Genomic DNA, 72089 nt, shown 5'->3' on the forward strand with positions numbered 1-72089 from the left:
GTTTTAATGAATACAGTTTCTGTGTGGTTATTTTGGGTGTAAGCTAGCTGGGTGTCCGGGACAAACAAAGGACCTGCTCTCCTTGTAACACACACACACTTGGAGAGATAGATAGATAGATAGATAGATAGATAGATAGATAGATAGATAGATAGAGTGAGTGAGTGACAAAGAGAAAGACACACACACACACACACACAGATGTATAGACATGTACACACTTCCAAAGTATATTCTTCTATGAAATAAGAAAACTCAGCTGTGGTATGATACCATTATCCTAAACAAGAAACATCCAAATTTTGTCTTTTAACCCAACAAAAATTAACTTTCCAGAGGTTTCTAATTTTGTGTCTTGTTTATTATTGCCCTTGAGAACTTATAATACGCATTCATATTTATTAACACTTTTACATGTTCAGAATACACTTTCAAGTAAAAATCCTGGGTCTAATGTTAGATACAATTTCCTTTATTAATGATAGAATAAAATTAGGGATAAAATATGTTTGCAAAATAGAATGCCTACAGAGAAATTTCTTGTCTTTGTATCCTTGCCCTTCAAGCAAATAATATAGTATCTCTGGATATTTTGTTTCAGTCTATAAAGACTTAGAGCTTTGAGTTCCATGTTAACTCCATGTTTTATAACTTTACACTTGACATATGGAAAGAATTCCCCCTCAATCACACATATACCATTACTGGTATTAGCTACTCAACACTGGACAAAATAGCATTGTAAAAATAAATGAATAAGCACTACACAGCAAGAGAAAATTAATATAGTCTTTCAAAGAAAACTGCTCGTTAAATGTTATACATTTATTAACTTCCTTGAAAATATTAACTATTTTTAATTAATTCATATCTATCTATCTATCTATCTATCTATCTATCTATCTATCTATCTATCTAAAATAGTCTACAAATTTACCTGGTAATATCATCTTGATAAAATGACTTCCACCATGATAAATGCAGATTGGCCAGGCAGGAAATATAGGTGGGTCAACCAGACAGGAAGTAGAGGTGGGGTGACGAGAACAGGAGAATGCTAGAAAGGAGGAAGCCCATTCCTCCCAGTCCTGCCCAGACTCCCAAAGAAGTAAGATGTGAACTGCCCTGCTGAGAAAGGTACTGAGCCATGTGACTAACATAGATAAGAATAATGGGTTAATATAAGCTACAAGAGCTAATAAGTAGTCTGTGCTAATGGGCCGATCAGTTTTATAACTTATGGAGATCTCTGTGTGATTTTCTTTGGGGCTTACCAGCTGGGGGGAACTGGGCAGGACAGAAACTCCAAGAAGCAGGACCTCATGTTACACCATGTTTAAGAAAATATTGTCTGAAACCAAGTCAAATCCCAGTTACTTGTGGTAACTTACTTAACTGTGCTGTAAGATTTGGAGAATAATCGTGTTTGCCTTGTGTGCTTATTACAGGTATTGTATAAACTAAAGTAAGTCCAGTGTTTAAAATAAATTGTAGCACATAGAAATATATTTACTTTCAGATATATTCCTACTTTTCACCATTTTTTTTCCTTTCTGAATGTTTCAGCAGCATATCTGGACACATTCTTCTTCTCCCAACTATAGGCTGCCTGTCCACTGCCAGTCTTCCTTGTCAGCACTATGCTCTAGCACAGTAGTTTTCAAACTGTGGTCAACATCTCCCTTAGAGTTTTAATGACACTTTCACAGGAGTAGCATATCAGATATCCTTCATATCAGATATTTAGACAGTGATTTGTAACAGTAGAAAATTGCAGTTATGAAGTAGCAATGCAACTAATTTTATGGTTAGAGTGTCACCACAACATGAGGAACTGTATTATAGGGTTGCAGCATTAGGAAGTTTGAGAATAACTGCTCTTGCTAGCATTGACTGCCTCCTTGAACAGCAGCAACACAAAAAGGGCAGAACCGGGGGAGTCCTGACTTTTACCTCAGTTTCTTTGTTACCAGCCTTGTGTCCTTTCCTTTTCAGTATACACAGTGTTTTTGTGTTACTTTGGTTGAAGTGAAAGAAGAAATAATATTTTGCACATCTGTAAGACAGCAAAGTGTAGCCTATGTGGCCCACAACATCCAAAAGTTGAATTGTTTTATTGTCCAAAGTTCTTATCATTTGGGACTCTTTCCTAGATCATTTGAGATCTGCTAGAAGTCCATTATTTCTTAATCTAACTTGCAAATTAGTTCTGATGGTTTTTCACTATAAATAAGCAATTTTGATGGTATTTCACTTATAAACAAGCAATTAAAGATACATAGGCCCAGAATTATTTTCTTCCCAAAGGTATTTAATGTGATCTTATCTGAAAATATGTTCTTATGAGATCACCATGTTTGTAGAGGTGGGTGTGACTTAGTTTCTTTTCTTGCTATAGTGAATAAAATACCCTGACAACTCAAGGAAAAAGGGTTTATTTCAGCTCATAGTTCAGTGGTGCACTCTGTCATGGCATGATAGTCAAAGTAGCAGGAGCTTGAAGTACCAGTCACATGACATCTACAGTAAGAAAATAGAGAAGAACAAATGCCAATGCTGAGCTCACTCAGACCATTTTATATAGTCCAGGATTCCAGCTAGGGAATGGCACTGCCTACCTACAGTGTGTAATTCTTACATCATTTAAATAGCCTCCTATAAATATGTTCAAAGTCCCATCTGCTAGGTGATTCTATATTCTTACAATCTCACATGAACACTATCACAGGATCCTAATATAATTTGGCCAATAGTCTTAATAAAAAGAGAATGTGTATCCAGAGACAGTAAAACATCCGATGAAAACAGAATGCAAAGATGAAGTCGAAGCCAGGCAAGAAAGAAATCCATATATATATATATATATATATATATATATATATATATATATATACACACACACACACACACACACACACACACACACACACACATACATATGCCAAAGGAAACAAACGCTAGAACCTTACCATTAGGCCACAGCCTAATGGTGATACACAGATTAATAGAAAGGAGTTAATTTAAGATGTAAGAGCTAGCTAGAAATATGCCTAAGCCATCAGACAAATAGCATTGTAATTCATGTAGTTTCTGTGTCATTATTTGAGTTTGGGCATCTGAGAAATGAAATTCAGTCTCCATTTACATTACTCTAATAAAACTTAGCCACATCTCACTCTGGTTGGCTTCATTTGATCTTAATCAGCAGGGGAAACAGAAAGTTCCTCAAGTAGAAACTTATAAATGTGAGATTTTTCTCTTTTCCTTTGAGTAGAAAAGATCTTGATTTTTTTGTTTGTTTGGGTTTTTTTTTTCTGTGTATCTTTGGTGCCTGTCCTGGAACTAGCTCTTGTAGACGAGTGTGGCCTTGAACTCACAGAGATCTGCTTGTCTCTGCCTTCCAAGTGTTGTGATTGAAGACGTGAGCCACCACCACCCGGCCAAAGTAATGATCTTGAATATGGCTTTGCCTGCAAGAGTTTTTCTTCAGTATGTGTTCTGTAGTTTGGATAGCACGTTGCACACACTTTGTCCAGATATTGATTCCAGTGGTCATCATGGTTAGGTGGATGAAAACCTTAAGAGTCTTTCTCTTCAGGTCAAGAGGCTTTTCTGAGCTTTTTATTTTCTCTGTGTATATAAGGGAGACATCATTTAATTTTGCAGATCATGAATCAATTATTTCAAACTATTGAAAGAGTAATTTGTACTTGCACACTAAAAGTGCTTTTAAAAAGAAACACATCTTATCTTTACTAGGTTAATTTATAAAAGAAACAAGGTGTTACAGGGATCGGGGCCCCTTGTTCCAGTCACCTGGTTAGCTTACACCTGAAATAATCACACAGAAACTGTATTAATTAAAACACTGCTTGGCCATTAGCTCTAGCCTCCTATTGGCTAACTCTCACATCTTGATTTAACCCATTTCTAATAATCTGTATATTACCACGATGTCGTGGCTTACCAGGAAAGATTCAGCATGTCTGACCTGGCAGCTCTATAGTGGCTTTCTCACTCTGACTCTGCTTTTTTCCTCCCAGCATTCAGTTCTGTCTTCTCTGCCTACCTAAGTTCTGCCCTATCAGGCCAAGCAGTTTCTTTATTGATTAATCAATGAAAGCAACACATAAACAGAAGGACCTCCTGTACCAACAAGGAGTCTTTAAAAACTACATGTGAAAGTGGAGATGACCAGAATGAGGGTATGTGTAGGGTAGGGTGGGTGTAGGGGGAGATGACCAGAGTTAGTGTATGTGTAGGGGTAGGGTGGGTGTAGGGGGAGATGACCAGAGTTAGTGTATGTGTAGGGTAGGGTGGGTGTAGGGGTAGATGAGCAGAGTGAGGGTATGTGTAGGTGTAGTGTTGTTGTAGGGTAGATACTTGCCCCATTCTTCCTCTACTCTCTTATTTCTCCCATTCTCTCATATTTTATAGCACTATCAGATGAAGATCAAAGTAAAACTAAAGCAAAGACTGCACAGGCCGTAATAATTGGAATATAAGGACAACATCCCGGGGAGACACTGTCTGCAAGATCTGAGAACAGAAACGCATTTACCACAACCCCATTTTCTTTGCAGTAGGTTCTGGAAAAATTCTCACCCCACCTGGCAATAGTTTTAAGACTTCCAAGGACACATTGATATAATGCTATTATTCCTCAAAGAGTATATTTATTATATTCCTTTGTAATTCCTGTCTCAAGAGGAGATAGTTTCTCTGAACTGTGACTTGCGTTCTCAGATCCATTACTCATTGTGTAAGTTAGAGTGGCCCTTTAATACTTTCATGTTTTTCTCAAGTGTTAGAGTGGCCCTGAGGTTTTGACCTACTTGTCACATGTAAGATACTTCAGCAACTTGGCTGGCATATGGGAAGTTTTGTCAAGATTCTGTCATGCCTGGAAAACAGTACAATTTTATTGATATAGCTTTTTTTTAATCATGCTTCATGTGTAAGTAGAAAATAAAGTGATGCAAAGAGGGTTTAAAAAAGTACCTGTTATGTCTGACATCTTTTTATCAACTGGATTAATTTATTAAAACCTTAGTTTCTCCCTTTATTGAAATTATAGAGACATTTTAAATTATTAGATGGGAGATGAAATTAAGAGATTGACTATTCCTGTCTAAGTTTTTTGTTTTGTTTTTAAATTTATTTTTTTAAGAAATCTTTTCTTATTTTACATACCAATCCCAGTTCCCTCTCCCTTCCCTCCTTCTACTCCCATCCCCCACCCCCCATTCACTCCTCAGGGAGGGTAAGGCTTCCCATAAGGAGTCAACTGTTGGAGGAGGGGCCTCTTGTTTTTCTCAGCCACCAGGCTAGCTTAGACCTGAAATAATCACACAGAAACAGTATTAATTAAATCATTGCTTGGCCCATTAGCTTTAGCTTCATATTGGCTAACTCTTATATATTAATTTATCCAATTTCTATTAATCTGAATATCATCATGAGGTCACATCTATCTCCAGTGGTGGCTCCATGGCATCTCCTAACTCTGCCTTCCTCCTCCCATGCTATAGGCCAATACAGTTTTCTTTATTCCTTAACCAATAAAATCAAAATATAGACAGAAGGACCTCCCATACCTGTCAACAAAGTCTGACACATCACTTTGAGGCAGGATCAAGGTCCTTCCCACTATATCTAGTCTGAGCAAGGTATCTCTCCAAAGAGAATGGGCTCCAAAAAGCCAGTTCAAGCACTAGGGATATTGCCACAGGCCACCCCAACCACATCACTGTCATTCGCATTCAGAGGGGCCTAGTTTGGTCTTATGTAGGTTCCCTTGCTGTCAGTTTGGAGTCAGTGAGCTCCCACTAGCTCAGGTCAGCTGTCTCTGTGGGTTTCCCCCATCATGGTCTTGACCCCTTTGCTTATATTATTGCTTCTCCCTCTCTAGGACTGGTCTCCAGACGCTTGGTCCAGTTCTAGCTGTGGATCTCTGCATCTGCTTCCATAAGTTGCTGGATGAAGTTTCTATAATGAAAATTAAGGTAGTCACCAATCTGATTACATAGAAAGGCCAGTTTGGGTACCCTCTTCACTAATGCTTAGGGTCCTAGCTGGGGTCCACAACATCTGATATTTTCAGCTCTATCCAAAGCTAGGCATATTGTCCTCCATGGTCTCTCACCTAAATAATCACTGGCCTTATGGACTAATATCAACTGTTGAATCAGCGACTTTTCTTGTTCTGACAAAAACAATTAGAGCAGGATTGGTTTATTTTGACTAAAGGTTTGGGGTACAGTCCGCTATGGTAGAGAAGTCATGGTGAGTGTGTGGGCACAGTCTGCTGTGGGAGAGAAGTCATGGTGAGTGTGGTCAGCTGGTCATGCTAGGGCAGAATTTGGGAGGCTGAAAGAGGTGAGTGCTTGAGCTCCACGCTCTCTCCTTCTTATTCAGTCTTGTACCCTAGCCCATTGTGCCTCTCACGTTTAGGGCAACTGTCTACACCTAAAATCTAGAGAAACCCTTGGTCTTTTAGGAGATTTTAGAGCTCATCACGTTGACAAGCATGGTTACTCATCACAGCTGGTCTTGTCTCTGGTCTGTGATTTTAAAAACAAAGTGTTCTTCCAAAGCATCCTTCAGTATCTATGGCAACAATTGTGGGCATCTACTTAAGAGATTACTCATGATGACTTACTCAAGCATCATTTGTTTTCCTGATCATTGCACTGATTTACCCTCATAGATTTTAGAAGAATGAGATGTGGTAGACGCCCAGGAAGACCTTTTGTCCTTTAAAGAGAATTGGACCATAAATTTCAGTAACATCTAGTGGTTCCTATCAACCTTCACTTGGCTGCAGCAACGGCAGTCGTTGAGTCTCTCTGAGCTGACAGGGGAATTTCGTCCACTCACTAGAATCTGAGCTGGCAGCTATCCAGATCTGACACTATCTGCAAAGCTGTGCATTGCTTTGCTTAAATGTAGAGGAAATTGCAGGGAATGTTTGACCAAGTTACACATCTTTTTTTTAATTCCCCTGTCCTCCATGATAGTAAAATGACACATACTTTACTTTTTTAAAAGATAACTATCATAAGTATACTTTAAAGAGTAGTATGTAAAGCCATAGACCCTTATGGAGCCGCTAATCTGTTGCTGTTCCATTGTGTGCACAGAGGATGTGCCATGAGCTCCTGAGGGCCTGCCTGGTATCCTGCTTTAGATTCTCACAGAAAAGCGACCTATGAGGAATTATTGTTTTTATTTAATAACCAAAAGTCGGAACGAAAGGGCAACAATTTGAGTCACAATGACATTGCCTGTGTATTGTGAAATAGTACATTTTTTTCAGCATAAGGCTTTGAAATGGTGTATCCTAAGTATATTGTGTGTCCTGATTTTTTTCTTCAGTTTTAAAAACCAGACTACCTCTGATGTTGAAATAATGGAGATGTTCTCATTTTGATACCAAATCATTGGTTTCATTTGTTCAGTTGAAGGAACGTAGTGACTATAGGGCATCAGGATCTTGCTTTCTTACCTGCTGTCAAGCCCACATTCGCCCTGTTCATCATGATATGCCATCACAATTATTTCTTTCCCAGAGATAGAAAGAAAAGCTCCCTGGCTTTCTATGTAGAGAAGTCAGGTCAAACAAACCAGCAATAGAAAGCCTCCAGGAGCCGAGCTGTGAGTATTGCCATTTCTAATGGTACTAGCTTACCTGACTCCCTCAGTTGTATTGGGTAGTATTTACATATAATAATTTTGTCATCCTTCAATGTACAGTTTTATTAGCTGAACACTGAAATAGACTTCTAGGGCGCCCTAACAATGTACTGCAGACTGGATGTGCTAAATAAAGGAAAATTATTATCTCACAGTTTCATGGTTGGTATTAACTTAAAGGAAGAGACAGAAGTAAGTAAGTTGTCAGTCATTTACTAAATTGTGATCATATTGGCTGAGGCCAACTACCAGACATGAACATTTGGCCTTGCAAACTGGTTACTTCTGGTGGCTGTGAACCAGAGTTGTGTATACAGTAGTCCTACTACTGCTGGTTTGTATTCTCTGTGACTTGTCACCTGTCTTAAATCATTTTCCTTTAGAAGGGACTTAGCTATTTTTTATTTTGTTATTATAAATGATGCAAATATTTCTACCTGATATAAAATACCTATGTCAACAGACATATTTATCTCATGTTGATAGGTGGCTTTCTCATAACTGTGATTTTAGTTTACACATTGTGCAACTGTGAAACTTCACAGACAAGTGACTTTGAAACCACTCCTTTCTAAAATATTCACTGATGAAAGCTAAGCTTGATTTGTTTTTAAAATCATTTTAAAATCTAGTAGGGCAATTCATGAGCAAGTAAAGTTAGAAAGCGCTCAGAGCAGCCATGACACTGTTGACTGGCTAAGATCTGCCTGGTACTTTCTATGCAGTTCAGAACTGGCAGTTACGTACTTTACAAAACCCCATTAAAAGAACATAAATACACTTTTTAAATGGACAAAGTGAAATATCTGTAGTAAGAGCCTGAATAAGAAGAGAAGACTTTAAGTACAAGAGTCAGAGAAAAAGAGAAATGAGACACAGACAAGAGATAAGACTTCAAAGTACAAAAGGACAATTGGAGTGAAACAGAGTGTAAAGACTGCAGACAATGAAGGTATTTTTAAGTGTTAAAATTCAAAAATGCTTTCAAGTGCCCCCTTGAGAGCCATTTTGAGCGCTGTGAGGTCTTAAGAAAATGGCAAAGCATGGATTCTAACCTCAGAATGAACATTCAGAGCAGCCTTTCCTAGAACTGGCTCCATAAACATGACTGGAACAGTGACAGTGTCAGCGAGGGTGCTGATGTGCAAGGGGGGAAATTTCACGGAGACCCACCCTAAACTAGGAGCCACAGTAAGTAATGACTGCTGGGACAAGGGTGTCAGTGTCTTCCACTAATGCACCCCTTTATTGCTTGTCCAGTGCAAAGTGGTTAGTCTGAAAGCCATACGCACACACATAACAAAAATAGACTCAATAGATTGTGTTTGTATATATATTTGTGTGCGCACACACATATGTGTAACAAAAATAATAAATGAAAAAGTATGAATTTGAGAGTAGGGGATCATTTGGAGGGGTTTGAGGGAAGAAAGGAAAGGGACAGTGATGTAATTCTATTTCAACTAAAAACATGCTTAAGAAATTTGATGCTGGGATATGCTCAGTCAGTAAAGCAGTGTCATGCAAGGTAGGGCTGTGAGATTAGTCCCTAGCACCTATGTAAAAGAGGAGGAATGTAGAGACTGTCTGTAGCCCTAGTGCTGGGGTCTGGATTGGGGCAGAGACAAGAAGAGCCCTGAAGTTCACTGGTCAGAAAACTCATTGGGCTTTGGATTTTGTGAGAGACCTAGACTTATAAAAAACAAAACAAAATAAACAAACAAAAATATACCATAATGGAACATAATGAAATCATAAAATGAAGTAGAAAACAGAACAAACTTGAGGTCAAGACTCTTACGTACACATTCTCACATGTGCAGAAAAATCACACACGCATACACACAACAAACACACAAGCACCCACACAGACACAGATTTATTTACCCATTTGACTATGAAGTTTATAGGCAAAACCAGCTTCAGGATAGGATGACATAGTAGTTGGGCAACCTTAGTGATCTGGTGTCTTTGCTTTTGTTTTCTCTCCACTGCATCTTTCAGTGACTCAGATCTGTTTCAAGGATGTCTTTCTTCAACAACTTATAATTATCTCAGTAGCTTAAAAAACCTCGTATTATTTTCTGTAGCTACTATAAAAACACCAGGCTTTTAGATTTATGGACCAACTTTAGTTCATATGCTTAAATCAATTCCTCGGGTGAAAGTGATGTGAATGTGATAATTGTATATTTTAACCAGCTTGCATCAGAAGTTCTGGGTCAAGATTATTTCAAATCAAATTTCAAATATGATGGTTGGAGGAAAAGCTGATTTCTGTCAACAAAATGAAGGAAGTATTTGTTCTGGTACTTGGTTGACATTCAGAAAAAATTCACTGTATAATCCTTACCGAGAGAACCAATCAAGAACACACATAACTCAATAAAAATATGGCAAGTCCTGTAAAATTAGGTATGTGTACAAAAGATATATGCTTATATAAAAAAGTATTTTCTTTAATTTCATTGAAGAGAGCCCCCATTCTCTTTGTGTTATGTAAAAATATTTTGCTTTCATTTTATTGAAGAATGTCTCCATGGTCTTTGTGTTATCTTAGCATTTTACTTATGTTAAAGACAATTTTGGAAACAGAAAAAATTATGACCATTATCTAGATACAAAAATGAATACAAGTTGAATGTTTTATTTATGTTATTAATGAGAAAATCACTGAAGTGTTACAACTAATTTAAGGGAGAGTCCCAAAGCAGAAATTTATTTAAAGGGATGTCAAAGCGAATGTGCAAAGGAAGGCAACAGCCAGAGAACTCAGTAGAGCCTGAAAAGACACAATTTACATGCATCCACATTGTTTTAGATTGCTATCAGTTATTCCAGTTTGCATGATTTTCAGAATAACCCCATAGAATCATAGTGGATGAGGGAGAAGGGTGAGGAACAGAAGAACACCATTTTCTGCTGAAGCACACATTTGTGTTGTAGCTGTAACCACATCTTATGCATTCAGGTCAAACAAACACAGTCTATCAACTTCCTGAAAGACTATGAAATATACTGAGTGTCTTTTCTTGCTTTCTCAATAAAGGTGCTGATTTTAAGGTATTTTTTGAATGAAGGTTTAATGTTTTTTTCCACAAAATATACATATCTATGATACAGTAATAAAACAGCTATTTACTTTAATCACTTTGTGTACACATATATTATGTGTATTTGTGTGTGTATGTGTGTAAATGAGTGTGTAGATGCATGTGTTTGAGTATATGTGTGTATGTTGACGCTAGAGGCCAATTCTGTATTTTTTATAATTTTCTGTAGGTGCCATAAACTTTTTGTTTTGAACCAGAGTGTCATTGGATTGGAATTCACCAAGTTGGTTAGGCTGCCTGACCAGTGAGATTTCAGGATCTGCCTGTCTCCACTTTCCCTGAGCTGGGATTAAAAGTGTGTGCATATGTGGGTGCCACCATGCCCTTATTTTTGTCATTTTATTTTCAAATTTGGTTTGTGGATTTTGAACACAGTGATTTGAGCTTGCAAGGCAGGTGCTAACTGACTAAGTCATTCACTTAGGTCTTGTTTGGTTTAGTTTTAAAATATCAATTTTGCATCTTTTTTGATACTCTCCTATTGTTAGAAGTTTCTGTCCCACCTAGTCCCATTTGGGCAAGAAAATGCTCTTGCCTGAACTGCTTGATGGTATGCTGTATGAACTGGACATGCAGGATCCATGAAAAAAATGATTGCTGAACTTGCTTAAAGAAGGTGAGACTGTTCTTTTGGGTTCCTGCTTCATGAAAGAGTTTGCCAGACAATCTGCAGGACGCAGAAGAAAGCAACTGATGGACTTTGCCGTTACAAGATCTTCAAATTTCCTGCTTTATGAAAAAGTCTGCTGAATACTATGGGTCTGCAGGCTGAAGATTGGATGACTCAATGTTACAGAAGTATTCTGGGTGACTGTCCAGGCAGTGAGATGTCTCTGTCAATTCTAGAGTTTTTGAAGTTGCTTACAATACACTTCCTTTTTACTTAGATAATATTATATCCTTCTGGAGTCTTTGATATAGTTGAAGAATAGATAGCTATAGTTATGGTTTTCCTTAGTTACGATAAAAGATAAAGTAGATATAAATATTGTAACTATAATTCTTGGTTTATAGCTGTTTAATTGTATGTAATCTTGTTATGTTAATGTTAAAACCTTCCTTTTCATTTAGACAGAAAAGGGAAGTGATGTGAAATTCACTTCTGTATGCTATGATGCTATGAATATGTTTTATTGCCATTGATTGATAATGAAGCTTCTTCGACTAATGTCTTAACAGAGTAAAGTCAGGCTGGAAAAGATATTTAGAAAGAGTAGGCAGAGCCAGTGAGAAGCCATGTAGTCTCTGCCAGAGACAGATGTACTGGAAACTTGCTGGTAAGCCACAGCCATGTGGCAATACATAGATGAATAAAAATGGGTTAATTTAAGATGTAAGAGTTTGCTAGAGTCATTGGCCAAGCAGTGTTGTAATTAATGCAGTTTCTGTGTGATTTATTTTGGGTCAGGGCAGCCAGGAATGAATGAACAGCCTCTGACTACATTCTCCTTCTCTAGAGCTTACAACAAATAATCTATCATGAGGGCTTTTGTATACACTATTATTTTATTAATTATATACCCCCTTTCTGACAGAGGAAGTGACATACACATTAAAGGTATTTGGAATACTTCTTGAAAGACAACACAGAATAATGACAGAATTCAAACTAGTCATTAGTAGCAATATTGTAAGATTGACATTTTTTAATAAAAAAATGAAAATTTGCAAATATAAAGATATGAAGAAATTCCTACATGCTTAGTGTTGAATCAATGAAATTAACAGAACAACAAGGAAAAAGTGTTCAGACTTCAGAAACACTAAACTTTCTAGGAGAAAGACCATTATTAAGAACTCTAAGAAAGGAGCATTATGGAAGAAAGAAAACATCCAATTTCAGTCACTTGGAAGTATCCCTCCTCATGACTGTCTATGGTGATCTCCTCTCTCTTTTAGAAAGACTCCCTGGTGAGCCCATCTTTATTTGCTCCCATGTCTTAAAGTTTTTGAGAAGATAAAGAAAAAATGTGTTGTATTTCTCAAAAAATGGCAAAACCAAACCAAACCTTATGACTAAAATAATGAAATTTTAAAAAAGATTGAAAGAAGTAAAAGAATGGTAATAGGAAAATAGAATCTGGAATCATTTTCTTCCAAGTGGATTGCATTTCTTTACCATTTCCTATTGCTGAAGACCCCAGATGTGAATGCTTCCTTCCTATCTTCCAAGGCCAAAAACTCTCTTACATACTCATAGAAATTCAATGGTAAAAATGCCAGAAAAAGCCTGGCTGCCCATTTGAAGATTTCTCAGCCACTTAGATATCTGGAAGGTACAAAGGGGATGCCAAACCCAGGTTTCTGTTAGATTATTTTCTTTCTTCAGACAGTGATTTTTTTTAAAAAAAATAAATGTTAATGTTTCTTTAACATTAAGCTTTATTTCTTCCTATTTTTTCAGATCAAATGGACTCCATATGGTACATAGGCCTTCACTGATCCCAAAGTGGTCCAGGGAAGAGAAAAGACTGACCATCAGTCCTCTCCAGTCACTCTGTGCAGAAATTTCCCAAAATGCCAGTCAATGCTGCTGGAAAGCAAAATAAGCCTTTTTCCAAAATGTTGTGGGTTTCTCCCCTCTAATTCATTTCTTCTGAATATCTCAAACTACCCCAAAAGAACCCGTAAGATATAGCATAACACTGACATCTGAGGAGTATGCTATTACACTGAGGATTATGCTCCAAACCTCTGTTCTGTGACAAACATTCTGAGATGTGTCTAGGGCACAGCTTTTTCTGTTATTCCTCAAGGTACCAATAACTTCAAAGAAGGAGTAAACTGAGACAGTCTTTACATTCATTTGCCTCCCAAGCTGGAAGCAATTCTTGCTTTCACTTCAACATAGGATAGATTGGTACATTCATTCTTTAACATGTGGTAGTGATAATTACTTCAACTGCATAATTCCATTCAGATTACATATGTGAATAACATTGTCATTATGGTAAAATCAGTGAAATGATTAAGTAAGGATATGCTAATTTTCCTCAAGGCTGGATACTATCATTTAGTTTTTTAATAACATTTTTTACATATTTTATCTAAAATTTATACTTACAGTCTTTGAACCTTAAAGGTATGTGGGGGGAGATACAAATTTTTGAAGTAATATATTAGCAATGAAAATTTCAATACAATTATCACTTTTATTACTATATTAGACAAGATCTATTCTTAGTGTTTCTATGATTACAATATTTTGAGTGAAAGGAAAAAAATACCATGGTATACCAATATACTAGAAAGTTTCTAGAAAATTCACACAAAACAAATGTATATATTCATCTTACAATTTTATTAGGAGAAATGTTTATGGAAAAATTTTGGCAGTTTGTCTTTGGTTAAAAAAAGACAAATGGGATCTTTACTTGGTTTATTCTCCCTATTCTTTCAGTGAAATGAACAGCATCTCCATACAGAAATGATTCATTAGCAATCACATCTAATATTTTAGACTATAGTCTGCATGTTTTAATGAAAAAACTCTCCCCTTAAATAATTCCCTATCAGATTTCATCAGATTAATTGCTCTCCACACCTTAAATGGAACATTGACACTTTGATAAACTGAAAGTAATTTCTACTCCCCTCCCAAATATATATACTCTCTATATAATCAACCAATTATATATACTCTCTATATAATCAAGAAGCTGGCAGCCTCTAAGATTTGTTTCTGAAACCAGCATCACATCTGTTCTGTTTTCTATTTAGGGGAGCTAGAGAATGGGATACCTTGATTAACTGTTTTATTAATTCATGTCTGTGGAAAGATAACATAGGATATATAAAATAAAACCTGTCAGTAACAAAGTGTGTCCTTTCAAACTATTCTCTTTTCTCCAGAACTTTTTGCTCATACCCTTGTACTCTGGGACTTAGGACTTTTCTTCAACTGCTTCTTCTGTATTTCCCTCTGTTGGTGTGTTGTGACTCACTCTGTGTAACTTGTATTAAGATCTTTTATGTATGTCACCAACATTTTCATGTCTTATCTTTGGGATTTAAGATGTGGTCTTTCATATCTCTCTGTAATAAGTTGTTGTACCTGGAAGAGACCAGCTCCCAGAAACTCCCACTCTTGGCCCCTGTAATCTGCTGCAGTCCTTTTCCGAAAGTTAAGAGTTAAAAATCTTTGACCACTTTTAGAACTCTCACATAGCTACCTTTACTGCTCCTACCAGGCTGAGGAAGGATTTTACAAGAATAAGTTTCTTATCTAAGCATCAATAACAGTATACACAATAACAGTGGGAGAATGTGACTCATATTCTCGGACCATCACCATTTTAACTGCGGAAAGTTTTCATTGCATTTATGTGTGATAGGACTTGGCATCAGGCTTGAGTGAAAAGTGAACGTATTTTCACTTCTATTTGTAAGACACTCTGGTTATTTCAGGTCTTTAGTTTGTAATATTAATGAATGAATACACACACAATTGATATACAATTTCAAATTAACAGTAAAAGGAGACATTTCAAGAAAACTCTCTGTATGGAGCAGTGCAAAATGATACAACTATGATTTTTACACCTGAAATGAGAAGACAGATCTTACTGCCTGCATTAATGGTGTTCTGTTCAGAAAGTCTTCTCTTGTACCAACAAGTTCAAGACTATTCCCAACTTTCCCTTCTATAAGGTTCGTTGCATTGGCTTTATGCTGAGATCTTTAATTCATTTGGAGTTGAGTTTTGTGCAGGGTAAAAAATACAGATCTATTTTCATTCATCTACATGTATACAAGCGGTTTGACCAACAGCATTTGTTGAAGATGTTGTTTTTGTTCCATTTTGAATTTCTGGCTTCTTGATCAAAAGCCATCCATCCATAGGTATGTGGATCTATATCTGTGTCTTCAATTTGATTTTATTGATCAATGTGTCTGTTTTTAATGCCAATATCATGCTGTCTTTATTACTAAGCATTGTTGCATGAGATCAGGAATGGTGAGACCTTCTGTAGTTCTTTTACTGTTCAGGACTGTTTTAGCTATTCTAAGCTTTTTCTTTTTCGTTTCTCTTCTTTTCCTTTCTTTCCTTCCTCTCTTCCTTCCTTCTATCCCTTCCCTGTTTCTGTAATTTCTTCTCCTCTATAGGTGTGTGTTTGTGTGTGTGTGTATATAACATATATGGACTTTGAGCCTGAGGACATAGGTTTTCTACCTGTCTGCCTTATTCCTTTGAGGCAGGTTCTTTCACTAAAACTGGAGCTAGTCTGATAGTCTCCAAGTCCAAGCAATCTTTTTTTTGTTGTTGTTCTTCTCTTCTACCAGTGTTGGGCATGCAGATACACGTGGGTCATGTCTGGTTTTGTATGTGAATGCTAGGAATTTGAACACAGGCTCTTATGAACTGACACATCTTCTGGTACCTTAATTTTTCTTTTTTAGTGGGATTATATAGTTCTTAAATAAAAGAACAAATAATAAGGTTATCTCTGGGTCTGCAAAGAATATAAAACAGCTGCACTATATTCTCCTGTATGGTTTTTCTCCCTCTTTCTATTCCTTTGCCTGCCACATTTCTCATCAGGGTTGTGTGTATCACAAACTTCCTGAAACTCTGGAACTTGTTATGTAGCTGAGAATAGCTTTGAACTTCTGGTCCTACTGTTCCATCTCCCCATGGATGTGGGGGAGTTTATGACCCAATTTATGCAGTCCTAGAGCCTGATTCCAGTGCTTCATGCATGTCGGGCAAGTACTCTTCCAGCTGAACCATATCCCTAGCCCCCAAGCTATTCTACATTTTTACAGATGTTTATACTCTCACATTTCCACAGTATTTTCTTTTGATAGGAGGTGATTAATGTGGAAGATATTGATTTACAGGAATACAGTTTCATGTGGAAATGTAGAGAGAAGAAATCTCCTGTCTCATTTCAATCACTCTCATTGTCTTCTCTTTCTTCTTCTGATTGGCAAATTCATTCATGGCCTTCCTAGATGAAATTCTTCCTAATAGGCTCCCCAGGGTCTACTAAAGAATAAATTAGGAGGAAGACTTTATGACTGCCTCATGTTGAGGTGGATGAAGATACCTGACTTTGGTGGTACATGGGATCAAATGCTGGCTTCAATGATTAGCTGAAAATACCCTTCATTTTAAACAAAAGTGGTTGGGGAAGTGTAAATGGGAAAAGAGAAGAGTTTTAGGAACATTTACATCCCTTGGAAGACAATTTCCATAGGTATCATCTTTTTATTATTCCATTCTCTCTAGCAAAAGAAAATTTCCTCTTTTTCTACAATTCTGAAAGGAATATGTATTGAATTTCAAACATATAGTGCCTACAGCAAACCCTTGTGAGAAATGATATCAGTGTATCTTAAACCATAGCTCTATTTGGAAGCCCAAAGCAGAAATGGGCTTTACAAGTAGAGCTAAAAACCTCCCATACACATTAGTGTATGTGGTGCACACACTGCTTTTCATCTCCAGAGGTGATGTCATTCATAGACAACGTGATGAGTAATCTTCATTATCCACATGACAGGGTTTAGAATCACCATGGAAACACATCTTTGGGTTTGTCTATGAGAATGTATTCAGAGTGCTTTAACTGTGAAGGGAAAACTATCCTGATATGGGCAGCACTGTTTTTATGATCAGTTCTGTCTTGGGCTTAATGTTAAACAGCAAAGATGCTGAGAAGCCATGTCCACATTTTTCCACATCCTGGTTACCGACCTGGTGATGACCAGCAGCCACATGGTCCTGCCACCACATCTTCTTTCTTCAGCCTATGGACTAAGCAAACCAATCCTTCCCAACATGCTTTTGTCAAATATCTTGTTGCAGTGTCAGGAAAAGTAACTAACATAGATAACGAGAGGAAAAGGGGTTGCTCTTAATGTTCAGATTCATGAACTAGAAACTTCTCTTTACAGCAAATATTTTGTAAGTCAACTGAATAGCTCATTATCAATATTGCCCAAATATATGGGAAACAAATTTAAAAGATATTGTTAGCTTAAAAGGTAGTTGTTTTATGTTTGAAGTTTCTAAATTCTTTTTTTTTTGTAAAATTAATGTAAAGTATAAAAAAACACTTCTAGGAATAAGGATGTGAGAGTGGTGTCAGCTCTTACACCCCAAAACATGATATCACCTGTGATGAAGCTGCTGAGTGATCATTGCCAGCTCTTTATACCACAGGACATGACATCATATGTGATGGAGCTGCTGAGTGGCCACTGTCACAATGCAGGGGTTTCTTTGAAGCTACTGCATCTTTCATAGTTTTCTTTTTTAGGGGTTTTCAGGAGAAAATGTCCTCCTGTTGTTTTGAATGCTGCACCTTATCACTTTCCTGGGTTTTATTTTTTTCTTTGTTTTCATTTTAATCCTTTTCTGATTTGTTATGAAAGGCTTGAATATATTATTTGTTCTTAGGCAAGGAAAACAGATTGTGTTATTGTTTTGTGCTTAAATGTTAGATTTATTTCTTAGATATCACAGACATCACAGATCTAGTAAAATGCCCCATTTTTTTTCCATCTTGTATACTATTACTTAAAACTGGTTTTAGTACTTGATAAAGTTCAATAAGTGTTTGCTGTTTTAACTATCTGTATTTCTTAGTTCTTTTCTTTTCTTTTTGGCCCATATAGGTTTTGAACAAACTCTACAAAGAGTAGTTTTCAGAATGGTTTGCTTAGATGTAGATAATAGCATACTGAGGAGAACTCAAATGGAAATGGAAAATAATCTATATAATAAATTTCTTAGACACATTTTGTTCTCCCAACACTGATCATTCATCTTTCTTTCTTTCTTTCTTTCTTTCTTTCTTTCTTTCTTTCTTTCTTTCTTTCTTTCTTCCTTCCTTCCTTCCTTCCTTCCTTCCTTCCTTCCTTCCTTCCTTTCTCTCTCTCTCTCTCTCTCTCTCTCTCTCTCTCTCTCTTTCTTTCTTCCTTTCTTTCTTTCTTCCCTTCTCTCTCTCTCTCTCTCTCTCTCTCTCTCTCTCTCTCTCTCTCTTTCAGAAATTGTTTTTTTTTTTTTTGGTTTGGTTTGTTTTGTTTTTTCAAGGCATGGTTTCTCTGTAGCTTTGGGGCCTGTTCTGAAACTAGCTCTTGTAGACCAGGTTGGCCTTGAATTCACAGAGATTTGCCTGCCTCTGCCTCCCGAGTGCTGGGATTAAAGGCCTTCACCATCATTGCCCGGCCTAATCATTTTTTTAAACAGAATTTGCTATCACTTTGAGGTGGAGAACAATTACATTACTTAGATCTTTTAGGCATATGAATCCCCTCAAATTAGAAGTCAGAAATAAATTTCCCTGTACATCAGCCATGGTATTTAACACATATTTAAAGTCTATAATTAAGTAGAAATAACCTGTTAGTTTCCTGAATTAGACTAAGAAACCTCATACTCTGCTTGCCAGATATAGAATAAAGAAGCAGGAGCTAACCCGGGGGGCATTTTTCCTGCTCCATAGCTTTTGTAGTGCCAGGAGGTGCTATGTAGATGGTAGAAGAGGTCAGCCACCAATAGTCTTATCCAGCTGTGGACCTGGAAATAATGCTAAGCAAGGTATGCCTACTGGTGAAATAATGGTCTGACTGCCACAGGGTAAGCAACACTTCTGGCTTTAGATTTAAGGCCTGTTTCACAGGAGGAAATATGTATCTGGCACTATTAACCCAGTAGAAACTGTTGGGAAGTCACAGGCCTTGGTCGTGAGGCACTAATGTCGTTTAGCTAAATGGACAAGACACCAAATTTCAGTATGAATGTTTCTATTTATGCCCATAGGCTACTGTCATCTTTAATCATGGAAACTTTTCTCTTTACACTGAACAGTGGCAAATGAGAAGACTCAGGGCTAATTAAGATGTTTGTAATAAATGATAGCTGAATAATCAGTTCCAAACAGGATATTTACAACAAAACCGGTGAAACTTGGAACACCGAAGGAGAATGGAAAGAATATGAAAACTGGAAAATAAAGTAGGAAGAAGAGCTGCAAATACTGTCTTTGAGGCATGACACGGATATCACCAAAGGGATCTCACGGTAGTTGTAGTCGCCTGCACAAAACTGGGTCTATTGATAAGCAGTCATGAATGATAGCCAAGAACTACACAATGGAGAAAGACAGCCATTCTATAACGACAAATCTGGAAATTCAGGCATTGTAAAATTCAGTGTTCTTGATACACACAAACAATATCGGGAGGATACTATAGCTGTTGAAGATTCATGCACTAACACAGCTGTTGATGATGCATGGCCAAACCCAGCTTCACAAATATTTTCTTATACAGGTTTCACAGCTCTGGGTTTATATTTAAGTCTGTAAATCATTTTGAGCTTAGTTTCAAAGACTTTGATATGTGGATTCTAGCTCTTTTGCTTTTCTGATTCAACTAGCTGTTTGACAGTTGCAGTTGAATATATGCATAGTGCATTCTTTTTCCTTCCCAGCCTTATTATTGCCACTTCCTTCTCGCAGGTCCCCTTCCACATTCATGGTTTTCTGCTTTGTTTTGTTTTGTGAACTGCTGATTTTAAGCAGAAGTGTCTGTGTGGCCGCAGGTTTGGAGCTCTGCACTGTAGCCTGATAGACCCACCTTTGTTACACATTCTAAGGCAACAACTGTCTATGTTTAGAATCTATCAGTTCCCAATAATTCTTCAGGGAGGGTTAGGGGCTTATGACTCTGTCCCTCATTCATGAGCATTGGAACATTTAAATATGGAGATATTTATCATCTCCTTGAAAACTTACTCATGCTAAATATTTTCATTTCATTTAAGTAATACAAGTCTATATTTAGATCTCCAAAGCATATGAAAAACTCAAGAAATCAAACATCAGAATATCAAGTAATCCAATTAAAAATGAGGTACACATCTAAACAGAGAATTCTCAACAGAAGAATCTCAAATAGCTAAAAGGCAATTAAGGAAATGTTCAAGATCCTTAGCCATCAGGAAAATGCAAATCAAAATGACTCTTAGATATTATGTTATACCAGTCAGAATGGCTAAGATCCGAAATACCACTGATAGCTTATGCTGAAGAGGATGCAGAGTAAGGGGAATACTCCTGCATTGCTAATGGGAATGCAAACTTATACAATTATTCTGTAGATCGGTATGGTGGTTTCCCAGAAAATTTTGTATTAACCTACTGCAAGACCCAGCAATATCATTCTTGGGCATATACCCAAAGGTCGCTCAGTCTTACTACAAGGAAATTTGTTCAACTATGTTCATAGCAACATTATTCATAACAGCTAGAATCTGGAAACAACCTAAATGCCACTCAACCAAAGAATGGCTGAAGAAAATGCTGTACATATACTCAGTAAAATACAATGACATCTTGAAATTTGCGTGCAAATGGATGGAATTAGAAAAAACCATTCTGAGGGAGGTAACCCCGACCCAGAAAGATGAGCACGGTATGTAATCACTTATCAGTGGATACTAGCTGTCAAGCACAGGATAAGATGAAGTATACTTAATTAAAGCTCAGGGTCAGAAATTGGGGTTCAACCTGAAGATCTGCAAAGCCATACAGTCAGTCATGAGACGTATAATAAGTTTTCAGCTTCAGGTAATTAAGTTTTTCCCTGTAGAGGATATGGTACCATAAGTCAGATTTCTCTTTGCTTGGTGATTCTTTCTGGATAGCTATCTTTTCTTCTATGGGCATCTAAATGTTCAAGATCTCTTGACTTTTGGAAGATGAATATTTTCCTGCAAAGACAAGAATAAAACTTTGCCCCAACCCTTATGAGATTTCTTTACCACCTGTATGATTGTCAGCTATATGGATGAGCTGTCATAAGTTTCTCATTTTCAAACCAGATCTTTATTAATTTTCATGGTATCCATAGGTTTTCTTCTTTGGTGGAAATAAGAATAAAACTCTTCACCTATGTAGTACATCTCCTCGTTTCCATTGTGAGGTCAGCACATCCTTGAAATATATTGGCTTATTTAATTCAGAAGTTTTTTTCTATTATCCAATGTCTTTCTGTTGCTGTTGTTCCTTTCTCATTTGCATTAAGAAAATTTAAGTTTAACAAAGCATTATGTAATCTATTTCTGGGGGTATTTTCCATCCCGTTCTGTTTGTTTAACATATCTTTTATAGTTCAATTTGATCTTTCTACAACTGCCTGACATGTAGGATTGTGGTATACCTGTAATATATTTTATATTATGATAAGAGAAAAACTGTTTCATTTTCTTAGAGACATATGTTGGACATATATTTGTGAGAGCATACCCATAATGGCCATAATTTCTAATAAATGTGTGATTACTGAATCATTTTTTCTGAACTCTAAGCAGTAGCACATAGAAAACCTGAATAAGTATCAATGGTGTAGTGTACATATTTTAATTTTCCAAATTCTGTAAAGTAAAACACATCCATCTGCCACATTTCATTCCTTTGAGTACCCTTTGAGTTACTCGCTGCAGGTAGTAGTGTTAGGTTATAGAAAGAGCAAGTAGGGCTTCTCTTCATAATCTTCTTAGCTTGTTGCCATGTGATAGGAAATGCTTTCTTTGAACCATTGCTATTGACATAATATTTTCTATGAAATTCTGAGGCCTTCAGTACATTTCTAATCAATAACTAATCAATTTCTGCATTATCTTGTGCTAGAAAACATGGCAGAACCACATGGGATCAACTGTGTGTTATTTATATGGGACAAAGCCTATTCCTGATTATGTCTTGAATCTGAATGAATAATGACGTCAATTCTGTATCATATGGTGTGAATTCAGCAGTTTCAATATGTAAGACTAATCTTTCTACATATTGAAAATCAGTGACTATATTGAGAGATTCTTTAATATCCCTTAGTACCATGAGAATAACACATAATTCTGCCTTTTGGACAGAATCATAAGGGCTTTGTTCCACCTTACTTAAACCTTCTGATTTGCAACTTTCCTTTCCTGATTTATTTGCATCAGTATAGAATGTGCATTCTCCAGTTATTGGTGAGTCATGTACAATGCGGAGAAGACTCCAAGTAGTGCTCTTTATGAGGTTAATTCTATTGCTTTTGGGCTAATTGCTATTAATCTCTCCTAAAAAATTAGCACAAAATCTTTTCTAGGGTTCATTGTCTTCCCATGATTTTTAAATTACATCAGTAGTAAAAGGCACTTTAATCTCTGCTAGGTCTATTTCTGCTAGTTGACAAAGTCTCAGTTTTCCTTTTATAATTTATTCAGAGACGTTTTCCACATAGGTTTTAAATTTTTTACTTGTGTTATGTGGTTAAAAAATTTATTCTAAGATGACATCTTCCCTTTGCATTAAAATTCCTGTGGGGCAAATTCTGTAAGGCAATATGACTAAAATGCAACTAAGATTTAGAATCACCCTATCCACATGTGCCTCTTGTAATTTCTTTTCAATGACAGTTAATTCTTTCTCAGCTACAGCTGTTAATTCTGGACTATTTAAGTCTTTGTCACCATCTAAGGTTTTGTTCAAATGAATTATTAGATCAGGTGTTATCCCAACATCCAGTCATAGACTGGAAATGTCTCCTAACAATTTTTGAAAGTCATTCAGAGTCCACTATCAATCTCTTCTAATTTGTGCCTTTTGTGTTCTAATTTTCTGTAAATCTATTTTATAACCTAGATAATTGACAGAATCTCCTCTTTGCATTTATTCAGGGGCGATTTCTATTTAAGCAAAAATTTCTTTACTTCTTCAAACATTCAATCTAAAGTATCTATGTTTAAATCAGATACCAAAATGTCATTCATGTAATGACAAATTATAGATTTAGGAAATTGTTTATATTATTTTTTTCCCGTGGCTGACTTACAAAGTATTGGCACAGGGTGGCAATATTGAACATTCCCTGCAGGGGGATGGTCCATTGACATCTCCTAGTAAGCTGAGAATTATTGTAAGTAGGCACTGTGAAGGCACATTTTTTTTTCTCTGTCCTTTACTTGGAAAGGCGTATTGAAAAAACAAATTGATTGAGGGAGCTGTTATGGGGCTAGCAAGTAACCTTGCACAATAGAAGTTCCCAGTAATCCACAAGGAAGTCACCAGCTAAAACCCTTAACAATATTGAAGAGGGTGCCTGAACTGGCCTTGCCCTGTAGTCACATTGATGATTATCTTAAATTCTATCATAGAACTTTTATCTAGCGACTAATGGAAGTTGATGCAGAGATCCATGGTGGAGCATTGGACTGAATACCCAAATTCCAGTTGAATAGTAGGAGGAGTGAGACTATGAGCAAAGAGATCATGATCATGGTGGTAATACACAATGAAACAGTTTACGAGAGCTAATAGGAGACCACCAACTCTGGTCTGACAGCAAAGGAACCAGCATAGGCCAAACTAGACCATCTGAGTATGGATGACAGTTGTATGACTGGGGTAAATTGTGGGGCCACTGGCAGTGATACCAGAATTTATTCCTACTGTTTGTTTTGGCTTTTTGGAACCCATTCTCTTTGAAAGAATACCTTGCTTAGCATAGATAAAGTGGGGAAAGCCTTGATCCTACCTCAAAGCAATGTGTTTACTCCCCATGGGAAGCCTTACCATCTCTGAGGAGTAGATGTGAGGTGGGATGGAAGGTGCAATGGGAAGGAAGGTGAAGGGAGTGGGAGGAGAGGAGAGAGCAGAAGGGGGATTTGGTATGCAAAATTAGAAAAGATAGTTTTTTAAAAAACTAATTAATTAAAAATTAATTTAATTTAAAACAAACAAAATAAAAGCCAGTTCAGCCACACTTAGTTACCTGTCACTCTTTCAGTCTTCTGGAGTCTGACAGCAGATCATTTATTTTAGTCATATTGAAGCACGGCACAATTTTGGGAAAAGTTTTCTGATGCTATACTCAGTACTACAAATATAGCAAAACTTGAGACATGTTTACATTAAAATCTTTAGAAGGTACATCTGCCTCTTTCATAAAGATGGGTAATATTGACTCAGCAACAATGCTTAAGATTTAGGGTCTAGGGAGAATGACTGAGGTCAATGTAATACCTGTGGAGTCAGCATTGACCTGGCCTGTGATAACATAGAAGTCACCTGACTCTAGTAAAGGACAAGTGACGTCTCTCATAAGGAAGAGTTTTATGGCCTAGAAGCAATGCTCACGATTTAGGGGTAAAGAGTCTGGGGTAAACAAAGCATAAATGGGGTAAAGGTCTGGGGGTAAAGGTGAAGCATGGCTCTACAGATGGCAAAGGATCACTAGGTTGTAAACTACATCTCCCCCAGTTCTGGGAGAACAGGGAAGCATATCCTTCCTGTGAAGAAATAAGCTTGCACATTTAACTTTTCCTGTCTTCTCCAGGGCTTATCTATGTGCACAAGGACCTCACTCTCTCTAAAAAAAGCTCATAATACTTCAAATAAAAAGCTCAGCCAAAGAATCTAAATAACACACTTTTTTTTCATGCAAAGGCTGGATATTTTCTGCTAAGTCTTATTAAATGATTGCTAGTTTTAAAAATAAAATTACTTCTAAAACAGTTTGTTGTCATGTAATAATCATCATCAACTAAGTGAAAGATTTAGAGCATATGACATCTATATTAGAAAGCTGACTTTGAGAAGTTTCTGTTTAATGAAATTGGTAGTGATTTGTTTGTGTCCTCGAATAAGAGAAGAAATCAAATAATTCATTTTGGGAATGATTCACCTTAAAGTAATAACTATCTCCCAGGATATTCAGACATAAGACTGGATAATTAAAGGACTAACTTGAGACTAATTCATCACAACAGCTTTGTGGCCAAAGTATATGAAAGCAGGAAAAAACTAATTCAGTGGTTTTGAATAACATATGGGAAAAATACAGCATAGAAAATGATAGAAAATGATAAGAAGTTATTCAAATTAAAAATTTAAGGACATTTAATACTCCATTCACATTTATAAGTGGATTATTGCACATAAAATTATAAAATAAAACTAAAGAAGTATTATATTATTAATGACAAAAATCAAAAGGACATGAAGTTGGGGGAGAGATGGAGTTGTAGATCTAAGGATAGTTGAAGGGAGGTAGTGGTAGAAGGATGTAATCAATAAGTATTGTATACATGTATGAAACATGCAAAAATTGAAAACATTTCACAAAGATACATTGAACTTATTCTGTGAGACCATTTATACTTATGGGTTTTTATACAGCAGCATGCAATGTGGAGTATTGTTGCTGAAGGAAAACACATAATGGTATTTGACTCTAAAAGTACATCTCTTGGCCTGAGGGTATTTTGTCTACCATATACTTATTTGTAAAAAAGAAAAAGCTTTGAAAATATTAAAGGCACAGTATTAGTGTTAATTAATATTTTAGAGATGTGATGAACTAAATAAATCTCTTACAACTACTTAGGCAGACAGCACATTTTAAAATTTTTATTGGAAAATCCGTTTCACTTAGTTGTGAAATATGTTTTTGTTGACTGAGGTTTCTGTCCCACCCAGTCCTACAGCTGTTCAGTTCCGAAGAAATACACAGAGGTCTACATTAACTATAAACTGACTGGCCTATTTGCTCAGGCTTCTGATTAACTCTTACATCTTATATTAGCCTATTATTTTTGTCTGTGTTAGCCACGTGGCTTGGTATCTTTCTTGGCAAGGCAGTCACATCTTTTTTGCTTTGTGTCTGGCTTCTTCTGTGTCGGGCTGACAACTGCAAACTGAAACTTTCCTCTTCCCAGAATTCTTGTTGCCCTGCTTTTACTTCCTGCCTTGTTGCCCTGTCTATACTTCCTGCCTGGCTACTGGCCAATCAGCATTTATTTAAAATACAAGTGACAGAATAGAGAGCATTATCCCACAGCAAATTTCCAAAAATTTGGTCGTTGATTACTAAATGAAGAATGAGAAAGACCTGATGTGCACTGAAAACTGATTTTGATTCCAAGCATTTTTATTTCTCAGTAAATTTCTTGCTTATCTTCCATTAAGAAGTTAGCCACAAGCATGTGAGAGGTACATTATAGATATATGTACCAAGTTTTATAATAAATGACTATATTTTAAAATGTGTCATTAGGCAATGTGGTGGTATGAATAAATAAAATGACCTCCATGGGCTCACATATTTGAAAGTTTGGTCCCCAGTTGGTGAACTATTAAAGGAAGGATTAGGAAGTGTGGCCTTGTTGGAGGAGGTGTAAAAGCCTCCAGTAGGCCCTCCATCTCTCTTTGTCTGCCTAATGCTTGTAGATCTGGATGCAAAAGTCTCAGCTACTGCTCCAAAGCCATGCCTGCTTGCTTCCTGCTATGATACAAATGAAAACCCTCTGAAACTGTAAGCAAATTCCCAGTTAAATGTTTCTTTTATAAGAGCTGCCTTGGTCATGGTGTCTCTTCAAAGCAATAGAACAGTAACTAAGACAGACACAAATATATCACTGTTTACAAGGTTTCTTTCAAGAGAGGAAATACAGGCAATGCATATCCCTACTTAGGGTATAATTCTAGGCATGATACATATCTCCTAACAAAGCCATCACCTAGGAGGCTGAGGCAGGAGGATTGTCATGAATTAGAGGCCTACATTTCAGATTAAGACTGTACTTCAAAAATTTTTTTCTGAATATTTTAAATTCCCTCTTCCCAAAATGCATTCCCAGTGCCTTTTAGAGACACCAAATAAGAGGATTTGAAAATGAGTTAAAAGATGATCATTATTGTCTTTCAAGTGTGACTTGCTTTTGTGTGTTTATGTTATATATTTTATGCTTTAATTTCTAAGTTAGAAATTCCTATAATTTTTGTGGCTGCATACATGTGAGCATACATGCTTGTGTATATACATCCACAAATACTTTTTTAGGACATTATCTGACTTAGCTTCAAATTCTTTATCTGATAAAAAATGAGCATGTTAAGGTCCACTTTTCACAGTTGCTTAAGACGGTAAGACATTATTTTCTTTCTTAAAGCTTTATTGTAAGCAGAAAGCCATAACAATTGATAGAGTGATAGGTTTTACATTGCCAGTCTTCATATATTCAGTGCACATAGTTAGAGAAATGCAATCCTATTTGCACACCCATGGTAAGGTCAGCATAATGTGGTAATTACTATTATTCCCTCCATATGTTTTCTTGTGTTCTTTTTGTGTATGTTTTGGCAGAAAACATCTCAAATAATAAACGCTTAGCATTAAATCCCCTCTCTTATGAAATTTGAGCATAGATTTCCATGTTGCTAACCACAGGCACAACAACTCTGTAGCAGTCTCTAGCTTATCACCATGTTAACCAACCTTTGCACACACAGAATACAATTTTTCATCTTCTATTAGACCCTCACAGCCACCATTTCCTTTTTCTGCTTTTTATCAGTTTGAGGATTTTAATACTTTTTGCAGAGAAATGATGCAGTTTGTCCTTCTCTTATGAGCTTATTTACTTATCATAATACTCTCCTGGTCCAAATAGCAAGGCACATGTTGATTACATTGTCCTTTAACATGAGAAAGGATACATCCAAAACTAGCAAACAGACATGCTGGTTGAGCCATTATATCTCTAATGTGAGGCTCTTAACATAAAATAAATCAATAAAACTGTAGCCCACACTTAATGTGTGACACTGATGAGGTTTGCTGTTCTAAATGAGGTTTTATGCAGGTATGCAAGCAGATTAGATACAAAGGACACCAGTTTTCTGTAATATGGCTCACTGATTGGATAGAAAGGCTACGCATAAATGAAGGTTCAACAGGGGTGTGGGATGACTATCCCTTTTCATAGACGACTCTCTCCGATCCAGTCTGATCCCTTGAGTGAGTGTCTCTCAAGCAGTGGTATCACAACCCAAATTAGGCCATAAATGATTTTTCTGTTTTCATATGTATGCTTTCTAAGAGGGATTTGAGAGTCTGGAGAGGATTAGCCTAAGGGACAAGAGTAAAGAACACAGACAAGGATTGAAAAAAGTAAAGGTCCTAGGGAGTTAAGTCCAGTGTTCCAATGTGTGTCTCTGTCTCTATCTCCATCCATCGCCAGATGAAGGTTCTATGGTGATATGCAAAATATTCATCAGTATGGTTATGGGCCAAGGCCAGTTCAGGCACCCTCTCCTCTGCTGTCCAGGGAACAATCTGGGGATCTCTCCTTGAACCTGGGAACCCCTCTAGAATCAAGTCTCTTGTAAACCCTAAAATGGCTCCCTTAGTTGAGATATATACTTCCCTGCTCCCATATCCATCCTTCCTCCCTCCCCCCATCCCAATCACCCAAGCTTTCACCAATCCTCCCCTACTCCCTTCTCTCTAACCCTCTCCCCTTCCATCCACCCCCAACTCCATGCTCCCAAGGTTGCCTGGCACTCTTGTCTACTTCCAATATCCAGGAGGAGGAGCAGAAGGAGGGAGAACATGAACAAGGAAGGCAGGACCCTGAGGAGTGCGTTCACTCACTGATAAAAGGGGACTGATCTAATGAGAGTTCACCAAGACCAGCTGGACTGGGACTGAACGAGCACGTGATCAAACCAGATTCTCTGAATTTGGCCGGATTCTCTGAATGTGGCTGGCACGGGGACTGTCTGAGAAGCCATTGATAATGGCACTGGGACTTGTTTCTTCTGCATGTACTGGATTTTTGGGATCCTAGTCTGTTTGGATGCTCACCTTCCTAGACCTGGAGGGAGGGGGGAGAAACTTGAACTTCCCACAAGGCAGGAAACCCTGACTGCTCTTAGGACTGGAGAGGGAGGAGGAGAGGGAGTGGGGGGAGTGGGAGGGTATTGGTAGGAGGGGCGGAAGTGGAAACTTTTATAAATTAATAAAAAAAAGAAAAGAGTAAAAGTGATTCTGCTTTTCTGTGTTTCTATAGAACACCAAAAAGCTTTCTCATCTATCCTTTAAGCAAATGGTGTTAATGTGTTCCTAATTTGTTGAAACAGATTGAAACAAAGAGAGAATTGTGAGCAGAGAGCCAGAATCTGTTCCAATATAAATTCAGTGTCTTTTAATAATGGTGAAAGCTTTGCGGCTCATGGAAGCATTTATACTGCATTGACTGAGTCATTGAGAATCAAAATGCAAATAATGTAGGTACAGAGAGAAAAATCATTTGTTTATTTACAGAAAAGTTCTTTCCCCAAGATTATTTTCTGTCTTTTATAGACATATAACTTCATGAAAAACAATTTGATAAGTTAGATGCGTTTTGACTGATATCAATGCATTTTTCTCTGCTGAGATTGGGAAACAAAATGAACAACGCACACATACACTATTTCAAGTGCACTTGTCTTTATACACAGTGGGAAGACTTCATTACAGTACATGCACATCTTCCAGAGTCCCCAAACCATGCATTATAGATAGCGAAAAAATGCTAACACACTAAGCTACAATCTATATGTTTACACACAAGGACCAAAGCTTTGAGTGAAGGAAAGGTGAAAGTCATGTACTTTGAGAAGGTGTTTCTGTTATTCTACAATTGAATTTATTAGGTCTTTATAGAGCTTGAATCTGTCTTCATGAAACTTTTCTTCTCCTGGATAATATGCATCCAAGACTCCAGATCAGAGAATCTCAAAACAGCCTAAGCTGCCATCACAGGGCACATGGTAGAAATTCCAGGCCATGTCAGGAACTCTGGGGATAAGGCCTGGGAATCTATGTTTTATCCAGCCACTGAAAAAGGCATTCTGATATACATTGAAGTATGAGAGTTGCTGCATTGGATATGATTGAAAACCAGTGAGGAGCAAGTGCAGCAGGTGAGGACCTGGGACTGGAAAAATGGCTACATGGTTATGAGCACATGTTGTTCTTGCAAAGGTACTGGTGGAAAAGGAGACTGCTCATTCATTTCCCTGCCACCCAGACCCAAGTAATCATACAGAAGCTATATTAATTACAATACTGCTTGATCAATAACTTAGGCGTCTTTCTAGCTAGCTCTCATATCTTAAATTAACCCATTTTTTAAAAAAATTTATGTATCTCCACAAGACTGCAGCTTACCAGTAAATTTCTGGCCTGGCGTCTTTCTCCTTAGGTAGCTACATGGCATCTTCTTGATTCCACATACTCTCTATCTCTTCCAGTCTAGCCTATATTCTGCCCTGCCATAGGCCAAAACAGCTTCTTTATTAACCAATGGGAATAAAAAATATTCACAAAATACAGAGGGGAATCCCAAATCATCTCCATTTTTCTGTCTGAATAAAAAGGAAGGTTTTAACTTTAACATAGTAAAATTACATATAACAAAGCAGGTATCAAGTAAAAATTACAGTTACAATATTTTTTTGTGAGTCTAAAGTTTTATATTTAATTTATCTTTTATCATAACATAATCATAGGAAAACTATAATTATAACTATCTGTTTTCAATTCTTCAAAGACCCAGAAGGATACAATATTACCTAAGTAAACAAGAAGTGCATTGTAAGCAACATTAAAGCTATCAAATTGACAGAGATATCACACTTTCTGGACAGTCATGAATCCAAAGTTGTTCTGTAATCTTGGGACATCCATTTCAGCTTACAGGCCCATAGTATCTGGCAGACTTTTCTATGAAGCAGGAAATTTGAAAGGCTGTTTTGTCTATATTGTCATTTTGCCAGTAACTTTGTTCTATGTCCTACAGAATGTCTGACACACTCGTCCATGAAGCAGAAACTCTCAACTTTTGGCAAGTTCAGCAGTCATTTTTTTGTAGGTCCTGCATGTCCAGTTCATGCACCATACCATCAAGCAGTTCAGGCAAGAGTGGTTTCTTGCCCAAATTGCTAGCCTTATCACATTAAAAACAAATTCATTAATGAGTTTCTTCAATTCCCATCAACCTCTCTGAACTAATTGGTGCTGCCAGAAGCAGACATGTTTCACTGTCGAGAAAAGTCTAAGTTCTTAAAACCTTTTAAATGCCATATTCCATAGGTTTTGAAGTGTTAAAGATTATCTATCTAACATGGTTTTGTGTATCTAGAAAGCATAACTAACATGACTATAAGTTTAACTATTAAAGAGGACTATCTATTAATCTGTATTTTTTAATTATACATTACATTTTAAATGAGCTGCACAAACACAATACCTTAACAAGAACAGAAATACATTACACAGTGAAACAGAATAGACCTTAAATTTGTATCAATAGACCAAGATCCATACCAATGTAAAGTACTCATCTCTATATCATATACCCCTTTAAATTAATAAAAAAAATTGGGAATTTGGGCATTGTTTTCTCCAAACTGCTTCCTACTGTTTGTTGGATGAAGTACTTTTAGGGTTCATGGAGAGCTTTTGTGGGGCCTTGTTGCATCAAATTATATTAGCCTGGAAGAAATCCATAGGTTCTCATCTTCTGTGGAAACAAAAGCGGAACCTCTTTTTCAAAGTAACATATCCTTAGACTCAAATTTTGAAGTGAAGATACCTTAAAATATATGTATTGGTTTAGCTTAGCAGCTGTACAATGAATTGTCTCTTGGTATTTTGTTCATTCACAAACAAAATTTCAAAGAAAACATAATAATATGAATAATCCAGGCTTTCTGTATATATTCCATCTTTATGTGGTATTTTTTACTCTATTACTTTTTAATATTCATTATCTTTACTCCTTTAATCTATGTCTGTTTGTACTCTTTTACTTTTACTGTCTCTTTAAAGACTTATATTTTTCAAACTATTATTTCTTTTTATAACTGTATATATTCTTTTTTTCTTCTCTCTTCCAAGTCTACATACATTTTTTAAACACATTGTGACCCGTTCGGAGGTTTATTTTTGTCTGAATCTGTCTTTATTGCATATCTGTGATCATTTTCTGACCAAGAGCACCTTTTTATTAAATGCTAAGCAGGTGTGGCTAGGGCCAACTCTGTGGCCCTGTTGTAGGCTCTACCCCTTCAAACATGGTTGAGGTATGTTCACCTCCTCTGTGAGCCATGCTCATCATCCCAGCTCCAGCTGGGATGAAGTGGGTCTATGTTGCCATTAAGCAACTTGTAACACTCTGCTCAAAAAACCCATTTAAATGCAGGACCTCCAGGAAGAGCCAGAGCTGTCATCTTTTAAAGGAGCCATGCAGTTTTTGCTGCTAATGCTGAGTCAAGAAGCCCTCTCGTAAAGGAATCATGCTTCTTCTTGCTTCCAGCACACAGAACCCACCCAAGAAAATGCTGCTACCAAGATGCCGTGCTTAACTGTTCTTTTGTCTTAAGAAGTTCTTCCCAAGCTCTCTCGGGTTTTATGTGGATGTAGTTGCCCACGTTGGCATGCCATTTTGCAAAAGGAGCCTGCTCGTTTGTTTCCCAGATGCCCAGATAAAAATAACCGCACAGAAATCATATTAATTATAACACTGCTTGACCAATAGCTTAGGTGTCTTTCTAGCTAGCTCTTATATCTTAAATAATTTCTTTTAATCTATGTATTGCCATAGATTTTAATCTATGTAATCTCATTGCCATGAGATTGTGGTTTACCCCTAAGTTTCTAGCCTCGCATCTTTCTCCTTAGCTACATGGCGTCTCCTTGACTCTGTCTACTATCTCTCTCTATCTCCTCCAGCCTGTCTGTATTTTGCCTGCCATAGGTCGAATGAGTTTCTTTATTAACTAATGATAATAAAACATATTCATAGCATACAGAGAGAAATTCCACATCAGTTCAGTTCCCAGGACCCACAATGGACAACTTACATTCATCTGCAACTCTATTTCCAGGATGCTCTCTTCTGGACTCTGCAGACATTTCACAAACACACACACACACACACACACACACACACACACACACACACACAAAATAAATAAATAATAATGTATTTTGAAAAGAAGTGAACACCTAGCTTGCCCCTATAGAGACAAATAGCGTTTTTTTACATCACAGACATCCCCCTTTCTCTTTTATTAGCATTTCAGAAGAAATATTGAAAGATTGTGTCTAAGTTTTTCCATTTTACTAGGTCAACTTTGTTAATTTCACAACTAGCCGGAAATTTATGACATATTGAGTCATTAAGACCTTGTTTTCCCATCCATAGCCTAACTGTCCAATGCTAATGAGTGCATTTTTTTCCTGTCCTTCTAACATGTGCTAATTCTTCCATTTCTCCTAATTTATGGAGGAAGGTTTTTGCTGTTGTTTGCTTGCTTCTTTTGGTTTTAATCAATGATGCCCAATTGTCAAATGAAAGAGAAATCTCTTCCCGAGTTTAGATGCAAGAAATTTCTCTAGGTCTATGGGTAGATTTCAGATTAAGTGAAAATGATACTTTCAGCCTTTGTGTTGCTGTCTTAACCTGCAGTAATGCTCTCTCAAGTTCACTTACTTTTTCATTTCTGACTTATTATGATTATTTGCTTTTCCACATATATTAATTTTTTAAATTTTTCCTATTAAAATTAGCCAATTTTACTTCCCAAATTATTCTTCAGTTGCAAATATAGCACACATAAACTGAGGGCTGTAAATTAACTTACTATAATTAGCATAATAGTCAGTGGCTCTTTCATGCAATGTTTTTCTCTTATTTCTAGTATTTTAATAACCTAAACACACTGCACAGTCACATTTTTGTTACTTATAAAAGACAAGTGTATACGCTCTACATTCCTTCAGCCTCAAGCCTGGATTTGAGCTGGCCTCTCTAGGAATAAGTGCCCAGGCATTAAAGCTTAGAGAACTCACTAACTTCTGGGGTTACCATTAGAATAAGTTCAGGAGTTACAAAGAAATTTTTCCTTATATCTTAGCTAAGGTCATAGCCAATATGATGACTTCCTCAGGTCCATAGTCTTGAGTCACATAAGCTAGATTGTTTTTAAGGATCAGATCAACAGCTAATTGACAAACTATGCCTCTGTTATGTAGTAGATTAACCTGTCTCTAATATAACTATTTGTATGAAGGTAAAGGATGGTTTGAAATGGAAGAATTCATATTCACATAAAATATGTAGAATTCATATTTCATTAGGAAATAAAAAGATTTAAATGACTCATAGTAATGTTTGAGAGACAGACAGGATACTATTTTTCTGTATAGATAAAATTCTCCGTGCCTTCACTTCACCTATAAAATGTAAATATAGATATATTTATTTCCTAAGGTTGTCATGATGGTGAAGTAACAGTGATGTCCAGATGTTGCCACTGTCACTTGTAAACTGTTACTACTCAATAAATGGCCGGTATTTTATACATCTCTCCATGTTAGCGAAACAATAAAATCTTAAGATGGTCTTGTATTTTTTTCTGTTTTTAATGTCTCAATTATTTTTCTTCCTCTCTTTTTTTTTGTCTAAGACATAGATCTCTGTGTAGAAGTACTGTCTGTTTGCCCTGGGACTCACTTTGAAGACCAGGCTGGCCTCAAATTCACAGAAAACCTCTCAACTCTGCCTCCCGGGTGCTGGGATTAAAGGCATGTGCCACCACATGAGACTTTGATCTTTTCAAACGTTAAAGAAAAGTCTAGTTTTGCCAGGTTCTCTCTCTCTCTCTCTCTCTCTCTCTCTCTCTCTCTCTCTCTCTCTCTGTCTCTATCTCTCTCTCTGTCTCTCTCTCTCTCTCTCTCCCTGTTGTTTATGCATGCATATGTGTGTGTATAAATGTGTGTATGTGTGTTGTTTGTATGCATGCATGTGTGTGTGTGTAGAAGCATGCATGAGTGTAAAAAGAAGTGCAGGAAGCACAAACAGTGAGAGTATGACAATGTGGCAATCTCTCGATTTGTTAAGATTAGAGTAGCAAGCAGGAGTAGGACATTGGACACTTGAGTTTGTATTGCTTCGGCTGTGGCTCCTCCTCCCAGAAATAACAGGGAGTAACTTGAACTGTATGGGAATTGGTTATAATATTATTTTCATTCTTTAGATTGACTCATCATTTTCATTCATTAGAGTTACATTTCTTTCTTTACTGGTGGGAAGCATATCATCAGTTTTCTACTTTTGAAGACAGAGTTAAATGGGCATGCCAAATTTCTGAGTTTTACTTATAGTATGGTGAAAATGATCCTCCTAAAACCAAAAATTTAAAACAAATTGTATGTATCTTCAGCTTAACAAAAGGTCTTATGTGTGTATATGATCTGAAAATCAAAGGTCATTAATTGTGCATTCTTTATAATTGTTCCCTAAATCCCAAAATGAGCACAGGGTTTTCACAACTACTTTAATCTAAACTGGTGCATCTCTCCTACAAAAATATTTCTATCATAAATGGTATAAAGTTCCAAACCAGTTAGTCAGTTTCCCCTTGTGACTCCTGCATTGGAAATAGAAACAAAGGAAATAGTATACTGGCAACATTGGGTCTTTGTAATTTTGTTCTTTATCTCTAATTGAACACTCTCGATCATATGGGTACATGTGTGATCAGTTGATGTAGGTGTGGCTGTTTGGAAACTCTTAAGTGATAGCATGTTGTCTAAAAAATTCAACACAAATGGAAAGTTGATACGAATTTTATAACTATGGCAGAGGATCGTCAGGTGGCAGTGGCACATGCCTTTAATCCCAGCACTTGGAAGGCAGATCTCTGTGAGTTCAAGGCCAACCTGGTCTACAAGAGCTAGTTCCAGGACAGGTTCCAAAGCTACAGAGTACCAGCTTCCATCCAGAGGGCCATCGGAGGGGTGAGTTTGCTTTGGGCCTGCGGCAGGGGCCCGGCGAGGAGGAGCTCAGACTTTCCCCGACCCCATAGACTCCCAGGTCAACCTGCTCTGCTGGCTCCACCCTGCTAAGCTCTCCCGCCTGCCATCCCAGCTTCCATCAAGGTACAAATTTCTATATTTCTCCCTTCCCACTGGGGACATAAAATTTCCCCAGCTCAGCTGCCTTGCACACTGGGCCTGCTCTGTAGGTTCATCCTGGAAAGAGGGTGTGTCTGTGCTTCAATAGCCTGCCTGAGGAAAGGTAGGCATTCTGTCAGTGAATTCCCTGCCCAACAAGGGAACCTGACCCGCTACCAGAAGTTCCAATAGAGAGCATTTGAAGGAAGAGACGGGCAGACGCCAAGGCAAGAGCTCCTCCAACAATCTGAAAAACAACATGAAAACACCAGATCCCAACGACCCTAAAATAGAAGGACTTGAACACTCTAACCCAGAAGAAGTGGAAAAAAGTGCCATTATGAAAGTAATAGAGTCCCTTAAACAGGATATGAATAACTCCCTTAAAGAATTGGATGAGAAGTATAACAAAAAGTTTGAAGAAATGAGTATAGAAATGCATGAGAAATATAACAAAAAGTTTGAAGAAATAAGTAAATCTGTGAATGATACCCTGAGAAACCAAGAAAAAACAATCAAACAAGTAAAGGAAACAGTCCAAGAATTGAAAACTGAAATGGAGGCAATGAAGAAAACACAAACCGAGAACCGGCTGGATATGGAAAACCTAGATAAACGAGCGGAGACTACAGAATTAAGCATAACCAATAGAATACAAGAGATAGAAGGACGAATCTCAGATTCTGAAGATACCATAGAGAAAATAAATGCTCTGGTCAAAGAAAACGGCAAATCCAACAAATTCACTTCACAAAACATTCAGGAAATCTGGGACACAATAAAAAAAACCAAATCTAAGAATAATAGGGATTGAAGAAGGAGAAGAACTGCAGATCAAAGGCCTAGAAAATAAATTTAACAAAATTATAGAAGAAAACTTTCCCAATCTAAAGAACGATATTCCTATGAAGGTTCAAGAAGCATACAGAATGCCGAATACACTGGATCAAAAAAAAGTCCCCTCGCCATATAATAATCAAAACACAAAACATCCAGATTAAAGAAAGAATATTAAGAGCTGCAAAGGAAAAAGGTCAAGTGACTTATAAAGGTAAACCTAACAGGCTTACACCAGACTTCTCTATGGAAACCATGAAAGCCAGAAGATCCTGGATAGAGGTACTGCAGAAACTAAGAGACCATGGAAACAAACCCAGACTACTATACACAGCCAAGCTATTGTTCACTATCAACGGAGAAAACAAAATATTCCAAGATAAAAATGAATTTAAACAATTCGTAGCCACAAATGCAGCCCTACAGAAAGTAATAGAAGGAAAATCGCAACTCAAGGAATCCAACATTGCCATCACTGCCTACAATAACCCAGACATCTAGCGACCCTTCACAACCACAACTCAAAGAAGAGAAACACACAAACTCTACTACACACACACACACACATACACACACAAATAATAAACGGAATCAACAACCACTGGTCATTAATATCACTTAATATTAATGGACTCAACTCACCTATAAAAAGGCACAGACTTAGAGACTGGATAAGAAAACAGGATCCAACACTCTGCTGTTTACAAGAAGCACACCTCAACCACAGAGATGGACATCTACTCAGAGTAAAGGGTTGGGAAAAGGTTTTCCAAGCAAACGGACCTAAGAAACAAGCTGGTGTGGCCATTCTAATATCTAACAAAATTGACTTCAAACTAAAATCAATCAGAAGAGATGGACATTTTATACTCATAACAGGAACAATTAATCAGGAGAAAGTCTCAATCCTGAATATCTACGCCCCTAATATAAAAGCACCCACTTATGTAAAAGAAAAACTTTTAGAACTCAAGGCAGTCATCAACCACACACACTAATAGTAGGAGACTTCAACACACCTCTCTCACCAATGGACAGATCAATCAAACAGAAACTCAACAGAGAAATAAGAGAATTGCTAGAGGTAATGAATCAAATGGACCTAACAGATATCTATAGAACATTCTACCAAAAAGGAAAGAATATACCTTCTTCTCTGCAGCTCATGGAACCTTCTCGAAAATGGACCACATACTCGGTAACAAAGCAAACTTCCACAGATACAAAAAAATATTAGTAATCACCTGTGTCTTGTCAGATCACCACAGAATAAAGTTAGAATTCAATAACAATTCGAATTCCAGAAAGCCTACAAATGCCTGGAAGTTGAACAGTCAACTACTGAATCATCCTTGGGTCAAGGAAGAAATAAAGAAAGAAATTAAAGTCTTCCTTGAATTTAATGAAAATAAAGACACAACATACTCAAACCTATGGGACACTATGAAAGCAGTGCTAAGAGGAAAGTTCATAGCATTAAGTGCCCAACTAAAGAAAACAGAGAAAGCACACATTGGAGACTTAACAGCACACTTGAAAGCTCTAGAAAAAGAAGAAGCTGATTCACCCAGGAGGAGTAGAAGACTGGAAATAATCAAACTGAGGACTGAAATCAACAAAATAGAAACACAGAAAACAATCCAAAGAATCAATGAATCAAAAAGCTGGTTCTTGGAGAAAATCAACAAGATTGACAAACCCCTATCCAAATTAATCAAACGGCAGAGAGAGAACACGCAAATTAGTAAGATCAGAAATGAAAAGGGGGACATAACCACAGACACAGAGGAAATTCAGAGAATCATTAGATCTTACTACGAAAATTTATATTCCACAAAGTTGGAAAATGTAAAAGAAATGGACATTTTTTTTAGATAAGTACCATATACCAAAGTTGAACCAAGATCAGGTGAACAATCTAAATAGAGCTGTCAATCATGAAGAATTAGAAGCTGTTATTAAAAATCTACCTACCAAAAAAAGCCCAGGACCAGATGGTTTCAATGCAGAATTCTACCGGAACTTCCAGGAAGTGCTAATACCTATACTCCTTAATGTATTTCACAATATAGAAACAGAAGAGTCATTGCCAAACTCCTTTTATGAAGCTACAGTTACCCTTATACCAAAACCACACAAAGACACAACCAAGAAAGAGAATTACAGACCAATCTCACTCATGAACATTGACGCAAAAATACTCAATAAAATACTGGCAAACCGAATCCAAGAATACATTAGAAAAATTATCCATTATGATCAAGTGGGCTTCATCCCAGAGATGCAGGGCTGGTTCAACATATGCAAATCTATCAATGTGATCCATCATATAAATAAACTGAAAGAAAAAAACCACATGATCATTTCATTGGATGCTGAAAAAGCCTTTGACAAAATTCAACACCCATTTATGATAAAGGTGTTAGAGAGACTGGGGATACAAGGATCATACCTAAATATAATAAAAGCAATATACAGCAAGCCGTCAGCTAACATCAAATTGAACGGAGAGAAACTCAAAGCCTTTCCACTAAAATCAGGAACACGACAAGGCTGTCCACTCTCACCATACCTCTTCAATATAGTGCTTGAAGTTCTAGCAATAGCAATAAGACAACATAAGGGGATCAAGGGGATTCGAATTGGAAAGGATGAAGTTAAACTTTCGTTATTTGCAGACGATATGATAGTGTACATAAGCGACCCCAAAAACTCTACCAAAGAACTTCTACAATTGATAAACACCTTTAGTAATGTGGCAGGATACAAGATCAACTCCAAAAAATCGGTTGCCCTCCTATACACAAAGGATAAAGAAGCAGAGAGGGAAATCAGAGATACATCACCTTTCATGATAGCCACAAATAGCATAAAATATCTTGGGGTAACTCTAACCAAGGAAGTGAAAAACCTATTGGACAAGAACTTTAAGTCCTTGAAGAAAGAAATTGAGGAGGATACCAGAAAATGGAAAGACCTCCCCTGTTCTTGGATTGGGAGAATCAACATAGTAAAAATGGCAATTCTACCAAAAGCAATCTATAGATTCAATGCAATTCCCATCAAAATTCCATCAAACTTCTTCACAGACCTTGAGAGAACAATAATCAATTTTATATGGAAAAACAAAAAACCCAGGATAGCTAAAACAATCTTATACAATAATGGAACTTCTGGAGGCATTACCATCCCTGACTTCAAACTCTATTACAGAGCTACAGTACTGAAAACAGCGTGGTATTGGCATAACAACAGAGTAGTCGACCTATGGAATCAAATAGAAGACCCGGATATTAACCCACAAACCTATGAACACCTGATATTTGACAAGGGAGCTAAAGGCATACAATGGAAGAAGGAAAGCATCTTTAACAAATGGTGCTGGCATAACTGGATGTCAACCTGTAGAAGAATGAAAATAGATCCATATCTATCACCATGCATAAAACTCAGGTCCAAATGGATTAAAGACATCAACATTAATCCGACCACTTTGAACCTGATAGAAGAGAAAGTGGGAAGTAATCTACAAGATATAGGCACAGGAGACCAGTTCCTAAGCAGAACCCCAGGAGCTCAGATAATAAGAGAAGCAATGAATAAATGGGACCTACTGAAACTGAGAAGCTTCTGTAAAGCCAAGGACACTGTCAGTAAGACCAAAAGGCTACCTTCCGACTGGGAGAAGATCTTCACAAATCTCTCATCAGACAAAGGTCTGATCTCCAAAATATACAAAGAACTCAAGAAACTAGACACTAAAACTCTAATTAACCCAATTAAAAAATGGGGTACTGAACTTAACAGAGAATTCACAACAGATGAACTCCGAATGGCCAAAAGGCACTTAAGGTCATGCTCAACCTCCTTAGCGATCAGGGAAATGCAAATCAAAACAACCTTGAGATATCATCTTACACCTGTCAGAATAGCCAAACTCAAAAACACCAATGATAGCCTATGCTGGAGAGGATGTAGAGAGAGGGGAACTCTCATCCATTGTTGGTGGGAATGCAAACTTGTGCAGCCACTGTGGAAATCAGTGTGGCGGTTTCTCGGGAAACTGGGAGTCAACCTCCCTCAGGACCCAGCAATTCCACTCTTGGGAATATACCCAAGAGATGCCCTATCATACCACAAAAGCATTTGTTCAACTATGTTCATACCAGCACTATTTGTAATAGCCAGAACCTGGAAACAACCTAGGTGCCCCTCAATAGAAGATTGGTTAATAAAGATGTGGAACATATACACATTAGAGTTCTACTCAGCGGTAAAAACAATGACTTCTTGAATTTTGCATGCAAATGGATGGAAATAGAAAACGCTTTACTGAGTGAGGTAAGCCAGACCCAAAAAGAGGAATATGGTATATTCACTCATATGTGGATTCTAACCATAATTAAAGGTCTTTGAGCCTATTATTCGTGATCCTAGAGAAGCTAAATAAGAAGGTGAACCTGATGAAAATCATGTAGCTCTCTGTCTGGAGATTGGAAATAGACAAGAGTCCCAGGTAACCTCGGGTGCATGGGGGGGGTGGGATGGTTGTTCGAAGGGGAGAGGGTTAGAGAGAAGGGAGTAGAGGAGGAATGGGGAAAGCTAGGTGCACTGGGATTGGGGGAGAGAGCAAAGGTGGATATGAGGTCAGGGAAGAATAGATTTCAACTAAGGGAGTCATCTTAGGGTTTACAGGAGACTTGATTATAAATGGGATCTCAGGTCTAAGGAGATTCCCAGATTGTTCTCTGGACAGAAGAGAGGGTGCCTGAAACGGCCTAGGCCCATAACCATACTGATGAATATTTTGCTTATCACCATAGAACCTTCATCTGGCGATGGATGGAGATAGAGTCAGACACCCACATCGTAACACTGAACTTAACTCCCTAGGTCCAAACGAGAAGCAGAAGGAAACAGAACGTGAGCAAAGATGGCAAGATCAGAGAGAACCTTCATCCCACGATGGATGGCGATACAGATGGAGACCCACATTGGAGCACCGGACTGAGCCCCTCAAGGTCCAAATGAGGAGCAGAAGGAGGAAGAAAATGAAAAAGGAAATAAGGACTGCTAGGGATGTGATCACCTACTGATACAAGGGGACGGATCTAATGAGAGTTTACCAAGGCCAGCTGGACTGGGACTGAAAGAGGACGCAATCCAACCAGATTCTCTGAATGTGGCCGGATTCTCTGAATGTGGCTGGCCGGAGTCTTTCTGAAAAGCCATTGACAATGGCATTGGGACTTGTTTCCTCTGCATATACTGGATTTTGCGGATCCAGTCCGTCTGGACACTCACCTTCCTGGACCTGGAGGGAGGTGGGAGGAACTTGAACTTCCCACTGGGCAGGAAACCCTGACTGCTCTTAGGGATGGAGAAGGAGGAGGAGAGGGAGTGGGGGGAGTGGGAGGGTGGTGGGAGGAGGGGCGGAAATGGAAACTTTTATAATTTAATTAAATTACAAAAAAAACCCAAAGCTACAGAGAAACCCTGTTTTGAAAACCAAAAAAAAAAAAAAAAAAGAATTTTATGACATTATGGCAGAGGATAGTTGAACCATTGCTTAGCCCAGCTTGATAAAATTGCAAGGAAACATAGTGCAAGCAAGTTATTCAGAACTCAGGAATCTATATCACCAATATGTAAAATACATCAATACATATAAGAGATGTGTTTTTTTTCATAAAGGTTTCTTGCAAAATTCAGCCTGTGGTTTTTAAGATCTGTAAAAATAACAGGAAACACAGCAAAGGCATCAGCTACAAAGGTGCCAGGGCCTCAGCACACAGATGTCTGGTAATTGTCATGTAAAGGGACCTTCAAGTGAAAGAGAACAATAGAGACAGAGGGGCACTCAGCTTCAAATACGCATGAGCTTTTGTGATTGAGGCTATAATTTCTACTACATACGTTAATTCTAAAATAACCACTGAAGTGGGTATTAATTTCATTTTAAACAAAGGTAAGTAGGTTCAGAAAATTAGTGTGATTATTCTAAGGTCATATATCTAATAAATTCAGTTCCTCTAAAATACACTATAAATGGAAGCATGCGGAGTGTGCGCTTTTGTGTCTTCTTTTTTTCCATTCAGCATAATTCTATTCCCATAACCTCATAGGAAACAAAAGTGGTTCCATTTTATAAAAATCAAGGCCAAGATTCTAACCCAAATGTGTTCCCTTTCCAGCTTTACACCAGTTTTCTTTTATGCAGAGTCAAAAATTGGTGTAAGGCAAATCTTAGCCCCTGTTAGAAATATGTAATAGAGAAAATGTTCTATAGCAATAACCACGAAAAGAACATTTCAACCAGGTACTGCAGCAGCTCTAGAAGATAGAAGTCATATTTCAGCAAGTGTACTACAAGTGGAACTCATATCTGATAATGGGTTGGTGAGTTGATAGAGTAGTTTGGAAAGCATTTTGACATTATATAGTACATTAGAATGTTAGCAGACTATGGAGTCTGCAAACCAGCTGTTCTACTGTTAGGGCATATGAGTGTGTGTACTTAGAATAATGCTTGTGTATGACTATCACTACACACAAAAGAATGCCAGAGATTACTGTGGGCAGTTAGATGGCACAGTGACTAAAGACACTTGCCACCAAGCTTAATGACATGAGATCAAGCTCAAGGGCCCACATGGTGAAAGTTTTTATCTGACCTCCATTGAGTATACACCATGGCATAATATATCTCAATATATGTAATAAATAAGTAAACATAATAAGACTTTTTAAAATATTATAGATTGCTTATAATCATTCCAAACTAAAACGTACCCTCAACTACTGTGGCTCAGATTTGAACTAACTTAAATATCGATGAAAAGAAACTCCATATAAAATATACATGATTTTCGCAAAAGTGCTGACTTAGTAAGATCTCAGCTAGTTTGCATGTCCTTCTCTTTATCTCTCATTACCAAGAATGTACATTGTATTACTGAGAGAAGCATCAATATATGGTAAGCTGAAAGGGAAGGCTATAATATCAGAAGTCATAAAACTTAGGGGAGACATAGGAATAGAGAAAGAAAGAAGGAAGAAATAGTGACTAAGAGAGAATTTGGAAACCTCACCCTCATCCTAGGTATTTCTAAATTTCTAGGTTTTGTATACACATACACACAATAAATATATTCACACACATGTACATATATATATGTACATATATATACACACATGCATACTCACACAGCCATATAGATACCCATATGCACACACACACATATATATGTATATATGTATATATATATATATATATACATACACACACATACACATGCAAACACACACTTATATAAATGTTCATTTTTACCAAACCTTATATTTAATAAGAAAAGTTTTTTGGTAATGAAAGACAATCTAATCATAATAGTGCCAAATTGTCCATCTGGAGACAAAGTAAGATTTTTTTTCACAAGGAACATCCATCAAAAACACAAAGAAAAATGTATTTTTGAAGGAAAAGAAGACAGATTTCAATAACATGGAGGAAAACCTAGAAAACCTAAAATCTTCCTACTTGTTTCAGGATGGCAGAGTAATCACCTAGAAAATTCAATTATCATATACAAATCTAAAAGTTCAAATAAACACTGACAGCTCGAAATACATATTAAAACTGATTCATTTGAAAAGCTAGTTTAATTCATTTCTTTTTAAAGTTTAATTTAAACACCGTACTTTATTTTACGTATAACAATACAGTTTACATATGAAATAGCACTGTAATAAAATGATTTGACATATGATTCTGAAAGTTAGATTTTTGTTTTAAATTCCACTGACAGTGCAATAGGAAGTAGATATGCCCAGTCACTCAGTATGATTGACTGTCTCTTTGATCCACTTGAGTTTCTTTTAAAATTTATTTTTGGATGAGGGAGTCTATGATATGACAAAAAAATTCTCTTTCCTTTCAATTAATTTTCAAAGTGAAAACTAAGTTGAACATGAAAAAATCTATTATAGGGTAAATAAATAAAATGAAAATGAACAGGAAAAATCCGATTAAAAACTCTAAGCAAGCAAAGACCAGAACCACAGTCTTCTAGATACGACCAAACGAACATTGGGCAAGGCAATAAATATGAATAATATAAAACAGTTCTTCATCAAATTCAAATGTAAATTGTGGATTACTGACATTGCTGTTTCCATGTAGTTACATGTGAAAGAATTTAAGTTGGATATTATCAATAATGAAAGAGGAAAATCTATCATAATAGCATCTTTCTACATAATTAAGATGACACAGCCTTTTGAAAGCCTTTTAGGAGCTGAGGGTGTGACCGAATGGAAAAAGCACTCGTTATGTAAACCTGATGATCAGAATTTGGGTCTCCAGAATGTGTCACTTGGTAGAGGAGGTGGTCTCCTATAATCTGTACTGCTGGATGCATACAAGGGCACTCTAGGGTCAGACAGAGAGCTAGAACAAGGATTTCCTGTCCATCCTGGGTTGCAAAATGAGAGTCTCCTAAAAAATAAAAATAAAAAACAAGAAACAAATAAATAACATGTATTGAAACATCACATTGTATCCATATTTTTATCAATTATTATATGTGATTTAAGAATAGTAAAATTTTAAAAGTATGGCTTATAAGACTGATGGGTTGACTTACCAGGTAAAGGCTCCTGTAGCCAAACTTAACCACCCAAGTTTGATTCCCAGGATGCACATGATGAATGGAGAGAACCAACCTTCACAAGTTGTCCCCTGATGCCCTCCACTTCCTCACACACTAAAATACATCAGATCTACAGAAAATAAGTATTGCTTTTCAAACACAATTAAAGTATATAAAAACCTAGAGAATTCTTCTAAAATGTTATATTTAACAGGCATAGTTCCTTACCATCTCCTTCAATTGTCTAAAGGACATAAAACTTATAGTAGTCATTTAGAGTCATAGTTTTCAAAACTAATTACAGCACTTGAAAACTACTTTCCAAGTTAATAGAAACTACTTTCCAAATCAATAATTTTCTGATTGTTTTGTTTTTAACTTCCCAGAGTTAGTTGTCCTGAAACATCGAGACAAATCTAGTCATGTTTCTTCCCACTGTAACTTCATATTTGATGACTACATAGATCATGTAAACTATTCACAAGACAATTTCACAGTTAGTATAGTGTGTGAGAGCAAATAAAAATAAGTCAATACTGGAAAAAAAATTCCAAAATGCACCTTCCTTTATAAAACAGTAAAATGTTCTTATATTTACCTCCTTTGGTTTTTGAATGAACCAAAACATGAATCTTTAGAAACCAAATTCTCAAGAACAAGAGTTGAGGAGTAAAATCAATTGGTATATAAATTCAGACACTGAAGACTGCAAATGTGCTTCTGAAACAAATTTGTACGACAGCAATAACTTACAGGCAATGTAACCAGGAAGAAAATAAAATTAAGTGGTGATAACTCCAAAGCACAGAAGAAAATCCTGCTGTTTGTAGGCGATATGATTGCCCACAAAGTAGCCAGTTCGATCTATTAAGAGCATATTAGAACTACTAAAAGAAAATTCAGTTATTTCATGAGACTAGAGATCAATAGTGAAACACCAGTAACTTTTCTGTGCTGAGGCAGTATTCTGCTAGACTATAGACTGTGAAACACTGTCTACAGTTGGAGTGAATACACTGCCAGGGAACTCTGAATCTTCAGATATGTCTTCAAGTACTTTTACTTAAAATAATAAATGTCATCTCAAGCAAACTGGTGAGTGATATAATATTTTCTTATACTGGAAGTGGTTATGAACTTTTTCAGTTGCAACTTGACAAAAAAAAAGTTGTGAGGAGGAGGGAGTCCAATAACAAAGGAGAAGAAGAAAGTAGGGAACACAGCACTGAGGATGTTTGATAGTGTCTTAAAGAATCATTTCATTTCATACTTACCTAACATTACATTGAAGTTAGACAAGGTAAACCAACAGAAGAAAACGAGCCAAGGGAAGGCACAAGAGTCAGAGACCCACTCATTCTCACAGTCAGGAATCCTATAAAAACTCTAAGCTGGAAGCCCTACTATGTGTGCAGAGGACCTGTGCAGACTTTTCAGCTCTGCTACATGCTACTTTGGTCTCTGTGCATGCTAATGAACTTTGTCCACTTGATTTAGAGGATGCAAAGGGTGTTCTTAAACAAAGAGGTGTTGAAGTAGTGATGAAATGACTCCTAATATTTTGCTACACTTATTGATCTGTTTCAAATCCAACTATCATCATACATAGAGGCTTCCCCTGCAGCAGATGAAAACAAATAGAGACTCACAGCTAGGCATTACACAAATGCACGCACACACGCACGCACACACACACACACACACACACACACACACACACACACACACACACAAAACAGAGAGAGGAAGAGAGAGAGAGAGAGAGAACACTCAGCTCTATTCTTTTTTTGTTTTGTTTTGTTTTTCAAGACAGCATTTCTCTGTGGATCTTTAGAACTTGTCCTGGAACTCGCTCTGTAAACCAGGCTTGCCTCATACTCACAGAGATCTTTCTGCCTCTGTCTCTCAAGTACTGGGCTTAAAAGCATATGGCACCACTTAATGGGAACATGGAGCTCTAAATGTGATGTCTCCATTAAATCTCTTCCCTCAGAGCTCAGGGAACACCTTGGAAGAGGAGGAAGAAAGATTGTAAGAGCCCAAGACAATTGAGTATACCAGGAAAATAAATTTTCTTTTAAAAATCTAGATGTCAATCAGTTTAGAGGCACAGATATCACTCCTGAGTGTACAGATCATTGGAAATTTGTTTATTTTCTAATCATTCTTTTTTCATGTTAGACTGCTTATGCTTTTATCATTGTAAATATTTTCACGTTTTTAAAGTTGTTATATATAGGAACTAGAAAAATGGCTCAGTAGTTAAGAGCATAGGTCTCAAGTTCAATTTCCAGCAACCACATGGTGTCTCACAATCATCTGTAATGAGATCTGGTGCCCTCTTTTGTCCTGCAGGCAGAGCACTGCATATATAACAAGTAAACAAATAAATCTTAAAAAAATGAAATTGCTATATAATTTTCTTATTTTTGTTAGAAAAACGTTTTGTTCCTTTCTACTTTTGAGTGGATTCCCTATTCACTTCTTCAAATTTTGTATATTTTCTAATTCTACTCTTGAATTCCGGAGTTTTCTTGTGTCCCTTATGTTTCTGATTGGTTTGATTTCATTAAATGTTTTCTAGACATTGTTCTATCATTATCAGTTTTGTAATCGCATTTATCGACTACTTTTGTTTAGACTCCAGTTCAAAGCGCTTTGATTGGCATAGATTCTCTTCTGGCTTCCGTGTGAATCGACCTTACTTCTGTTTTCTGTCTATACGACTAATGCTTATTTTTCAGACTAGTTCAGTGTCTTCTTCCTTTTGCTCTTATGCTTTTATCTTCAGCACTGCTACTTCAAACAGCTTTCGGTACCAGACTTGCACTTGTCCTGAGGCAACAGAATAAACGGCAATGTGAAAATCATAGCATTCTGTTCTCTGGGCTTCGCAGCAAACACAAAAGAAGCTAATTTTGACTGAGTGGGGGGTGGAGGAAGAACTTGAATTGCAGTCAGCACTTTGTTTCACTCAATGCTATAGAACTCAGCATTTGGAGACTATATGCATCTCAAATCTTCAGTGGTTAGACAAGTATTTCTCTAAATTTCTAAATGTTGGAACGGTGGCAGTGGGGTAAGCTGTGCATCGAGGGATTATGCAAAGCTTCGCAAGAGGACTTTAAACATGTGAAAGGAACAGATTCCAACTTTTAGAATTTTAACTTAAAAATTTTAAGATTATAATGTAATTACATTATTTTCTCCTTACCTTTTCTCCATCTAAACCCTCCCATGCCCTCCTCCTTGCTCATGTTAAAATTCATAGCCCCTTTTTGCTTAACTGTTGTTCTTGTTGTATTTGTATGTGTTTACACAAACACATCCCAGTTCAGTCTGTATACTGTTACTTGTATGTATGTTTTCTGGCCCAAACATTCGGTATGGGATAACAAACCAGTTCGGGCTATTTCTCCTGCTCTCAGCATTCCTTAGTTTCCTATAGTTCTTTCTCTAGGGTTGAGGTCTCGTGGCTTTTTCCCCATCCGCTTGACATGTCTATTGGTGTTTTTCTTTTTAGCTCACGTTTGCGGTCATATTGGTGAGCTTTTAGAGATATAGCTTCTGACATTAGTAGGAGAAAATCTTACAGGAAACTCCCCTTTCTTCTGACTCCTACATTATTTCTTTCTGTATTCCACAATGATCTTTAAGCCTTAGGTGTGGACATTGTGTTGTAAATCCATTGGGACTGAGCTCTACAGCTCTAGATTTTGATCAGTTGTTTACTGTTGTGATCTCCATCTGTTGCAAAGAGAAGTTTCCTTGAGGAAGGGTGAGGACTATACTTGTTTTGCTAGATCTGGAAGGATGCGAAAGATCTGGTTGGTAGAGAGGCTCTAAAACTTTTACTTTTAAGATTGTCAAAGATTTTTAGTGTCTAGTTTCTTGAGTTCTTTGTATATTTTGGAGATCAGACCTTTGTCTGATGAGGGGTTGGTGAAGATCTTCTCCCAGTCCGAAGGTAGTCTTTTTGTCTTACTGACAGTGTCCTTTGCTTTACAGAAGCTTCTCAGTTTCAGGAGGTCCCATTTATTCATTGATTCTCTTATTGTCTGTGCTACTGGGGTTCTACTTAGGAACTGGCCTCCTGTGCCTATATCTTGTAGACTACTTCCCACTTTCTCTTCTATCAGGTTCAAAGTGGACAGATTAATGTTGATGTCTTTAATCCATTTGGACTTGAGTTTTGTGCGCGGTGATAGATATGGATCTACTTTCATTCTTCTACAGGTTGACATCCAGTTATGCCAGCACCATTTGTTAAAGATGCTTTCCTACTTCCATTGTATACCTTTAGCTCCCTTGTCGAAAATCAGGTGTTCATAAGTTTGTGGGTTAATATCCGGGTCTTCTATTCGATTCCATAGGTCGACTTCTCTGTTCTTATGCCAATACCAAGCTGTTTTCAATACTGTAGCTCTGTAATAGAGTTTGAAGTCAGGGATGGTAGTGCCTCCAGAAGTTCCTTTATTGTATAAGATTGTTTTATCTATCCTGGGTTTTTTGTTTTGCCAAATAAAGTTGATTATTGTTCTCTCAAGGTCTGTGAAGAAGTTTGATGGGATTTTGATGGGGATTGCATTGAATCTATAGATTGCTTTTGGTAGAATTGCCATTTTTACTATGTTGATTCTCCCAATCCAAGAACAGGGGAGGTCTTTCCATTTTCTGGTATCCTCCTCAATTTCTTTCTTCAAAGACTTAAAGTTCTTGTCAAATGTACTTTCTATTTCTGGTGAGTTAAAAACCAGACCACCACACGATTGCTTACACGACTCATTCATTTCACTCCTTTAAATCACTGGCCCATGTGGGCATTCGTATTAGTGATTTCTGCTAGATTCTCTCCTAGCAATAATATATTTTTCAAGAAATTCTCCTTGAAGTTTTATTTTTCTTTTGAGGTTTTTAATTTTCCACACTAGTTTATTAAATCTACACATATAAAAGGTTAAATAAATTTAAAATGTTCAAAAAAATAAGTTTTTCCGTGTGATCAAAATAATAAATTATGTTGTAATTAATTATGAAACTCATGAAAATGTAAATTGCTTTCACATTTGAACATAAAGCATATGTCACATACCCTTTTTGCTTCAAATTCATGATATTTACTTATTAACTTTGAAATTTTACAAGAAAGTCATGCATATTTCTTTACCCATGTATCTGTACTTCACCTGTAACTACCTGACCTATATCATCTGTATCTTTGATTATCTATCAGAAAACAATTTTAAGAATATTCTCTCCTTAGCTCTTACCAAATGGTGAGGATATTCATTTTCTCCTTTGTGGTTACCCTTTGAACAATGGCTGGCTGTCACTTGACACAGATCAGATGGTTCTGGGTTTCAGGGTCTTTAAACTTGTACTCCTCCCTTTTTCTTCTGAGACCTAAGTCACTTTAATAAGAAAAGTCTATAAATAAGCAAATTAAATAAAGACTCCAATAATAATGCAAACTAATCCCTAAAAATTTCACAGCCTGAGAATGATTTTATGTATTTTGAAACCAATGAGGACAGATATAACATGTTAAATGTTGTAGGGGATATGTTTATAGATATAATATATATACTATATACTAAATATACAGTATACATTATATATATATATATATATTGATCATCTCCACCAGTGGTTTTTATTTGGCTTATTTCTTAAATATCTATGCCTGCCCATTAATCATCTTTATGAAACTCATGATATTTGAAGATAATAATGTCTTTTACATGCCAGGATTACAGAGATGATAGATATTGGAAATAATTTCTGGAAGGTGCATATATAATGAGTGAAAGGCATTCCATGTATCATTTACAGTTGCCTCTCCAGCTTTTGTCTATAAAATGACTTATTTAAAATAAGACAGTTTTTCCCCTTGAGTTCTAGAATACTGTGATGTTCTTTGTCCTGTAGTGAAAGTCAGTGTTCTGTTCAGAAGAAATGCATAGATGTGACTTAAAGAGAGCTTTGTCACGATAAGGTACTCTTGAGCACAAATTGTTCATCAGGTAATGACTCTCCAAATAAAACTAAGAAATGCTCACATCTTGAAAGCGGAATTTGTTCCGTAAAAGCTGTGAATGAACTGGTGAAGAGTTACGCTCGTTCTTGGCACTCGACTGTCCCTCTCCAGGAGGCAGGAAATTTCATCTCCTTGAAATTATGGATGGAAAAGATGAGAGACAAAGTACTACAAGTGCTCTTGAAGCTGTCATCAATGAATCATTGTTCATTAAGCTGGATCCTGGGAAATCAAAGTCCTTGTGGATTTTAATAATAATACTATTTTCCTTATTCAGGTACAGTTTTCCAGTTCCTCTTAAAAATCACCTTCCTTGGAGTAATTTTAGAAATGACTGCAGCATTTCTAAACGAAGTGTAGTGAGGTATGGTTACCATAGAAGAAACGTTTCCACCTTAAATAGACATTTTAATGATATTTGACAAAATTGTACACTCAGGTAGTTACCAGCATAATTAAGATGCCAGGTATTTTAGTGATGATGAGAATTCATCATCACCAAAATATCCCCCTGTGTGCTACCCTTGGCGATTACAATCAAGCTGTTATAGATGTTCATTCACAAATTTTTGTATAAATGTAAACTATACTTGAGTTTGACAAAATCCTAGCAATGAGTTTCATAAGAGATATGTAAATAGATGATGAAATATATAAAACCCTATCGAGTAACTTTCCTTAATGATTATGCAGTTTTGAATATATATATATATATATATATATATATATATGAATTCTGGATATTCTGTTCGCAAAAATATGGATTGTTAGCACTCAATATAAATAGTAGCTTGAGTGTTAGGTGAAAAGTGGAATTATACTACAGTTTTGATGACTTCGTTTCCCTAATGACTGAAAATCATTTTGAACACCTTTGCATAAGCTTATTTAACTCCTAAGTATCTTTTTGAGAGCAACCTGTGCCAAATCTGATCTCGTTTGTTTTTTTTTTTTTGCTTTTGTTACTTCTGCTTTGTTTTAATATAGGCAATAAAAATTGGAAAATATAAATAACAAAATATAATAAGTAAAAATACACAAATATATATATTCATTTATACATAATTCAATATATATATATTCATTTATACATCATTCAATATATATATTCATTATTGTTTAGACAGCATTTGCTCCAATTTGATTATCATATTGAATGTAATAACAAACAAAACACTAGCAAGCTTTTGCTGATGTTAAAAAAGTTAATTTTAAACCTTATAAGATAATGGAACGTTTCTAGACTTGCCAAAACATATTTGAATCCATCAGAAAACAAAATCTACTTGGTCGAATGTACTATTCTTTTTATATATTGCTAGATTTTATTTGCTAGTAAAAAATAAGTTCGTACCAGTATTTATTATTTCTTTGTGCTCATTGTCCATGTCTTAGTTACTTTTCTAATGCTGTGATAGAACACCAAGACCAAAGTAAGTTAGAGAACAAAAGGGTTAACTGGCCATTTACAATCTCAGTGGGCAAGAATCATTAGCTTTTATGGTGGACAGTCTGGCAGTGGGCAGGCAGGCCTGGCATTAGAGCAGGAGCTGAGCACTTATGTAGTGAGATAAAGCTATGAGTTAAAAGGAGGGTTGTGGAAAGGAGGGAGGTAGAGAGAGAAACAGAGACCAGCAGTGGTTCCAAGTCTTTAAATTTTTTTTCAATACAGAGTCAAGCTTTCTCTGTATAACAGTTCTGGCTGTCCTGGAAATCACTTTGTACACCAGGCTAGCCTCAAACTCACAGAGATCTGCCTTCCTCTGCCTCCCTAAAGCTGTGAGTTGCCACCCCCAGTAACACATATCCTTCAACACAGCCACACTTCTTAATCCTTCCCAAACAGTTCTACTAACAGTGGACCAAGCATTCAAATATATAAACCTATGGGAACCATTCTTATTCAAACCATTACATTCTAGTTTTAAAATCAGATAATTCTGGCTTTGTGTAATATATATGAAATATTCCTTTTCTATTAGGAGATGACAAAGACCAAGAAGTTGCTGTGTATGATTTTAAGACTTAACATAAAGCTGCAATAATAAGGACAGTGCAACATGAAAATAGACCTAAAGATTATTTTAATGTGTGCACAGCCCAGAAACAGGTCATTTCTGGGGGTTTCTACCAAAGATTCTACTTAAGATAAGTCTTAATGTGAGAAAACTTCAGAAAAATGCAGGTTTAAGATTGTAGATTATACTATGGAAAGGCAACCTGCTGATGCCCTAAAATATTCACTCCTCTTGAGTCAAGCAAACAACGAACAATATGAGAATGAAGGGAGTGAGGGCTTGCCAAGTGGTGATCCGTTTTGCCGCCAGAGGAAAGGGTCTGCGACCGTCCTCATGGCTGCGTTTGCAAACATACTGTGCTGTGCAAACATCCCATCTCAGATTTCCTTGGCAGTTTAAAAGCACAAAACAATAGTGATATTTTCATTAAAAAATGTTCGGTTTAATTATGCTGATTTCTGTGTGATTTCAATGGATTTTTTTTTTTTGCAATGGTTGGTTGCTTGTATAATTTTAGCAGTTTTCCCAAATGTCTTTACCTAATGTAAACAGCTATAAGAGTCCCTAAGTGGTAAGATTTAGATTTGCTTCTCAGTTCCTAATACTTCATGTGTCATCCTTCCCTGCATCTTGTTTCTCGGGAATCACTGACAACATTTACTTTTCATCTATTATTTATATTATAAATAAACATTTTAATAACATTTATTTCTCTGGGTCCCTTTTGTGACAAGGTCAGCATGGGCATTACTCTGAAGATTTTACAGAATCACTGTTATCATCCTTTTCATCAACATCACCAGTAACAAAGTGGATAAAGTAGTAAGAAAAATATCAGTTACAATTTTACAATTATTGGCATAGCAAATAATATCTGCTTCTAAATGTTATAAAATAATCAAGTTTTGAGACTGAATGAAGAAATATAGAATGTACCTGAAGTAGCTGTAGCTAATAAAGTCCTCATCACTGTGGTTTAAATTCTTTATTTCTACTTTTAAAGAGTCATAATTATGGGCTAGAAGGATAGCTCAGTAGGAAAGCCCTTACACAAATCTGTTGATCTGGGTTTGATTCCCAGAATCCATGTGGAAAGTTGGATATGGTTGCATGTATCTGTTTGCCATGAAATGGTTATGCTATACTTTCTATGCTTTCTCATATTGTACAAATGCATGTTATTAATAAGTTAATACAAAATAGAATGTTATAATATTAAATGTATAGCCTTGAGTGTAGACATAGCAGTCCCTAAATGACCAATAGTTAGGTAGATAGATACATAGGTAGAGAAAGTCTCCTTTTATGGTGGTACATATTCCTTAAGGAGAAGAAATAGGTAGATAATCCGTGCACGAACCCGAACTTGTTGAAGGAGAGAACCAGGTGATCAGGTGAATGGCTGCAGTTGCCTGGGAGCCTGGAAAACCTCTCTCCATAAAGGAGATAGAAGTAACATCTCCAAAGTCTCATGAAGTTCAAATTAAGATTAGTGCCACTGTCTTTTACCATACCGACACCTCTACCCTGAGCAGACTTCAGGGTACCCTGACTTCAAGGGTGTGTCCCGTTGATCTTGGGATATGAAGGTGCTGAAATTGTGGAAAGCGCTGGTGAGGGGATTACTAAATTTAAGGCAGGTGACAGTGTCATCCCGTTTTACTTTTGTCTGAATCCTAAAACAAACCCAGAACACGAGAGTTGCTCCGGAGTAAGGATTAACGCCAGATGGTACTGGCACATTTGCCTGAAAAGGAAAGTCTTTTTGTCATTTCCCGGGAACCAGCACTTTTTCCGAGTACACTGTTGTGGTTGACATCTCCGCCGCTAAAACTGACCCTACAGCCCATTTGGATAAAGCCTGCCTTCTAGGTTGTGGCATTTCAACCGGTTACAGAGCTGCTGTAAACACTGCCAAGGTGGAGACAGGTTCTATCTGTTCCACTTTTGTCATGGAAGCTGGGGAGTTGGCGGTGATCATGGGATGTAAAGTGGCTGGTGCATTCCAGATCACGGACAAAGACAAATTCTCAAAGACCAAACAAAGCATTCTGGTCTTCTGACTGTATTAACCCACAAGATTTCAATAAACCCATTCAGGAGGCACTCACTGAGATGCGGGATGCGAGGAGCGGACTACTCCTTCAAGCCTATTGACAATGTGAAGGGTGTGAGAGCAGCCCTCCAGGCAACCCACAAAGGCAGGGGTCGCGGGTGGGGGTCGGGTCGGGGGTGGCAGTCGGGTCAGCGGGTCAGTGTGGTGGTTGACTTAGCTGCTTCAGGTGAAGAAATCGTCACTTGTCCCCTTTACCTGGTGACAGGACACGCATCACCTTTGGAGGATAGAAGAGTAGAGAGTTTCTCAAAGCTGGTGTCTGAATATATGACCAAAAACATATAAGTTGAATCCGTGCCTGGCAATGAGTTCTTGGACCAGATTAACAAAGTCTTTTACCTGATGTGGTCGGGAAAAGGAACTGGAACTCTTTTAAAAATGTTACCTTGAGAAGAGAACGCTGTCCTCCCTGTACTTTCTCCCATGATCAGATAGGAACAGAGGCAGATTTGCAAGAAACCACTAGAAAGAATGTGTGCAGTCATGGCTGTAATCAAGACAAGGCAAATAAATAGTCACAAGTTGATTTTCTGAACTCTCAACATAAATACTTGCTGCTCATCAAAGAATATTTTAACCTAATAAAAATATTTTCTACAAAAAAAGAGAAGAAAAAAGTTAACTAGACTAGTGTGTGTGTGTGTGTGTGTGTGTGTGTGTGTACACATACATGTATATGGAGGCCAGAGCTTAGTATGAGATGCCTTCCTCTAGTGCTTTCTACCTTTTACTGTTTTGGCGACACGGTCTCTCATAGATCATGAAGATTAGCAACTCAGCCATGGTTAACTAGCCAGACCCAGAGATCCTCTTGCTTGCATTCCAGTGCTAGGAGTACAGGCATGAGCAGCCATCCCTGGCTTTTATGTGGTATGTGGGTGCTGGGAATTTTAACCCAGATCCCCATGCTTGCTCTGCAAGTCTTTCCCCATTGAGTGATCTCTTCAGGTCCCATCTTAAATACCTTATCACTCTGATAGAGTCTGATTATTTCAGGGAGAGAAGCTGTGTAATCCTAAGAAGGATATGTAACCTAGAATCCTATATAAAAACTTTTAATGACATCCTACTTAAATACTAATAAAATGCGGCTAGACACCAAAACTTCCTTAAAAGTCAAACTTTCTTTAATAAGTTACTAATATATAACTTATAGCCTTGTGCCATTACACCGAAGACAAACCTATGGAACATTAGGTGCCTTCGTGGTCTGCAGTTCCTGTGATCATATTGGTCTTTTTCCATTGCATTTCATCATGTGCTTTGGCTTTAACAGAGACCATTGGTTAACCTAAGCCTGCATACTTCTTTATGGACCTGTCATAGCAGCAGCCTTTGAGGTGGCAAAATAGGTTGTACACAGAATGATGACTAATGATAACTATTCATACCCTCAATTTTGCTACATTCAAGTCTCCGGAGAGAAGAAAGAGGAACAGATTCAGAGACACTGACACCTGCATTTTAACAGTAAACAAGCTCGTCCTTAATTACAATGAATTCAAATAGAATGAATGTAAGAAGCAAAGGTGACTTCTGAGGAAAGCTATGCCAGTGTCCAGTAGATCCTAAGGGTCTCCATGGTAACTAGAATGGTTTCAAATGTTGATTTATTCCTCCAGGACCCAAGCAGATGTTTGGGTTTTCTAACTTTCTCATCACCTGAGCCATGTTCTGTTCTCCTTAAGATAAGGATGCCTGGTGTACTATCTGGGTGTTATTTTTATGAATGGGCACCCTGCTGTTGCATACTGACAGTGTTATCAGCACAGCTTTATGCTTTTCTTGGTATTTTCCCATCAGGGATGCTTATGCTTTTTAATAGTAATGTGAATCCTGCTTTATCCAAGCATACTGCTTGAAATTCTGACCTTTATGCTGGGCATGATGAAATATATTACAATACTTTAAAAGGAGACTAACGTTATTCTCAGAATGTTTTGAAAATGTAGATTCTCTTAGAGTAGTTATAATTTAAATGACAACATCTGCTATCATTTCTAATGCATTTCTTATAAAATAAAATTACTGAGTTAAAAACAAGATTTTCATGAGATGAGGCCTGGGTAATTGGAAATTAAATATGTTTGTAAAAACTTGTTTTAGTGCACTTAAGATTTTATGTTTTCACATGAATTATTCATTAGAAACAAAATTATAATATCTAAATTCATTTTAGGGACATCTATGAAAATTTAGCCATTATAAGGGGCACTCAATACCCAAGCCACAAAGGCAATTAAGTAGCTATTAATATAAAATGGAAACCCTTAAGTGAATCATCTCTTTAAATTGATGTTCCACTGTGCGGCGAAGCATGTACTTTTGACATTTTCATGTTATCTAGCTCAGTGCCTTGATCCTATTAATGTTTAATTAGTGTGGGCCCTGTTTAATTTGTTTTAAGATCCCTTTGACTTTTCCTATGTTATGTACTCCTACATCCACCATCAGTTTTCACAGAATCCTACGTTGAGGAAAATGCATCCTTTGCTCTGTCAAGGAACACTGAAAAAATTTTGCTATCAATTTCTAATAATCCTAGTACACTTGATGACCATCATTATCTATACAAGAAAACCACAGTTTCACATTAAAATGGGGAAAATAATTACCCAGTTATGCAGGTGTTTGACATCATAGCACTGGTGGCCATTTGTAAAATGCTGTCTGACTAGGCCCATCACATGTGATGTCTCCATCATTTCTTTAGGTTTCTTATTACTCAACAGCTCAGGCAGGAACATTGTTCTTCTAAAACAAAACTGTTTTTTTCAGTTTTTTGAGATGATAGAAGCTAGTTTTATAACTCACAGTGCTTATCCAAGTCTTTAACAAATATGACTTCAACTCCTAAAGAGAGTGCTGTTACACATAGACTGTGATGAGAAAGACAACACTACTCTTAGAAAGTTCTTGACATCTTCAATTCAAATTAAACAAACAATTTTGGTTATGGAAACAATAAGGAAGGAGAGAAAAGGGAAGCCAGTTAGTTTTAGGATTCTTTCAAATATATACTGCGTTTGTAACATACAACACAGCTCATAGTATGGTTATAACACCATGATTTCTTTAATAATTTGTGGGAGTCTTCCTTCCCCCTTTCATTTCTGCCCACCTGTTTGTATTCAACTGTGTAGTTACTATTTGAATAGTAACCTATTCAAAGTCATGTTTTTCATTTTGATACTTCCAAGGATAAGGTCTGTTTCCAAATAACGATAGCAATGCCCTCTTGCCATCTGATACAGAAGTAAAGCCCACAGTGTATTTCAGTGGCATGGTCTAACTTGTCCTGTTTGCACTTTATTATGTTTTTGAGTTAGCTTGGAGCTTAAGCTCGCAAAAACAAACAAACAAAAAAAACTTTATCTGGATTTTACTAACCACTTCATTACCCTTTTGATTGAGAAAATAAGAAGGATGGTAGAGAAAAAGATCCCTCAGGGAAGCCAACATTTCTACTATCAGTCTATCACTTTTCAAAAGTTATAGATTTTTCTTTGACCAATGATAAAATTCTGAGATTTTAGTCAGGAGCAGTCAGAGCATTTACTTCTAGTGGAACTTTATTTGTAACACAGCTTAATGAGAAAAACAAAACTCACTCAAGAAATTCTCAAAGATATGTGCTGTAGGATATACAATTATAACATTCTCCTAGTTAAAACATTGAGCAAATTCATATAATGGTTGTCTGAAAAGGAAGTTATATTTATTTTAAACAGGAGAATAGAAACAAGGCTTTTTCACTTTCTTCTAAGAGTCCCCTGGGAAATGGAACTTTTGGTTCCCATAAACTTTTGCAACACATTTTTAATAATCAAGAAAGTTATTTATTGTAAGAATTCAGCATGATAGGACATAGTGTATAAAATGGTAAAGTTTTTCAACAGTATAAGCAAAATACAAATGACCAGAATCATCACAGAAGTAAAGATAGTCTAAAGAATATAGTTTATTTAATACAGAAGTGTTTCCAATAGTTACTTTCTTTAAGGATCTGTGATACATTTTTATCTATCTCTTCAGACATCTCATTTCACGCTGGGAGAACATGTTTGAACTGAGAAGACCTGAACTGTAAACTTAGATACACAACGCAGTTCTGTGGTTGGCCTAGTAAGCCATGAACTTCGAGGTACCCAGATTTACTCTTTTAAGATGGGCATGTCAGTCCATGTTTTGTGGAGTTCCTTTGGGTTAGGCACAAAATATATAAACTGAGTAAGCATAACATGGATGAATATATAGCAATTTGAGAAGACATAAAGAAATGAAAATTAGTGAAACATACTGAACTTTTTTATATAAAACACTTTTTCTGGAAGTTCCCCAAGAGTGACCATCACAACTTACTCCATTATTATTGAAATAGCTACTTCTTTGGGGACCATCAACAATAGTACAATTCATGTGAAACTATGTTTTTTTTTGTCCCTGAGATGATAATTATGGGTTTTATGGACACATTAGGAAAACGAAAAGATAAATACATATAGTGGTGACCCAAGAAATCATCTGCTGATTTCAAATGAACAAACACATCTTTGAGTGAGATTAATAATTACTAATTAATTCGGCTTTCATTCTATATTTTCCTCCAGGTAATCAGGGTAAAGAATCACAACTAAACTGCCCATGGGGAATGCGCCTATTACACAGAAAAATCATTAAAATTCAAAATAATAAAGGCAAGTGTTTGCGTGAGCAAATATAAAAGACTTGGTTTGGTATTTTAGGCATTCTAATGTTTAGAAATTAATATTAATGTATGTATATCAATTTAAAAATTAATAATAGAAAATGTTTAAATATTCTGTGTATGAGAGTATTAGTGATTTGCTTCTAGCATGGTGAGAATGCAAAGAGCAATGTGATGATCTCTAACCAATTTCTCCATCTCATTGGCATTCCCAATGTTGCTTATATTAACTATGCAAATTGTTGCGTGACTCTTCTGAGACCAAGATTTATTTGCTAATTTCAAGGATGTTTCTGAAGATTAAAAAAATATGAAAACCTGAGTTTTCATCCTAGAGGTTTCCAATAAATGTGCTTTTTTTTCAGTGAGCTCTTATTTAGTCTCACAGCTTAGCTGAAGAAAACATACAGTGTTTACAGCAAGCAATTCAAAGACACAGAACGGAATAGCTAACTTAAAATGTGTTTCAATGTGACTTACAATTCCTTATTTTATAAGTCATACAATACTTTCCAAAGTACTATTATCTTATCTCTTATTTCATATAAATCCCTTGTGAATCTGGCAACATTGGTATAATTCATTTAATAAAAAAAAAACAACTGTGTCTCCTGGGGACCAACATATTCAGATCCTGTATAGACGCCATCACCTTAATTCTCCTGGTGAAACACATCTCTTCTTCCAACTTCCTTCACCACTCTTTATTCTTACACTTCTCAAAGAAAATGTGTAACATACCTAAGTTTTATGACGGGTTGAAATTTAAATATAAAACCAAAATATGTTAGAGCCTATCTTCTCTCTCTTTGGTGGAGAGATACATTGAAATTTATCTAGTTGTCTTAAGACTTCATCTCTGGTTTCACTTTACCTTTGTGATAATAGCTGGTTCCCCATTCTTCTCCAGTCCTATGTTTCTCTCGCAGATAGGTTGAGATATTAGTAGAGAAAACTATACTGACTCAGTTTCTCTGTAAACTCTAATATAACTTCAGAAATTGAACTAAAATAAAATCAAGGGTAAAAGAGTCTGAGTGATTGGCTCAAGGGCATAGTGAATACTTTGATTCAAGAAACAAACCCACAACTTCAGACATTTTTTTTTAAAATTGCTTCTTTTGAAATCTAAGAAATTTTACTTATTGGGCTGGGACTCACATGCTCTGTGATTTGCAAAAGTTACTGAAAGTTTTCTTGCCATTGTGCATTCACGTCTAAAATTGAGTTGTAATACATTGTTGGGTTAATTTGACAACTAAAACAATGAACACAAAGTATACCCAAGCTGCATATCTGCCACCTATTAAATTCTCACTTGTATTATTTTCCTTAATACCATGGTGGAAAATTCTAATGTAAATTTTGTATTGTTTTGATTTTTTTTCTTTCTTTTTTTTTTTTTCAAACAGGCCAGGATCCCAAAAAGCCAGTCCATGCAGACGAAACAAGACCCAGTGCCATTGTCAATGGTTTCTCAGTCTTCATTTGGACCTTGGGGGCTCAGTCAGCCCCCATGTCAACCACATTCAGAGAGTCTGGTTTGATCACATACTCGTTCAGTCCCAGTCCAGCTGACCTTGGTGAGCTCTCATTCGATCAGACCCCTTGTATCAGTGGGTGAACGCACCCTTCGCGGTCCCTACTTCCAGTGCTCCAATGTGGGTTTCCTTCTCTACTTCCATCCATCCTCAGATGAAGGCCTCCTCTGAATTTGCTTTCCTTGCTCACGATCTCCCTCCCTCTGCTTCTCATTTGGGCCTAGGGAATTAAGTCCAGTGTTCCAATATGTGTCTCTGTCTCTATCTCCATTCATCGCTATATGAAGGTTCAGTGGTGATATGCAAAATATTCATCAGTATGGTTATGGGCCAAGGCCAGATCAGGCACCCTCTCCTCTGCTACCCAGAGTACAATCTGGGGACCTCTCCTTGGGCCTGGGAACCCCTCCAGAATCAAGTCTCTTGCATACCCTAAAATGGCTCCCTTAGTTGAGATATAAACTTCCCTGCTCCCATAACCATCCTTCCTCCCCCCATTCCCCCAAGCCATCCCCGATCCTCCCCCTCTCCCCTCTCCCTAACCATCTCCCCGTACTTCCACCCCACCCCGACCCACCGTGCACCCAAGTTTGCCTGGCAATCTTGCCTAATTCTAATATCCAGGAGGATAACTATATGATTTTCTTCAGGTTCACCTTCTTATTCAGCTTCTCTAGGATCACAAATTATAGACTCAAAGATCTTTAATTATGGCTAGAATCCACTTATGAGTGAGAACATACCATATTCCTCTTTTTAGGTCTGGGTTACCTCACTCAGTAAAGCGTTTTCTATTTCCATCCATTTGCATGCAAAATTCAAAATATCATTGTTTTTTACCGCTGAGTAAAACTCTAATGTGTATATGTTTCACACCTTTTTTAACCATTCTTCTATTGAGGGGCACCTAGGTTGTTTCCAGGTTCTGGCTATTACAAATAATGCAGCTGTGAACATAGTTGAACAAATACTTTTGTAGTATGATAGGACATCTCTTGGGTATATTCCCAAGAGTGGAATTGCTGGGTCCTGCGGGAGGTTGACTCCCAGTTTCCTGAGAAACCGCCACACTGATTTCCACAGTGGCTGTACAAGTTTGCATTCCCACCAACAATGGATGAGTGTTCCCCTCACTCCACATCCTCTCCAGCATAGGCTATCATTGGTGTTTTTGAGTTGAGCTATTCTGACAGGTGTAAGATGGTATCTCAAAGTGGTTTTGATTTGCATTTCCCTGATCGCTAAGCAGGTTGAGCATGTCCTTAAGTGTCTTCTGGCCATTCGAAGTTCATCTGTTGTGAATTCTCTGTTCAGTTCAGTACCCCATTTTTTAATTGGGTTAATTAGAGTTTTAGTGTCTAGTTTCTTGAGTTCTTTGTATATTTTGGAGATCAGACCTTTGTCTGATGAGGGGTTGGTGAAGATCTTTTACAGTTAGAAGGTAGTCTTTTTGTCTTACTGACAGTGTCCTTTGCTTTACAGAAGCTTCTCAGTGTCAGTAGGTCCCATTTATTCATTGTTTCTCTTATTGTCTGTGCTACTGGGGTTCTACTTAGGAACTGGCCTCCTGTGCCTATATCTTGTAGACTACTTCCCACTTTCTCTTCTATCAGGTTCAAAGTGGACAGATTAATGTTGATGTCTTTAATCCATTTGGACTTGAGTTTTGTGCGCGGTGATAGATATGGATCTACTTTCATTCTTCTACAGGTTGACATCCAGTTATGCCAGCACCATTTGTTAAAGATGCTTTCCTTCTTCCATTGTATACCTTTAGGTCCCTTGTTGAAAATTAGGTGTTCATAGGTTTGTGGGTTAATATCCGGGTCTTCTATTTGATTCCATAGGTCGACTTCTCTGTTCTTATGCCAATACCAAGCTGTTTTCAATACTGTAGCTCTGTAATAGAGTTTGAAGTCAGGGATGGTAATGCTTCCAGAAGTTCCTTTATTGTATAGGATTGTTTTGTCTATTTTGGGTCTTTTGTTTTGCCAAATAAAGTTGATTATTGTTCTCTCAAGGTCTGTGAAGAAGTTTGATGGGATTTTGATGGGGATTGCATTGAATCTATAGATTGCTTTTGGTAGAATTGCCATTTTTACTATGTTGATTCTCCCAATCCAAGAGCAGGGGAGGTTTTTCCATTTTCTGGTATCCTCCTCAATTTCTTTCTTCTAAGACTTAAAGTTCTTATCAAATAGGTCTTTCACTTCCTTGATTAGAGTAACCCCAAGATATTTTATGCTATTTGTGGCTATCGTGAAAGGTGATGTTTCTCTGATTTCCCTCTCTGCTTCTTTATCCTTTGTGTATAGGAGGGCAACTGATTTTTTGGAGTTGATCTTGTATCCTGCCACATTACTAAAGGTGTTTATCAGCTGTAGGAGTTCTTTGGTAGAGTTTTTGGGATTGCTTATGTACACTATCATATCGTCTGCAAGTAACGAAAGTTTAACTTCATCCTTTCCAATTCGTATCCCCTTGATCCCCTTATGTTGTCTTATTGCTATTGCTAGAACTTCAAGCACTATATTGAAGAGGTATGGAGAGAGTGGACAGCCTTGTCATGTTCCTGATTTTAGTGGAAAGGCTTTGAGTTTCTCCCCATTCAATTTGATGTTAGCTGTCGGCTTCCTGTATATTGCTTTTATTATATTTAGGTATGATCCTTGTATCCCCAGTCTCTCTAACACCTTTATCATAAATGGGTGTTGGATTTTGTCAAATGCTTTTTCAGAATCCAATGAAATGATCATATGGTTTTTTTCTTTCAGTTTATTTATATGATGGATTACATTGATAGATTTGTGTATGTTGAACCAGTCCTGCATCTCTGGGATGAAGCCTACTTGATCATAATGGATAATTTTTCTAATGTGTTCTTGGATTCGGTTTGCCAGTATTTTATTGAGAATTTTCGCGTCGATGTTCATGAGTGAGATTGGCCTGTAATTCTCTTTCTTGGTTGTGTCTTTGTGTGATTTTGGTATCAGGGTAACTGTAGCTTCATAAAAGGAGTTTGGCAATGACTCTTCTGTTTCTATATTGTGGAATATATTAAGGAGTATAGGTATTAGCTTTTCCTGGAACTTCTGGTAGAATTCTGCATTGAAACCATCTGGTCCTGGGCTTTTTTTGGTCGGGAGATTTTTGATAACAGCTTCTAATTCTTCACGACTAACAGGTCTATTTAGATTGTTCACCTGTTCTTGGTTCAACTTTGGTATATGGCACTTATCTAAAAAAATGTCCATTTCTTTAACATTTTCCAACTTTGTGGCATATAAATTTTCGTAGTAAGATCTAATGATTCTCTGAATTTCCTCTGTGTCTGTGGTTATGTCCCCCTTTACATTTCTGATCCTATTAATTTGCATTTTCTCTCTCTGTCATTTGATTAGTTTAGATAGGGGTTTGTCATCTTGTTGATTTTCTTCAAGAACTAGCTTTTTGTTTCATTGATTCTTTGGATTGTTTTCTGTTTTTCTATTTTGTTGATTTCAGCCCTGTTTGATTATTTCTAGTCTTCTACTCCTCCTGGGTGAGTCAGCTTCTTTTTTTCTAGTGCTTTCAAGTGTGCTGTTAAGTCTCCAATGTGTGCTTTCTCCGTTTTCTTTAATTGGGCACTTAGTGCTATGAATATTCCTCAGTACTGCTTTCATAGTGTCCCATAAGTTTGAGTATGTTGTGTCTTTATTTTCATTAAATTCAAGGAAGACTTTAATTTCTTTCGTTATTTCTTCCTTGACCCAGGGGTGATTCAATAGTTGACAGTTCAACTTCCATGAGTTTGTTGACTTCCTGGGGGTAGTATTGTTGTTGAATTCTAACTTTAATCCATGGTGATCTGACAAGACACAGGTGGTTATTAATATTTTTTTGTATCTGTAGAAGTTTGCTTTGTTACCAAGTATGTGGTCAATTTTTGAGAAGGTTCCATGGGCTGCAGAGAAGAAGGTATATTCTTTCCTATTTTGGTGGAACGTTCTATAGATGTCTGTTAAGTCCATTTGATTCAATACCTCCAATAATTCTCTTATTTCTCTGTTGGGTTTCTGTCTGATTGATCTGTCCATTGGTGAGAGAGGTGTGTTGAAGTCTCCTACTATTAGTGTATGTGAGTTCTAGAAGTGTTTCTTTTACATAAGTGGGTGCTTTATATTAGGGGCATAGATATTCAGGATTGAGACTTCCTCCTGATGAACTGTTCCTGTTATGAGTATGAAATGTCCATCTCTATCTCTTCTGATAGATTTTAGTTTGAAGTCAATTTTGTTAGATATTAGAATGGCCACCCCTGCTTGTTTCTTAGGTCCGTTTGCTTGGAAAACCTTTTCCCAACCCTTTACTCTGAGTAGATGTCTATCTTTGTGGTTGAGGTGTGTCTCTTGTAAACAGCTGAATGTTGGATCCTGTTTTTGTATCCAGTCTCTAAGTCTGTGCCTTTTTATAGGTGAATTGAGTCCATTGATATTAAGTGATATTAATGACCAGTGGTTGTTGACTCCGGTTATTTGTTTTGGAGGGGGGTAGTGGAGTGTATGTTTTTCCGTTCTTTGAGTTGTGCTTGTGAAGGGTCGCTAGATGCCTGAGTTATTGTAGGTGGTGTTAGGAATGTTGGATTCCTTGGGTTGTGATTTGCCTTCTAATACTTTCTGTAAGGCTGGATTTGTAGCTACGTATTGTTTAAATTTGTTTTTATCCTGGAATATTTTGTTTTCTCTGTTGATAGTGAACGATAGCTTGGCTGGGTAAAGTAGTCTGGGCTTACATCCATGGTCTCTTAGTTTCTGCAGTACCTCTATCCAGGACCTTCTGGCTTTCATGGTTTCCATAGAGAAGTCTGGTGTAAGCCTGATAGGTTTACCTTTATAAGTTTCTTGATCTTTTTCCTTTGCAGCTCTTAATATTCTCTCTTTAATCTGAATGTTTTGTGTTTTGATTATTATATAGCGAGGGGATGTTTTTTTTGATCCAGCCTATTCGGTGTTCTGTATGCTTCTTGAACCTTCATAGGGATATTGCTCTTTAGGTTGGGGAAGTTTTCTTTTATAATTTTGTTGAATATATTTTCTGTACCTTTGATCTGCAATTCTTCTCCTTCTTCTACCCCTATTATTCTTAGATTTGGTTTTTTATTGTGTCCCACATTTCCTGAATGTTTTGTGATGAGAATTTTTTGGATTTGCTGTTTTCTTTGGTCAGAGCATTTAATTTCTCTATGGTGTCCTCAGAGTCTGATATTCTTTCTTCTATCTCTTGTATTCTGTTGGTTATGCTTGTTTCTGAAGTCTCTGTTCGTTTACCTAGATTTTCCATACCCAGCCAGCCCTCGGCTTGTAATTTCTTCATTGACTCCATTTCAGTTTTCAAATCTTGAACTGTTTCCATTACCTGTTTGATTGTTTTTTCTTGGTTTCCCAGAATTTCATTTACGGATTTACTCATTTCTTCAAACTTTTTGGTATATTTCTCTTCCATTTCTTTACTCATTTCCTCAATCTTTTTGTTATATTTATCTTCCATTTCTTTATGGCAGATTTTCACCTCCTGTTTAAGTTCCTCTATTATTTTCATAAAGATCCTCTTAGAGTCAATTTCTTCTAATTCTTCTGGAGTAGGGTGTTCAATTCTTTTAATTTCATGATCCCTGGATTCTGGAGATGTCATGTTGCCTTTCAGGTTGTTGGAGGAATTCTTGCATTGGAGTCTGCCCATCTCCTCCTCTCTGGATGAAACTCCTCAGCACTCTCTGGATAGAACTTCACAGCACTCTCTGGATAGAAACTCCCCAGCACTGCAGCAGGGATAGCTGATATTTCCAGGACCCAGGAGACAAAAGGGCGGCAGCAGTGGGGGCACGGGGGGGTCCCATGGAACACCGAAGACCCTGCTGCAGAAGCTGAGGGGCGAGAGGTTGTGCTCTCTTCTGGGACAGAGAGCCCAGGCCTATTGTTTTGATTTTTGGTTTTTAGAAAGGGTCTCAGTGTATAGTCCTGCCAGCATTGAACTCTGATCACCTTGTAAAATCTTCTGGAGTGTGGACCATGATGCCTAACTGTTTGAATATGGATTTTGTTTTGTTTTTGTTTCAAAAAGAGGTTTCCATGAGATAGTTTCCTGACTTGATTCTCCCATTGAAAAGTTTAAAAGCTGCCATATTGTGATTGCTTTTGGGACCTGGGTTCAGTTCCCAGCACTTGAACCTCCACTTCCAGGGAATTTGATGCATTTGTTGGCACTAGTAATGCACATGGTGCGTGTACATACCTGTAGACATACACATGTACACACAAAATCAGAATAAATATTTAAAACGGTAAAGTTTCCTCAAAGCTATAAAATTACACTTTTTCTTCTAAAAAAAGAAGCATTATCTTCACAGGTTAAGTTCCCGCAGAGTTACACTTCTTAGGCTGCATGTTGCCTTGCCCCAGAGATTATTTATAATACCAGAAAGCATCTCTGCTATTCTCCTTGTTAATGCTGCCAGTGAGTGGTTTCTTCTTGTTACAGCTAGAGTTATGCAGAAAGAAGCCTTAATCTCTGTCAGTGTAGCAATACAAGCTTAGTTGCTAGGTATTTTGGTTTCTAATCTATTGATACATTGGAAAATCAATTTCGGCATCTTTAGATATCAACTATGAAGTCTGAGATAGCCTTGCATTTTTTTTTAAGTTAGAATGGCATGTTTAGAGATAACAGTGTCACTTGCTAGCATCTCCTGTTTCTTTATATCCCATGTAATATTTTATTGTTATTACTTTGATGTAACTCACTTCTCCATTTCTTAAGCTTTGTTAGTTGTGACAAATGCTGACTCTTTGCATGTACGGAAGTGTTTATGGTTGAAGAATGTTCTTTATCGATCCCTATGAGAGCAACCCCTTTAGTCAGTAGTAGGTCTGTCTTTTTGTACCTTCCTCATCCTGTGAACACTCCGAGACTTTTCAATAAGTGTAAACTAGGGCCTCTAGATGTCACTATTTCTTTAGTAAAGCGTATTATAAATAGGCACTCCAAATCTTGATTCTCGTCCAATAACTATGTGAACATTTAGTCACTTCATATACCAACAAGTTTAGAACACTTGACGATTTACTCAGTGTGCTTGTCTATTTATAAAGATCTAAGTAGCACTGTTCGCAGGGTTATTTTTTCCTAGGCAGCTCTCCAGATGTTCCCATATCAGATATGCATTCACTTCCCCAGAACAGGCACTGGGAGCAGAGTCGATCATTTTATGAAGTAAAGATTATTTACTGTTTGAAACTTATCAATTTATACCCTAGATTCTAAATTGGCTATTACAACATTTCCTAAGATGTCATGCCTGTGAATAGTCTCATTTTTATCACAGTGATCCTGATATAGGGACAGGCCTAAGACATAATAATTATTAGGTTCTTAATTATCTTTCTACTTAACCAAGTGATATTAATATTATGTTAAAATCTATGATATTAAATATTAGCCATGTTTGAATGATAGGGATGTGAAGTCATCTCAGTTAGTTGCTCCTCTTTTCAGAGTGATTTCTTCATAATGAAGGGAGAAATGGAGCTGGGTGCCATGGTGCATTACTATAATCCCAACATTTTGAAGGCTGAGGCAGGGAGATTACTGTGTGTCTGAGGCAATTTTAGACTATAAAAGAAGTAATAAGATATTCAGAGCTACATAGTGAACCTTATGAGACACACACACACACACACACACACACACACACACACACAGAGAGAGAGAGAGAGAGAGAGAGAGAGAGAGAGAGAGAGAGAGAGAGAGAGAAGAAAAACATAGATGGAAAGCCATACAATACAAGCAAGATTTGAGGCTTCCCCACTGCTGTGAGTACTGTGTTTTGGCAAATATATTCTTGTTTATAACTATGTTTGCAGGTAGGTCTTCTTGGGGTCTACTATCTCTCCAATTACATCACAATTATTTAATCAGTAAGTCATTTTTCCTGGGAAATGTAATTTTATGTTAAGTAATAAGCAAGTTAAATATGCTGTGAAATGTATCTGAAATTGTAAAGTAAATTGAAATAAATGATTAACAAATAAGAAAATCATTATAAATTGTAAAAATTCTGAGACTTGTGACTTGGGAGACAGTTTAGTGGGTAAAGTGCTTGATGCTCAAAAATGAAAATCTGAGCTTGGATCTCCAGTACCCACTTAAAGGCCAGGCCTAGTGCCAGTCTTCTTTATTCTCAGTGAATGGCAAGAAACAGAAGAATTCCTGGGGCCTGCTAACCAGAAGTATAGCTGAAATGGTAAGGCGCAGGTTTACTTTGAGACTCTGTCTCATAAACAAAATTTAATGTGGATAGAAAAACGTAGCTAACATAGACCTCAGAATCCATATGCACACAGATCCATGTGTCCCCCCACCCCACACACATCTACATGTATGCAAGTGCCACACCCACAAATGATAGAAACTTTTGTTTTGTGTTTCTAAATGACATATTACTTTAAGTAACTTTTACAACCAACAAAATAAGGCTAGATAGAATTATCCAGGTATAACTGGAATTATATATACTATTTATATATACTATTGATAACAGTTAGCAATATTTGGTATCAAAGGCTATTAAAGTAGACATTTAACGTAGATGAAGTTCAATAATGTACAGGGGAAGGGTCAGTCCTTCAGTTCTATACAACACTAGCATGGATCATTGAAATGATCAGTCATTTTTCTTTGTTCTGTGAGCTTCAAAACATCATGAGGTGAATTAACAGACCAATTTTGATATTCAAAGCCAAGACATGAGCTGAATTGCTTCAACTCTTGCTGCTTGATAGAGATAAATATTACCCACTTAGAGCCCTCTTAACTCTCTGTCTCAGTTAGGGCTTCTGTTGCTGTGACGAAACACCGTGATCCAAGGCAACTTGGGGAGGGAAGGGTTTATTTCACTCACAGTTCCATGTGACAGTAAATTATTAAAAGCAGTGAGGGAAGTAATTCAAGCAGGATAGAAACCTGGAGGCAGGAGCTGATGCAGAGGTCATGGAGGGGGTGCTGCTTGCTGGCTTGCTCCCACTTGCTCAGACTGCCTTCTTATAGAACCCAGGACCATAAGCCTGACATGGCACCACTTACAATGGGCTAGGCCCTTCCGCATCTATCACTAATTAAGGAAATGCTTTACAACCAGATCTCAGTTGAGGCTCCCTCCTCTTTTATACCTAGCTTATGTCAAGTTGACAACAAACTAGCCAGTACACTATATATACCCAAATCATTCATCATCTTTGGCTAACAAGGTTGTCTTTACACAGTCCTTTCAGATTTTGGTTTATCAGTATTATGTTAGACTCATAACACAATTTAGGAAATAGTCTTATTTTCTCTATTCTGAGAAGAATTTCTGACATATCAAGCTAGACCAAATTTTCTTTAAATATTTGAAATAATTTCTGTGATTGTGAAATTTATGTGCCAGAAAGCTCCTTTGTGGAAAAGTTTTAAATTTATTGATTTAACTTAAATGCACACATGAACTCTCAGAGACTGTGACAATACAAACAGGATCTTTACAGGTTCAACCAGACAAAGTTCTGGCATTGAGAA

The 72089-nt window shown here is 37.0% G+C and overlaps 1 pseudogene; it reads left to right on the forward strand.

Annotated features, from left to right (window-relative positions):
* Window positions 1-45696: 45696 nt before the first annotated feature.
* On the forward strand, window positions 45697-56537 carry LOC146896190 (alcohol dehydrogenase class-3 pseudogene; annotated as a pseudogene).
* Window positions 56538-72089: the final 15552 nt, after the last annotated feature.

The sequence above is a fragment of the Myodes glareolus genome, chromosome 1 (genome assembly GCF_982192425.1).
Source record: "Myodes glareolus chromosome 1, mMyoGla1.1, whole genome shotgun sequence".
Taxonomy (NCBI): Eukaryota; Metazoa; Chordata; class Mammalia; order Rodentia; family Cricetidae; genus Myodes; species Myodes glareolus.